The sequence below is a fragment of the Cornus florida genome, unplaced genomic scaffold (genome assembly GCF_030987335.1).
Source record: "Cornus florida cultivar Cherokee Brave unplaced genomic scaffold, ASM3098733v1 CherokeeBrave_3.0.0_Hap2_Chr11, whole genome shotgun sequence".
NCBI classification, from domain to species: Eukaryota; Viridiplantae; Streptophyta; class Magnoliopsida; order Cornales; family Cornaceae; genus Cornus; species Cornus florida.
In genome coordinates this window covers 85,703,569-85,775,657 of record NW_026775581.1, presented here as the reverse complement: position 1 = coordinate 85,775,657, position 72,089 = coordinate 85,703,569, and the positions used below count along the sequence as shown (strand labels likewise).

The following is a 72,089-nucleotide window of genomic DNA, read 5'->3' as shown; positions in this document are numbered from 1 at the left end:
ATGGCAAGTTGGTCCTTTGTACCAGGTCATTTACGGCGGTAGGACCTTTCCTTTTCAGAGTCTGCATTACATCTTCCATTTTCCCTTTGAGATCCTCGATCTGCAGGTCGAGATATGTAACTTTCTTTGTCTTTTCCTTAAGACAGAAGGATGTGCTTTCAGGAGGTTAGGAACTCCGTGGAAGAGATGGGTGGACCACTTCTCTATGTCGGGTTCTTACCTGGCTTTGTTCTACTTCAGTCTCATTTTGGGGGGGATGATTATCTTGCTCTTCAAGATTCCTATTCCTTCTGTTTGGATTTGAGAGATCTTGTCGTGGCAAGTTTTGTTGAACCGGTGGAACAAGATGTTGCAGGAGTGCTGCATTTTGCTGGATCAACTGGTCCATACCATGACTCAGAGTTTGGACCTGCAGTTCCAACACTGCAAGCCATGTCTGGTCGTTTGGGACGTCCAGGTTTTCACCCGACTCTACCCTTTGACCAGATCCCTGCGACAGTGTTCCTTCGGTAACCATACTGGACTGCAAACGTATATACCCAACAGAGTAATTAATTGATTCAAGAGAATCGTCGTTTCCACATACGGCGCCAACTGTTGAGGGTGAAATTCACGTGGTCCGATACGACATCGATTTCCTGCAAGGAAGAGAGGAGAAGATCGATGAACCTTGACGGCACTGGTGTGGTGCCTGTCAAGAGCTCTCCAACGGTCAAGTTAGTCACCAGAGGTCTAAAAAAAAGGCAGGATCGTCATCCTTTATTCCCGAGTCGTCGTCCTATTTATCGTCGCTTCCCTTATTCTTGATAAAGGAATTTCATCATTCTCATCCCATGGGACTTATCCCATGGAAATCTTATCCTTGATAAGATTTGTAATCATCCCCATGGAAATCTTATCCTGCATAAGATTTGTCATCATTCTTATCCATAGAATTCGTTACCTCTAATAATAAAATATTATCGTTGATCACCGAAAAGATCTGGCGGCTGGTCAACATTTGGTTGCCTCTATTGTTAGGTCAAAATAGGTTTATTTTTCTCTATCAAATTTAGAGGAACATATTGAATGCTAACATTTGTACCCTAGTGGTATTTCCTTAAATATTTCAAAATAGAAGATTCAGAATTCAAGTTTAGGACAAAAAGTGACTCTGAGAGTTTCTTGTAAAGTAATATATATGTGTGTGTATATATATATATATATATTGAATTGCTAAACCAATAACAAAAAAAGAGGAAACAAGAAAAACAATAAGAAAAACAAGAATTTAAAATTATTTATATAATTCAAGAAAATGTATTGAAGGAAACCACAGGCCATAACTGATGTAGTTCTTATGATATATTTTTTTCCATTAATGGTAGGAAGAATGGAGAGTTACCACTAAAATAAGATAATTAAAATGTGTTGCTTTTAAATTGTATTTTAAAATTGATTTGGATGTAAGCAAGTCAAAAAATGTTCGCTGTCTCTAAGTCATTGAACTATTCATTAAGTAGGTCCCATCATCACATTCAACTGCTAAAAGATCCAGAAGTACGATACTCCAAAATATTCTAAAATTTTCCCAAAAACTAGGGATGAGGTGAGAGGTCCACTAAAAAAAAATGCAGTGAACTAAATGCTCAATATGTATTGCTTCTTAATTTGATCCAAAAATCAAATCATTCAAAGTATTTTCCAGACACAATGGGTAAAGACTAAGTCAAATATACACCAATTGAAAAGCAATGTTCCATTCTAAATTACTTTGGTCTTGTTTGGTATGCATTTTGTTTTAAAGTTTTGTTTTAATTCGAAACAAAATAAATATTTTGTTATAAAATGGATTGAATAGTAATAAAAAGCATATTCGATAATATTTATTTGTTGTAAGATTTTTGAAAGCAAAAACATAAAACATATTTGTTAAAAATTGTGTGGCACATCTGAAAAATGTAATGATTAGTTTAAAAATATCATTTAATAGTTTTTCCAAAAAAAAAATATTATTCATCGCTACAGTACCAAAGGCTATAGTACGAAAACATATAAAAATACCAAATTAGTGTTTGAGTTTTTAGCCACTATTCATGAAACATTTTGGCACTGTATAAAACAAAATAGTTTTTACCAAACACATTTTTTCCATCGTTCATTATTACAATACCCGACAAAAACAAAAACAAAAAAACAAAAAACAAAATACGTACCAAACATTTTTTCATAAAAATAAAATATATTGTCTACCTGCAAATTCTTATGTTTTCATTTTCTTTGAGTTTATGGTTCCGTTTGTTTCGATATAAAATATTCTTTTAAAAAATATTTTTCTTTTTCAAAAGAAATAATTTTTTATTTTTATTTTTTAAGTATTTGATAAAATTCTACATCGAGATTATTTGAAATTAATGTTAGCAAATCTTGCATGACATAATTATATGCAACATATATGGTCCGACTCCTAACAAATGGACCCAACCTAACAAAAAACAAAAAAAAAATGGTTTTCCTGATATTATTTTAAAATTTCTGTAGAAGCCAAACGAAGAAAACTTTCCAAGCTAACTAATGAAAGAAATGTATACATCTTTTCAATCAACACAATCTTTCGACTTAAGGAAAAAGATTAGCTAATGAAACAAATCTTCTGGTCTGGTCACATCAGATATTCTAATAAAGCATGATTAACATTGATAATGTCAATTATTTGGGAAATTATACCATACAATTCACAACACTCCAATTAAAACTGTTTATATTCTTTCTTTTTCCACACTTCTTTAAAGATTTTCTCTCACTTTCTTGCTAATTCTGGGAAAGTTATATTCACTGTACTCATATTTTTTTCTTGCAATCATCTATATTATTTTCTTGGGTGATGGTAGATGAAAAACATGTTGATCCTTGAATCATTTAACAATCACAAACAATGCCATGAAGATAGTGACATATATAATTATATTTATAATGTCGGTAAGTTTGAATATTTGTCCATGTGAATAGGTTGATTTATCGTCTTTGGGGTCTCACCGGTCATAAATAATACATAGTAATATAGATTCATCAAAAGCTCAAATTCTGTGTATTATTAATTTAATCACGTGATCAGATCTTCCTTTCTGGAAAAGTCAATATTGGCCAAAATACTATATTCAAAATGGTGGGACATTAACGAATAATCTTTACCTCAATTATTTTATTATTCCATTTTATTACCCATATGAAAAAATTGAATATTGAAATTTAATTTGGAAAAAAGAAAATGATATGTAAATGACTTTTTTTTTTGGTTGATTCTATAAATAGTTTAAATATAAAATATAGTGCAAATATGAAATCTCTATCACCAATCTCGTCTTTAGAAAGAAGTTGGGTTCGATTCTTAATTTTTCAACCCAAATGCATTCTTGAGTTGTGTAATGTATCTTTCCCTGTATGTTTCCGTTTCGGTGACCCTATAAGAAATGGAAATTTTGGATGGCAATGTTTGGACGGTCAATTACCTCATGCAAATTGTTCACCACCGACTCAAATTCGGGGGTTCGGATTACTAATCGGGTCTTAGTGAATAAGATGGATGTGAGCTTGAAAAATATTATGATATACAAGAGCTTCTTTTACCCAATTTTATTTGCAAATGATTTGCTAGAAACACCTGTGTAGGACTGTAGGGGACAATTGTCAATATTATAAATTACAGTCATGGTTCGTAGTCGCGGTGTAACGGATTCAAGCGAATATCGGTGTAAACCGACTAAAACAACTAATTCATGAAAGTGTGTAACAATATCAGATCCTTAAAAAATAGTTATGAATCGTTCGATATATCGCGTATAAAACGATACGACAGAAACATAATCCCGATACAAAAGTCACATATTGACAAGCTAACAACTCATTAATTTTTTTTGACTTACAAGTTACACCATTAACTATTTAAGTTTTGAATCCAACTAACCTATGGACACAAAAAGTTGAGAGGAGAAAATTGAGTAACATTTCTCTTTCTTCTTTAAATTCTGTCCACCAAACATGTTGATTTCTTTAAACCCAAATTGTCCTTACCGATGAATGGTTGACATTGACAGTATTACTTAATTTAATAATACTAATAAAAAATGATATAAAGTCCATTGTCACGTAAACCAACATTATATACATATATGTCAGTCCTCTATTGTTCCGTATCACTCGCTGCAACAAATTTTTTGTACCTATAAAAATGAATGAGCTTGATACATGTACATAAATTTCACAAATTCACATTTTGTCTGTGTGGATGTGTGTGTATATATGTATTTTATATAATTATATAACGTATACGTATGTGTTTTTTATTGGATGCTTTATTTTGATCTCCAAAGAATGGCTTGGGAAAGCATTGAATAGAGGATAGGGACAATTAATCCTAGGTAATGTGATGCCTATCTAATATATAGATACACTACGTGTATCTATAAATAATTAAATGCTTTGAATTTTAGCACCCTTAATTAGTATTCTATATGCTGGGCTGCTTTGCTTATTTAAAACCATGTTGTTAAAGAAGAGACATTGCTGTCTTCCACAAATTATAGCCCATTGGCTCCCACAACCCTCAGGCTTGATCAATTATTATAATTTAGAAAATCATAATTCTCATTATTTATAGTTCTAATAATAACAGCACAATGCTTCTGTTGTTTACTATAAGGAAAATGTTTTAATAATGATAACACAATGCTTTTTTGTTAAAGAAGTACTATAAAGAAAATGTTTATGAAACCGATATTTCAAATCTATTTGTATAGTCGAAGAGATTAATTTTTTTTTTTTTTCAATTAGACTGTTGAACTAAAAAAAATCGGTCTAAATATCATTAATCTTAATATAACTATCTTACAACAACAATAATAATAAGACATTGGTGGGTTGGATTAAAACCCAAGACTTGGAATTCTGACCAATTTTTATGTTTTCAAATATGAACTAGTTAATCTTGTGTGCTTAAATTACCATCAAGTCACTACGCTAGTTATATAGTTTGTCAAGTTCAGTTAATATTTGTAACCATTGACATTAGTACAGATGGTAAGCATGATCTCCCATCTTCAAAGGGAATGTCGAGTTTTGGTACTTCGAAGTCATAAAGACCATTATATCAATCCAATGGCTAAGAGTGCGAACTCAATGGGACAACCAGAGAGACATGTATACTTAGTTTGGTTGGAGAGATAGAAAAATAAATAGTATGGAGAGGGAAAGGTATGGATGAAGCATCCATAGGGAAGAAAAAGCGTCTTTGCTCTTCTTCTTTTTTTGGTTGGATGGAATAGATAGTAGAATGGATGGATTTGGTAACACATTTTTTTTTTTTTACTTGGTTGGAAGGAAGAGAAAGAGAGTTTTATATTGTTTTTATTAATATACCTTACTTCCTCCCTTTTTTTCCTTCCCTTCAATCAAACACAAAAAAAAAAAAAAACTTTTTTTATCCCTCCCCTCATCCATCCTTCCAACCAAACATTGCATTGTTATTGTTGTTGAAATGGACTGATAGGCAGGTCTGGGTTGGGCCCAAAAAGTGGATGGGTTCACAAGGCTAATGGGTTAGTTACAAGTTAGGAAAAACAGAATGGTCTGACATCCAGCCCATGTCCAGCCCATTAGGGCTTCAGGACGCGCCATAAAAGGTGTTGGTTGAGAATTTGACCGTCTGTTTAATTGGAAAGGAGGTGGGGACCACAAGTTTTTGATTTAGAAAGATAGATAAAGATGGGGGGTGGTGGTGGTGACACCAAAAGCAAACCAACTTAGCCAAAGGTCACGTTTACCGATGCTTTTAGACCACAGTTTAAAGGCATTTAAAGCTTTTTATCAACTTTCACAATTTGGGGTTTTTTTTTTCTCCTTAAAAATAATAAACTTCAAACATAACTGTGACAATGATTAATTATACTGCAAATGATTAGATGAATTTAGAGATCACTAATACTGCTAGTTAAAAAAAGGAAAAAAGAAAATTAAAAAAGAAAAAGAAAAAGAAAAGAAAAAGAAGAATCCTGTATGTGATTAGTACAAGAAAATAATAAATTACACAAACCTCTTCTTAATTTTACTACGTATCAAATTATACACTAAAACTTATTATTGTTGTTCTTGAGGTTGACGTAGACACCCATACCATTGTTGTCCAACATTTTTTCACCTCGATGGGTTATATTTTTCAAGGTGAATAGTTTTACCTTTGCTATTATTCATTAGGTGAACAACTGTTTAAAGGACGTGGATTCAAATCCCACACTCAACAACATTGATGTAGTTGGATTCCCTTTGGGAATCAACACTATATATATATGTGTGTGTGTATTTTACAAGTTTCACTCAATACATCCATTTAATAAGAGAACAAGTTTTACAAGTTTCACTCAACACATCCTTTTAATAAAGGAATAAGTTTTACGAGTTTCACTCAGCTCGTCCCTTTAATAAGGGAATAAGTTTTACGAGTTTCACTCAGCTCGTCCCTTTAATAAAGGAATTAGTTTTTACGAGTTTCACTCAGCTTGTCCCTTTAGTAAGGGAACTGTTTTCACGACCTTTACTCACCTAATCCCTTTAGTAAGGGAGCTTGGTTTTTTGTTAGCTTTCTGTAAAGCATTATCACATAGGTGATTCACATGTAACTTAAAACATAATATTTTATTGCGTAGAGGATCATCCATCTTATTGGTGATGGTGAGTTTATTGGAAACTAAAATGATATGTGAGGGAGCTATCCTTCATTCAAATTAATTAACTGGCGTGCCCCTACTTTTTATTTTGAATGAATTGATAAGGCTGATTCCAGCTGTAAGGCAACTTTTATTACGTTATCCTTCTGAGCCGAGTTGGATTCATCATCCCAGGTCTACTTATCCAGAGATGATACTGATTTCCCCAATTGATTGCTGCCCCAGAAGGTGCTTATTGGGGTTTGTTTCTTCATTAGCAGCCAAATTTTGTAAGTGACCCCTTTGAATCAGATTCTCAATTTGATTCTTAAGGTCAAAACAATCATCCGTAATATACCCATGATCCCGATGGAACCTGCAATACTTATCTCGAGATCTTTTTATTGGATCAGACTTCATCTACTGTGGCCATTTCAAAGACACATAGTCTTAGATTTGTAAGAAAATATGGTCAATTGACATATTCAGAGGAATGTAGTTGGCATACTTATCTGAGTTTTTCTCACGAAATGTCCTATCGCTTTGGCTGAAGAATGATTTCTTGTATTTGGTTTCCTCCTCATCCTTGGCGTTAGGGGCTGACCTCTTCTTGTCCTCTCCTTCCTTTTCCTTCCATGCATTCGTGAAGTCTTCGGCGTTCATGTGCTTCTGTGCTCTGATCAACAACTCTGCCATGCTGGTTGGAGGTTTTTTTTTTATAAGGAAAACAAGAATATGAAGGTTTAAAGTCCTCCTATGAAAGCAGTCAAAGCCACCTTGTCGTCCACCTCTTTAACCTGCAACATCTCTGTGTTAAATCAAGTGATATATTCCCGAATCGACTCTCCCTTATGTTGCTTCATAGTCAGCAGGTAGGTGGTCGGCCTCCTATGACTGACCTACAATGAAGTGGCTAACAAACTGCTTACTCAGTTCTTCAAAGGTGTCGATGGTTCCTGACTTCAGCTTATTAAACCAAACTCGTGCCAATCCCTTAAGTGTCGTGGGAAAGGCTCGACATATGATTTCGTCTGACACAGCATGTAAATGCATAAGAACTTAAAAGGTCTCCAGGTGATCGAGGGGATCTTTGGTCCCATTGAAGCTTTCGAACGAGGGCATTTTGAACTTACTAGGCAGGTGGCATTTCATAACGAAATGGCTGAACGGCAAGTTGGTCCTCTGTACAAGGTTATCTATGGCGGTATAACCTTTCCCCTTCATAGCCTACATTACTTCTTCCATTTTCGCCTTGAGATCTTGGATCTGCAGGTCGAAATGGGTAACTTTCTTTGTCTTATCTTCAACACGAGCGGTTGTGCCTGCTTGAGGCTAGGGATTTTGCGGAGGCGGAGGAGGAGGTTCTCTATGTTGGTTCCCAACTTGGCTTTGTTCTGCCTCGAACTCGTGAGGAGGATCGTTATCTTAATCCTCCGTGTTTTCTCCCTCATCATTCAGATTGGGAGGATCTGGATGTCCGTTGGACAATTCTTGTTGAGGTGGTGGTCCTGTTGGGACAAGATGTTGCAGGATCGCTGTATTTTGCTGGATCAACTGGTCCATACCCTGATTAAGAGTTTGGACATGTAGTTCCAACGTTGCAATCCGTTCCTGGTCATTTAGGACGTTTGGGTGTTCACCCTACCCTTCCCTTTGACTGGATCCCCGCAACGATGTTTCTTCTCCAGTAACCATACCGGACCGTAAACGCATATATCTAACCGAGTAACTTATTGATTTAAGGGAATCGTCGTTCCCACAAATGGCGCCAACTGCTGGAGAAGAAATTCGCACGGCTCGGTACGACATCGTTTTCCTACAAAGAAGAAAGGAGAAAATCGATAAATCTTGACGACACCGGTGTGGTGCCAATTGAGTAACATATTGATTTAAGGGAATCGTCGTTCCCACAGACGGCGCCAACTGTTAGGGAATAAATCTGCACGGCCCTGTACGACACCGTTTTTCTGCAAAGAAGAGAGGAGAAAATCGATGAATCTTGACGACACTGGTGTAGTGCCTGCCAAGAGTTCTCTGAAGATCAAATTAGTCATCAGAGGTCTAAAAGAAAGGTAGGGATTTAATAATTGTTTTTGTCTTACCTGATTGACTGGTAGGGTCTCGTTTTTATAGCCTGCTCTCCCTCAATTCGTTGCAAGATCAGTGGAGATTTGTTGAGGAGACGATTTGTTCCTTTGAATTTCAAATTGTGCTGAGATTATCTTTACTCGATTTAAATTCCCCTTATCACCTATAAATAATTTTTTTTTTTTATTAAAAAAAACCCTTAAACCCACAAAATAACTCTCGCTTTCAACAAAGAATCCACACACACACACACACACACACACACACACACACACAAGGAGATGTGTTGCAAGGATTCTGTGTTGTTGGTAAACAGATGAAAGGAATTCTAGTCAATAGAGTAAAGGGTAAATATGACATTAAAATTGTTTTGTATGATTCAAGGACTATTTTGTACGGAGTAATTTTATTTTTAAAAAGTAAGAAAATAGAGCGTCTAAGTATATTTGTAAAGCGCTAATATTAACTATCAACTCTCTTCTTTAATGTAGAGCGCTAATATTAAATATCAACTCTCTTCTCTAATGTCTTATTACATTAAATAATAATAATAATAATAATAATAATAATATTTTTTTAGGGGATCTCATTTCATAAATTAGCACCCCAAATGTACACTCTTTTTTCTCATCCATTTGAGTGCAATTTGTATAATAATTACCGCCCACTTAATCCTCTCCTCGAATAAAAATAGGTCCCGTTCTTATTCATTCTAAAATCAGAACTCATATACAATACCTTTTCTAGGTTATAAAAAAAAAAAGAAAAAAAAAAAGAAAAAAGAAAAAAAAGAAACCTTTCCAAAACTAAATAAATAAAATAAAAAATCAGAATTCATATTGTGTTTAAAAATCAGATTATTGAACAAACATATATGCATTAAAATTAAAGCTAAACCATTAGCTAGCATTTACTGCTTTAAAAGTTCAATTTTTAGAGTCAGCACAATTATCATATATATACTATCATTTAACACATTCTTTCACTTGATGACCAACCAAACACATGCATAAATTATAATTACTAGATATAGCATGCATACATCTCTAGGTAAATCGTCATTGAATCAATTCCAAGCGGATTCTATTTGGTTCTGAATCACAATTCTGAAACCTTAAAAACTTATAATTAAAGATCTCCCCAAACCTCTGATAAAGCATTGAATAAAAATTATTGAGTTGTATCTTAAACCTCTGATAAAGCATTGAATAAAAATTATTGAGTTGTATCTTACCGATAAACATGGTTAATATATTAGAATATAATATTAAATGCATATAATTTTTCTTAGTACGAAGTCGTGTAGACTTAGAATAAACGAGATTAGAAATATTAAAATATCTAACCTTGGAATAAAAATTATTGGGTTTTACCTTACTGTAATATTGAATGCATACAATTTTTCATAATGAGGGAAAAAAATCTGACGAAGCATGAAGACCTGTAGACTAATCTTGTGTTTTATATTAGTAATATTATACTACATCCGTTCTATAATAGTTGTCAATTTTAAAAACTTTGACTCACTATCACCTTTTATGTTTGAGTCATTTGAGATCTTTTTTAGTCATATTTATTTTTTATACTTATATAGTACCTATATCTCATATTAAATGTCTATTTCTATAAAATTATAAGTCAAAGTTTTTGATGCGGACAACTAATATGGGACGGAGGGAGTACTATATATATAGTTTAGAGTTTGGTCTTAATGGACCTGAAATCGAAATTGAACCAAACCAATAATTTGTACCGATTTTTTTTTATTTCAACGATTTTTTGTGCGCCCTCCTTAAGTGTAATGGACCACGTCACAATATAACACAATTATATCACAAAATACAATAACAATTATGCAATATATTTATATGGAATATACAATATTCATGTATATGTATTGCAACTTTATAACACCATTAAATCAATATTTTAACTCATTTATCTAATTGTTGTATTATCAATTTAAAATTATTATAAAATTATTGCATGATTAGGCACATCAAAGCCATTCCTATACTGTGACTTCTGTATATATATTTTTTTTCCTGAAAAATTAGAGAATGAAAACTCAAACACGAATGCACCCGTGCAGAGATCTGCATGTACTACCAACGAGACCAATAGATAATGCCCCCATGCTATTATATACATAATTCAATTTCTTGTGGTACTATTATAAGGACAAAATACAGAGTGAATCTAAAATTACCCATAGACATATAACAATTTTTACGGTCTGGTCTTGTCATAATCACATGAATGATTATTAGTAAGTAATTATATATAACAATGCATGCTGATGTTGTTCTGTCTCAAATTCCTGATGATGTGTTTCAGATAGAAATGTTAGATTGTAATCATGCCTGTAGTTTGTAGTTTTTAGGGCATATTTGGTGCGCAAGAATAAAAAGAGGAAGGAATATAATACAAGTGAGAATGAAATGAGAATGATATAGGAATTGAATGATCGTCCCCATTCCACTGTTTGGATGCAAAACAGGGGATATATGGAATAACCATTTTCATTCTTATGTTTGGTTAGATCAAATAAAAAGTTGGAATGAAATGATTTATAAATTAGTTTCTCCAAAATACTCTTGCTGGTAATATATCAATTATATTAAAATAGAATGACGTATTCTTATTATATAATAAAACTAGCTTATACCGATTAATGCATTTTAATAAAATGCAAAAAAAATACAATTATCTTATAATGTGTAATGTATATATATGTTTTCTTTCAAAAAAATTATATTATAAAATGCAAGACAAATGTATCACCTGTTTGTCATAGTATCAAAGATGTAACAAATATTTGTTAAAAATGATCTAATATAGGTTTAAAAGAATTATTACTACTTGAATTTACACATTTACACCACTTGTTTGCCAAGGAAATATAAATGGTCAAACCAAGACAAAAGATAAAAAAAAATTGCATTTACAATAGAAGTTTGATTACAAGTATATATTTATACATATTGGCATGTGGAAAGTATATATAATATCACTCTCTATTTTGCAGTTGTGCAATAGAAGTTTGATTACAAGTATATATTTATACATATTGGCATGTGGAAAGTATATATAATATCACTCTCTATTTTGCAGTTGTGTTGCACAATTGCAAAATAGAGAGTGATATTATATATACTTTCCACATGCCAATATGTATAAATATATACTTGTAATCAAACTTCTATCGTAAATGCAAAACTTTTTATCTTTTGTCTTGGTTTGACCATTTATATTTCTTTGGCAAGCAAGTGATGCAAATGTGTAAAAATATATAAATGCAATATATATATATTTCATGGTATACAGTGCAGTGTGAAAAGGGAGAGAGGAGAGAGAGGGTGTACTGTCACATAGTGAGAGAGGAGAGTTACTATGCCAGATCTGTATGAGAAGAATGTGTATGAGCTTTTTTGTCCTTGCATTTAATATTTTAATTTAGTGGGAATGGAATGGCCATTCCACAAGTCCAGAAGAAAAATGGTCATTTCATCTAAAAGCAGAAATGAACTTTTCAGAGAGGACGGTCATTTCACTTTTAATGTAGTACACCAAACCAGAGAAAGGGAATCAGAAAAGTAGAATGGTCATTCTATTCCAACCCATTCCATCACACCAAACTAGGCTTTAGTGTTTCCTTTGTTTGCCAAAAAAAAAAAAAAAAGTAATTATGTATAACAAACCCTAGAATGTAAAATTTTGTAAAATAAGAAATACATATATACATACATATGTATATACTAATATATATGTATATATAAAGGAGACCGGCTGATAAAATTACCGTTAAAATAGTTGTTTATGCAGTTTTCTCTTCCCATTTAAGAGTATAAGTAGCGAAAGCATGCATTTTTACTATGATTTTAACATTCGATCTTTATGAAAATATGTTCGATCTAGGGCTTGGGAAAAGAGACATCAGCCACACGTTTGGAGCTCAACGTAGAGTAATTGTTAGAAAGTTGTTAAGAGACAATTGCTGACGTTAAAGTACCATATCCTCTTACAAATTTTGGGTCCACTATAATTTATTGTATTTTAATGGGAAAATACAGTACAATAACAGTAGTCGAAAATACAACATATTAATCTTGTTGCAATTCTATTAAAAATATTTACACTATTATTGTATTTTTTATTTAAAATTATTTAAATTTACGTATTAGAGAATATTTAGAATATAATGTTAGCATGTTACGATATAAATGCACCGGAAGATGTTAGGCCGAAACTTCTAAGAATGTGTCTGGTTTATCACTTGGAATAAAAATTTTTTAGTTTCAAAAAACCGAAATAAAAAATTATAAATAAAAAAATCTGCTTACTTCAGTTTTGTAAAAACTAAATTAGTTATAAAATAAAAAATATATATATTTTCTCATCCTTGTCTCTTATAGTTATCTGTAAATAGTTGCAAAAAAAAATCCCTAAAATTTCCATCTCTTTTTTTTTAGAATGGTAAAATTTCCTTTCTTTCCTAAAAAAAAAAAAAAAAAATTCAAATCAAGAAAGAAAAAAGGAATCAAACTCTAAAAATTAATCAACACTCTTTTTTATTTATTTATTTTATTTATTTTTCTTTTGTAACCTTTTCCTGATTTGTTTTTACCTTCTCACTCTACCCCCACGTCCACAAATTATGCACTCTGTGTGTGTCCCCCCTTCTGTAGCTCCTCAAGTGTCATTTTCTCACATATACTTCACACAAGAGATACAACCATTCACTTCATACCTTGTCATTTCCTCTCTCTCTCTCTCTCTCAAATCTCTGCAACCACTCCCTCGACTGATCATCAAATGAAGGGAAAACCCATAAATCTCTCACCGAAGAATTCAAAACTCAGACCATCAAAACTCCCCAACAAGAAGGCTTTTCTCTGATCCTTGATAAATCGTAGTACCTACTATTAATCAACCAAATAAGTACAAGAAAAACCTAGAAGAAGAAGAAGAAGAATAGAGGGCTTGTTCGGTTGGAGAATTAATATGGAGCTTTTCCCAGCACAACCAGACCTATCTCTACAAATCAGCCCTCCAAACACCAAACCCACATCAGGTTGGAGCAGAACAGAAGGAGAGATGGATTCGGTTTCTTGGAACTCCAGAAACTCCATCTCTTCAATGCCCGAACCCGATTCTTATCCGACAAATCCGAGATCTTTCAATCCAAGCTCCAACCATTTTCACCTCCTTCACAATGACACCACCAATCTTAACCTTATCCACTACCAACATCAACATCATCAACAACAAAAAGAACATCATCGTCAAGGGCTTATTAGTCCAGAGCTCGCTTTCTTGAGACCCATCAAAGGAATTCCAGTTTACCAAAACCCTCCACTACCCTTCACATTTTCTCATCAACAGCCTAAAGACACAACTACTTTATCATCTTCTTCCTCTGCTGCTGCTACTCACTTCCACTACTCCCAAGGGTTAATGAGATCAAGGATTTTGCCACGGTTTCCGGCCAAACGGAGCATGAGAGCGCCTCGGATGCGGTGGACTACTACCCTCCATGCTCGCTTTGTTCATGCCGTTGAGCTCTTGGGTGGCCATGAAAGTAGGCTTCAACTTTGTCTCTTTTTTTTTTCTTTTTTTTTTTTCCTACACCTTTTCATGTCTAAATATATGAAGCCCCAGTTCAGATAAAATTATGGGTGTGTACGCATTGCTATATAAAGTGTCATAATCTAGTGTGGTCTCTGTATCATCTTCCTGATCACCTCAACCAAAAAATGTAAAATCAAATATGGGTGAAATTCATCACTAATTAATCCTTCATTTTATTTTTTTATTTTTGGGTTTATTTTTGGGTTTAGGAGCGACACCCAAGTCGGTTCTTGAGCTCATGGATGTGAAAGATCTCACCTTGGCACATGTTAAGTCCCATTTACAGGTAAACAAACATCTAAATTAATTCTTCATAGTCTCAAAAGATTTCTTCTTCATAGATAAATTAGATCAATATTGAATTTAATTACTCTCTCAATTAATTGATTTCTTTAATTATTTGTGTGCTACATATTATTATACAGTAGCTTGAAATTGTAGTGCAATTGATGAACTTGAAAATGGTGTTTATGGTGAATTAGATGAAACTTGCATTTGTACAACTTACATTACATGGAGAGTGCTAATATATACTCCACATACATACACACCTACATACATACATTTCAAATTCCAATGTTAATTTGCTTGCAGGGAGGTCTTTTATATCCCTCATCACTTCTTTTTCCACTAGATCTGATGGTTCTGCAAGCTATTCTGCAGCTTTTTGCTTTGAAGCATGAACCATTCATGTAAAAGAAAAGATCAGTCACAGTAGGAGGGAGAGAGAGAAATACAGTCAGTCATTCATCAGTCAGAAGATAACAAGTAAGACAAAGTCCAAGAAATTTAAAAAAAAAAAAAAAAAAAAAGTCAAGACACGGTCCATAATTTAATATAAATAAGAGAACACAGTTTTCTACTTTTACAGAGAGGAAGTGTAAGCAAATAAGAAAGTACGAAAACTATCATTTCTCAATGATCGATATCTGCATCTCTTAGGTTTGTTAACCACATCAGACTAACCATGGTTAGTTTGCATATACATAGGTTATTCATACACAAATACTGTACAAGTTATCATGTACCTGTGTGGCTGTGTATATATATACTTGCACTGTATCTCAGACCATGTCTATACTCTATATTACACGTAAGGGTATATTAGCATCTGTGACTGTTTTCATTTTTCAGATATATAATACTTTGATGAACCACATGGGAGGATCAGATGTACATAGTCTTATTTGAATTATAATTTTATTGCAGATGTATCGGACGGTAAAAACCACTGATCATAGAGCTGCAGCTTCTCCTGGTTAAACACTCATGCTTATTTCTGTGAATTGTTTTGAAATGTTAATTGGAAGCATGTAAATATGTTATAGACAAAACATTACAAGTTTAGATTAAAAGGGTTTCTTTATTTTTGCTCATTTAGGACAATCAGACGTTTTTGATAATGGGTCATCCGGAGATAATTCTGAGGATTCAATGTTTGATATTGAGAACCCTAGAAGGCCTGAGCTACCAATTCAACATGGAAGCAGATCAAATGTGCCTCAAGACAATGTCTCTCATGGCCTTTTGAGCAACCCTTCAAGGTGAAGCTAGCTAGCTGTAGTAGTTAATTTTCAAATTATTGTGTTCGATCTCATCCTTATTAATAAGTACATGGCATTTTCAAGCTCATTAATTTGAGATTTCCGTTTGGATTTGATTGGTTGCTGAGAAGAAAAAAAAGGGAAAAGAAAACAATTTATTTTGGAATGACAAAGTAAAATTCTAAGCCCATCGTAATTAAGTGGTCTGATGACATGCATGTTTCATTTCTTTTCATTCTTCTAGTCATTGTATGTATACCATACTAGTTATATAGAAATCAATTAGTAGTAAAAAAAACTTTTCTTGGACGTTTACTGGTGTGTGTTAATTTCTGTTTATTGAGAAGAATAGGAAAGAAGGAAAGAAAGTCCCTAGTTGTGAGTTGGTATCCCGTAATCATTTTGGAATGATAGAAAATAGATTATGGGATATCTCTTTTATTCTAAATTATAGCTCTGTGCTGATAATTGTGAAAAAATTTCTCCTTCAGCTCTTTTTTTTTTTTTATACAGAGTTATGTGTGTAGCATTTTTATACATGGATCAATGCAAGTGTTTTAAGTTGTTTTTTTTTTTTTTTTTAAAGTGTTTTAAGTTCCCAAAACATGTATGTTTTTTTTTTTTTCCTAGTTGGGACTCACATGCACTGCTTCCACTGAGGTTCGAACTCCTGACCTCCCTTTAGGAAGTAGGAGCCTTATACCGCTAAGCCACAGGCCTGTTGGTTGTATGTTTGTCATTGAAACATTTTTGCTTTTTTTTTTTTAGCATTAGTTATGGCTTCAAAATATTGTTAACAATCATGCATCTAATAAAGAATGAGATATTTCTTTTCTTATGGTAAGCAATTAAAAAAATATGTCATAAGTGAAGTTGAATATGTCTTATTTGTGTCAACCATGCATATATATATATATATATATATATATATATATATATATATATATAATTAGAGTAGCTCATCTATCTGTTCATGACCAGTTTTGAAACTGAAACTCCATGATCAATTAATAAGTGTGGTTGAAAAGGAAACATAATATATAGTAAAGAAATTAATCACACTCTAGGTCTCCCTGCCATTCCATGACATATATTGAAGAATCCCAGTACTTGGATAAATGCAACATCTAAAAATGGAGATATCTCTTTCCTTGGATTTTGTGGGCTCAGATAAGGCTATTAAAAAAGGGCCCACAAATAGGAAACTTAGTGTCAAAGCTAAACCCTGTGATGGACCCTTTTGTGGAAACCTTGGTACTAAAGCTGTGCCCTATGAAACTTCCTTGTATCATGTTTTATGTTATGGGGTAATGGGCTATCACATGGGTAGTAGTAGTAGCTTCAACTTTATTTCAATCACCACTAAATGTAAAGTGATTGAGGGAGAGAATTATATATATATATATATATATATATATATATACACACACACACAAACAAGAGACTAAAAAGATAGCTTTCTTTCTCAATTTGCTTTTTTCTTATTCTGCATGGCCTTCCACTGATAGCAAATATTCTCTCAATGCACTGATTTGTAGCAGGGAGGCTTGGTTCCATGACCATCCCAATAAACCAAGGGATTTTCAAGGACACTTACCATCTTTTGAGGTACCATTCTCAACATTTACTGAAATACCCTTTTATTTATTACTGATATGATGTACAGTCATACATAGATGTCTAGCTACATGCGAATATATGTGTAATAGGGGGTAAAAGGGCAGTAAAGTATGGGTAAAAGGACAGAAGCATTTCAAAAGCTAGCCCTAGTCCTAGTGAGAAATTAAAGGGTCAATTTTGTCATAAAGAAACAAAGAAGAAAAGTTCCTCAAGAAATTGTTTTAGCCAACGGATGCAATACACCCATAGAAAGTTTCTATGACCAAATAAATGCAGTCTTAATACCTTGTATTAGACCTTGATTAATACCTTGATGCAATACACCCATGTAAATCATGATAGATGGTGTAGATTTTTATTTAATTTTTTTGGTTAAAAGTGAAGCATATTGACTTAATGAAAATGGAAAAAAATAAATGCAGAGAGGCCTGGGGATTACCCCAAAAAAACAGTCCCGTCTAGAAAAGCCCACATTATCCAAAAACAGTTACAGATAAATCACTGCAACAAACACAGCAACCCTAGCAATGCCATAAAAAAGAACCCAAGAAATACCCCAAATTGTCCGATATAATGCTCATGAAATATGAAACATATTATATATATATATATATATATATATATATGACTTATGATAATAGGGAATGAATAGTATTGCTTTGGAGGATTGCTTTATAATGTATGCTAGCATACATTGATTTATGTTACTTATTCCTCGAGTCAAATGTCCTTTGATTCTCCATTAAACACACTTATCTTTTGCTAATGCTCTTTCTATTCAGTTTAAATTTCCCTTTCTAAATATATATATAATATTTTTCTTTTTTCTTTTTCTTTCTCAGAAAGACATGGAACAAAAGTGCCTAAGCTATGAGAGAATATCAGATATAAGCTCACCAAAATGTTCAGGGATAAGCCCAAAGAAGCCCAATTTGGAGTTCACCTTGGGAAGGTCACAGTAATATCTCAAAAGGGTACTACTTACTCATTTTGAAATCATTATATATATATATATATATAAGAAGGGATGCTGGTGAAGAGAATCAGGTACCCCACTGGGAAAATCAAAGAGAAAAGAAAAGTGTGTAAGAAAAGAAAGGAGAAAAAGAAAAGAGAGAACTAAAGAAAGACAAGGAGGACAAGAAAGAAAGAAAGCAACAAAAGGGAGAATGGTGGAAAAAAGAATGTCCTATCTATCTATCAAACTGTGAGATTTTAGTATGAAATCCAATTGATTTTGTATGTTCTGCACCTAGAGAGAGAGAGAGAAAGAGAGAGAGAGTCTTTACTCTTTAGGCTTTATCCATCTTAAAGTATGAAGTGATCCTTGGTAATTGTAATAGGGGCACTTACATTTAACAAAGGAATAGTATATCTTTTCCCAAACAAAGTTGTATTTATTCCTGGCCTTTGTCACATGCTTTACTCTTTTCCAAAAACAGGGAAAACAAAATGAAAGGAAACATGAAATGGGAAATTAATGAAAGATTGAAGAAGAAAGAAAAATTAATGGGAAATTACAAAAAGAAGAGAACAAAATGAAGTGTAGCTATATTTAAGTTGAGGAGTTATCCGTAATTCCTTAATCGAACAATGTTGATTGGACAAAATATATTTTATTATTTTACATATATAACCAATCAAATGCTTCCAAGTCAAGAGATTTTGGTGAACTTGTTGACTTTAAAAACATTTTCTCAAACTAAAAAAGGAAAATGGAACAAAATTTTTTTAAAGAAGAATATCAATTCGATATGCTTCTTATACTCATTTAATAATTTTCTTTTATTTGAACAGTACCTATTTTAACCTTCTCGTTACAACAGAGATATTATTGTGTTATCTGTAAAATAGTATATTTTTTATAATGTTAAGAAGTAAATCGCAAAAAAAAAAAAAAAAGAAAAGAAAAAAGGTTAACACTTTTTATTTGAGTCAAACTAATCTTAAATTGGTTAACTCATTCTAATATCGTCCAATCATATCATGATACACGTTAATCAAATATAAGAAAAACAAGTAATGTCTCTACTAGTTTTGATATCTTTGGAAGTTCTATTTTACGAAGGATAATGTTTTTTTTTTTTTTTTTGAACAATACATCACTCTACCTATTGTACATATATGTAATCAGACTATGGGTGTACAAGGGACCGTTAAATTCCAACCGGAACCAGAATCATATAATAATTATATATATTATTATTTTTTATTATATAATTACTAATATATATGCCTATATTTACCCAAAAATATATATATATGCCTATGTATGCTTGTTTGGATGTAAATGTGACCCAAGGAATTGCCCTAGTCAAGGTATTGCTAATTTTTTTTATTTATTATTAAAATAAAAAAAAGGGAACTTGAAACAGAACCATGGAATCGGTTCGGTTAGATTTCGATTACATGTCCCAACGGTTCCGATTTCAATTACTAGGAACCGTTGGGAACGGTTCTGGTTCCGCAAGGAATTTTCTTATACATCCCTAATCAGGACTATCTAGATAACACATATACCTTGAGCATGACACTCTGTGATGCATTAAGTCCCATTTAAAAATATGGGTAACTACGGATCGGATTAATCATGAAACCTAATCCAATTTGATTCCTATAGATAGGTGAAAAATTGAAAATGGAATCCAATTCAATTATTTGCTTTACGGATTGGATCAAATCGGATTAAGTATTTTCATGGATCGAATCAGATTGGTTTCACTTGGGCTTTTTTCAAATAGTCCATTTTATTATTTTTAATTTCAACCTTTAGTAAATTTAAAAGTTCGTAGGTCTTTTAAGGTTAAAATTTAGTAGGTGTTTAGAGTTAAAAGTAAGTAAAATTTAAAATAATAAAATAATAATAAAAAATAGAAATAGTGTGTACATATATATTATATATATATATATAAATTTGAACGGATCGGATTGGTTAAGGGATCTGATCGATTTTCTAAGACCCCAATCCGTTAATCGATCCGTAGATTATAGATTCTTCATTTATTAATCGGTAACCAAACCATGAAGTTAAAAAGCCAATCTAATATACACGGATCGGCTTTAATCGGATCGATTTCACGAATTAACACGGATTAACCGATGAAATGAACAGCTCTATTTAAATGCCCCACCCTCAGTAAAGGACTGACTTCCATAGTTGGCTTTATTGAGTGGTTGGTTTAATCGTGATCCTATCACTTAAAAAATAAATAAGAAAGAAAATGATTCAAATTTGTCATAATTTTGCTTATTGTAATTTAAAATTCACATTTGATCATGTATGCGGTGACAATTTTTTAAAACAATACTCTCAGGTGACATTAATTTAAATTTTCTCTCATAAATGAGATTGTTTGGCAATTCAAAACTCGAAAGTGACATTGACACCATATAGGCTTAAGAAGCTCCATGCAAATGAATTGCAGTCTCACTATCTAAGAGCAGCCTTACCATAAATATTTCATGACAAACTTAGCAGTGTCCTTGCTGCTACAAATGAACCAACTTGTTCAACAATACTAGGTGTTTAGATAGACTCATTTAATAAACGAACTAAATTTGAACAACAATAAGATCAGCTAGTTAAATTCATGAACAAGTAAGTTTACTTAAAAGCCCATATTCTTACATTTGTGATATTGCTGAGCTGCGCTGAGCTGAGCTTGAACAATATAAAACTCAGATTGCTTGAACTCGACTCAATTCATTTGCAACATCCCGTCTCTGTTTACCTAGCATTCAAGCTGGGAACTTCACATTCTCTCCTCCCAAATTTGTCTCTTCTTTATTTTAAGTTGCGTAACTTAAACTCGATTTTGATAAAGAGTTAAGTCAGTGATATATCTTCATCTTTTCAAATGGAAGGTTGATGCTTCGAATTCTTGTTAGAAACACAATGGATGTGTTTACATACTTGGAATTGGAATTGGTGAAAATTTTAGTTCAATTTTCTTAATTGTTTTTCTCAAATTCCACAAATTCTAATTTCAAAACTCTAATTCTATGCAGCGGAACATACCCAATGAGTATTTGATTTAGTTACTAATAATATCCCCGAAAATATATATATATATATATATATATATATATATATATATATATAGATATACAAGATTTCTTATATGCACTGATCTTTTACTCTTTTAGCTCCACCATAAATTGTCCAAATTACCACTAGTCTTGCATATATAACTCAGAACATGCCAAACAACATTAATCTGCTTTCATTAATAAGAAATGATGCGCAAATTGTACAAAAAGATTCAAAGTCCAACTTTTTTTACCTAACAAGAAGATCACAGTCCTTACAATGAAACTATGAGGACCATGATATCAATAACAAAATTAATGAAGTGATGATGAGCAAATCACAGTTGGTGTATCCGATATAAATGTTCCAATGGCATTGTAGCAGAAAGCAGAGATGTTCTTCCCAGGTTGTGCAGAGGTTATGTTAATGTTGTCAATCTTAATATTCACACAAGCTCTGCTCTCACTACACCTCAAGTCAATTGCTTCTTTTGTGGCTGATGATCCTACAATTCCACTGAATGTCACATTGCTTATCTCCACTGCTGATGTCTGCATTAACACCCATGTACATCAATCTATCAGTTTTGTGTCATGATACAGAGTCCGACAGCCGGACAATTCGGAAACTGACATCATTATGACATCAGCTATCATGTCAAAATAGTAGGAGTTGTCCTACTGTGGGACTCTAAATAAATTTCCTTCTGAGATATTGTTTGTGTTACCTCGTTTTTGCAATCATCTCCACCATTGCAGTAGTATTGATCAATGATAATGGGGTTAGAGACATCTATAAGTTTAAGGTTTTGAAAATCAATATTCCTTGCATACCCTGATCCCCCCTGAAGAAATTAAGAATAAAAATTACAAACACATTATATAATATGCTTCAATTAGTGTACGTACAATAGTGACATGTATATATATGTGTGTGTATATATATATATATATATCCTCATTACCTGCCAAGTCTTGATCCTTGCTCCATTTTCAGTTCCATTAAAGATGCAATTCCACACATTCACCTCTTCTACTGTGTCATCTTTTCCATCTTCTCCAAGGCTTCCCACACTAGAGAGGGAGAAAGTTACATTGCTTGTATTCATTCTAGTTAGATGCAATAAACAATGATCGATAATAAAACCGATAGAAACTTTTATCATTTTTGACTATTTTTTCATATTGATTGGCTCTACATGAGGGAAGTCTAGTTACAAGTTTGACCAAAAGGCAAATCCTAAGCCATGTCTTTGACTATAACTAATTAGAACTTAAGAAAAGCATATAGATGATAGGCTTTTGACAAACCTTATGCCGTGGCCTGGCCCACATCTGATGTTTGTAATGTTGATGAAAGAGGAGCCAGCATTGATAGCTACACAATCATCCCCTACGAACCAAAATGCATAAAAAATAGGAAACAATCAGTTTCACGATCAACGCCTTATCTGTTAGATGATATGAGTATTACATATCTGTATAGATGACAATTTGTAGCATTTCAAATAAATTAATAAAAATGTATATTTAAAGGGTTGTAAATTTACCAGTTCCAATGAAAGAGTCTTGGATTAAAACATTGGTTGAGGAAGAGATGTCAATGCCATCAGTGTTTGGGCTTTTTTGAGGTGCAATTATGGTGATGTTGGAGATAATTGCATTTTTGCAGTCACATATAGAGAGATGGTTTCTTGGGCTGTTGAGATGGATTAGTCCACTTAATTCAAAACCTGTAGAGTTCTGTATATGCAGAGCCTGCACCATTTTAATTACATGTTTAGCCCAAAATAGTGAGCAAATGAAAAAAATTTAACAATTTTTTTGTTTCTTTGTCCTCAAAAAAAAAAAAAATAAATAAATAAATAAATCTTATTTGTGACTAATAAAGATCTATCAATATTTAGAAAATAATAATAATAATGATTTCTCACCGTTGGGCGTTGACAACCTTTTTTCTCCTCCCCCTTAGTCTTGTTCAAAGGTTTAAGAAACTTATGGTCCATCTCCTCCTAACAAAGTGAGTTTTTGCATCAGATGTGATGAAAAAAAAAAAAAAAAAATGAAAGAAAAGAGGAGTTCCTAATACAGGCATGAAAATGTATAATTTAGGAGAGTGGATCCCCTCCTGTCCTGTGCTTCACTCGGGACGGAGCCCCACACAGTTTACGGGACCATACGAGTATATCAAAACTGCACTGTTTAGAACTGGAGGGAATCTGGTTCGTAGTTTGTTAACGAACCAAAATATTGAAATGGTCAACTTGGTCCCCCCACCAAGCTGAACCCTTGCCGTCAATCTGTCCGGTTCCATTGATGATGAGACCATCCACATTTTCAAATTTGAGCCAGCAATCATCAGTACAATAATCTCCCCATGCAGAAATACTTTCAGGTGCAACAATATTTCCTAAAACCTGTCCCCATATTTTAGAAAAATAAAATTAGAGTTAAAATTAGAGTACTGGACAAAAATTGGATCATTAATGAATTATTTGATCAAATATATATATATATATATATGTGTGTGTGTGTGTGTGTGTGTGCATACATACATATGTACATTATATGTTCTTATTAGTGTACCTGAACATTAACAGTGATGGAATTGCATGGACCTTTGAAGTTGACAGGCTTTAATAAGAATGTCATCCCCATTGGTATATTAAGGATGGGAATGCTTTCACTTTCTCCACATACATCTTTCCATACCTTTCCAAATGCCTTTCAATTTCACATAGTAAACACATATTATTACATTATTGTTATCAACTTATTTTGGAAAAATAAAATAAAATAATCTTAGAATATACTGCCTCTGTGCCAAATTAATATGTATGTATATATATATATGTATATATGCATGCATACTACTTTCTGTGTCTCTTTTTTAGGACAGAGAAAGTAGTATGCATATACATATATATGCATGCATACTATACAGTTCTATTTGTACAATACATTAAACTATATAATACTATATACTGTGAATTAAGAAATGAAGAGTTCTTTAAAAATTTACCAAGGAATCATCTGTTATGCCGTCTCCGACGGCACCATAATCAATCACATTAAAAATCTTTTGTGCTTCAATTTTTAGTACAGTGCCTAAGCTTAATGAAGCAATGCAAAATAGTGAAAAAATGCTTGATAGTTCCTGCATGAAACATAATATATATATTAAGAATCAAGGGAGGATGAGAGAGAAAGAGAAAGAGAAAGAGAGTGAGTGTGTGTGTGTGAGAGAGAGAATCATATAGCAAAAACATTTCTCACCATTCTGCACATTCAACAAAAGGAGCAAGACAACTCTGTCACTATTAGATCATTTGTTATGGAGTTTATATAATATACCATCTCGTGTATAAACTTTATTTCCTCTTAATTAAATTTTGAATTTGGTACAATGTTATTATTGTTTTCCATTTGACTAATATTAATTAACCAAAGAAAAAAACTACTCCACTAAGTAACGGGCTACAAGTTTAATACCAATTAAAATGCTAAGTAAAATAATAATAAATAAGATAATTTATAATGAGCTTAAAGCACTCCATTTTCTCTTATGATATATAAATGTGTGTGTGTGTATAGATAACATAGTCAAAATTGTCAACAAATACTTTCATAGACTACCAAAATTTGTGCCATTGTATAACTCTAAGCTGTAAATGCAAAACGGGTTATGCATGAAGTTATTACATTATTAAGAAGGAAGGCCATAATCACGTTCCAAAAAGATTAACCACTTTATTTTAAAATTTTCAAACACTACCACCATCTTTATTTATTGATATATGGCTCTATGCTAGTGAATGTACGTACTACATTTTACCTTCCGAAAAAATAAAAAATAAATAAATAAATAAATAAGTGAACGTCCTAATGCATATATAAGACAATTACAAAATATTTAAATCATTCAAAAACAAAAATATTAATTTAAAATTTTTATTTCACAATAAAACATAATATTAAAATAATATCATCAATATATTAGTATTCATAAAACATGTGGGTGTTTGTGTGTGTAAAATATAGAGAAATGAATTTATAGTAAATATGAGTTAATTATCATTAAAATATATATAGTAAATAAGAATGTGGATGGACGATCTTCCAAAATGAAAAGTCTATCATAATATGTGATTTATTATCCACGAGAAATGTTTATAGGGAAATAAAAATGTAGATGGACACACGGATAAATTATCATTAAAAATTATATATATATATATATATATATATATATAAACTTCATTCGATAATGTGTATATGAAAAACAATAATGCAATTGACATTTATAAATTAAAATAAAAATAATGATAATAATAATATAAATATATAGTGTGTAGTTGTCCTTTCCTTTTTCTTTTTTCTTTTTTATGGAGGAATTAAGGTCACTCCACCTGCCTCGTTTATGTTAAGATGTTGTCATTTTATCACCCGCCTCGTTTATGTTATGATATTGTCATTTTATTACCCGCCTTATTTATATTATGATATTATCATTTATCCTAAGAACAAGACTTGTCTACTCACCGGTGAGTATGGCATCTCTACTGACCGTTGGTGTATTCAATCACAAATACACAAATAGATCGTAATTATAAAATCAGAAAAGTGATAAATAATATGTGTTTAAAAACAAAAACAAACAAACACTTACCTTTAGTTATCTAGGATATATATATATATATATATTCAGGGCAAGAATGTTAAGGGTTAGCAGTAAATTGTTAGAGGGTAGGGAGAGGATGCAAAACTTGACCATGGACTCCCAAACACGAGGATCAATCCAACCACTTGGAGAATACGACATTTGCAATTGTACATAAGTTACACTTTCCATGTTCTACATTTTAATAGAGTAACGCAGTGGAGACTTAGCATCCATATTTTCTACTCATGCATGGTTGAATTATTAACGGAAACAAACATTTTCTTACATTTGAAATCTTAAGTTGTGTCATGAGTGTGACGGATCCTTTTAGATGTTACTGTAAATAATTATATTTAGGGCCGATAAATAATTTGTGAATTTGATCAGTCCAATACCCACGGATTGGTGGCGGATTCAAGAAAATCGAATTCGTAACTTACGGATTAGACTGTTAAAATCCGATCCAATAAATTATTTATATATTTTCAAATAATATATTAGTTAATTTAATTAGTTAATCTAAGAATGTATTAGTTAATAACTATTTAAATATATAAATTAATATTATTAAATTAAAATTTTATCTATCAGGCTATGGTTAAAAGATAAATAAATAATAAATAATATTAATTATAAAAACAATAACAGATAATTTAAGTAAAACTCAATTTGCGGATTCAATCCAATCCGTGAGATAACACATCGATGGCGGATTAAAATTTGTCTAATCTGTTGAGAACAGATTGGATTAGAATTAATACTTAATCTAATTCGATCTGTGACCATCCTTAGTTATTATGTACATTTATATTTTGAGAAAATCATCCAAATGTACTTTCAAGATGCATAGATGGATTGATGGTTCATAACTTTTATTCTTAATTTGTTTTTGTAATTTTTTCCTTCTATTATTTATTTAGCTTTCTTTGCGACTTTAGCGTTTTAGATTTGAATTCCTTCAAATCATCATCAAATTTACTATAAAAAAAAAAATTACACTTTATTATTATTATTTAAGTAAGCTAGGAATAGAATTGACATAAGATCAATATTTGCAAGACTAATAACTTTATAAAAATATTCTGTCTCTATATAATTTGAGTCCAAAACCATAAAATCGAACTGAACCAAACCGATCATTTATGGCTCAGTTCGGTTCTATTACCAAGTCCTAAATTTTAACGGTTCAATTTTATAATTTCTAGGATCGCTGAGACCAATTTAATTCTAGTTCATTCCAGAATTGGACCAAACCGAGCAATGTCTCTAAGCCTTTGCATTGCTTATATTGCAAAAGCCATTATGGAGCCTTTTAACAATCCAACAAACATTTTGATCCTACAACTTCCAAAACACTATCTAGGGTTTATGAATTGTCCAAGTCCGCCCGAAGTGAAACTACTTAAGACTGCAGGTAACCATAGTGGCTATATTTTTACTCCACTACATGAGAAAAGATGAGGAGAGCTCAGGCTTTAATAACTTCTATAGAACCAAGTAGATTATATTTCAGAGTGAGTTCTTTGGAAACAATATTAAGTGGCACTTCAAATCTTAGGGAAATAGAATGTAAATCCAGCTATCATCATTTTTTTTTTTTTTAGTTAGTTAGTTCTCACGTCTCTTCTAAAACTTGAATCCCTAACCTCCCTTTGAGAAGTAAAAGACTGATACTGCTAGGCCACTAACCCATTAATTGCAGACTCCGGCTATCGATATGCCAAAATGAAGGTGGTTCGAAGAAAATCCAATCTCCAATTATCCTCCACAATTTTCCAAATGCAGCCTGCATGAACTCCAAAAGCTATTTACATTATACACGCCTAATGTTTTCAAGCAATGAGCTAACCCTCGGTACTGAAAAACCAAAAACAATGTTAAGAAATTGCCTATAATTTTTAAGCAAGTACGTGATGAAAATTGAACAGACGAAACATTCACATTCAGATGAAAAGTTCAAATAGAAAAATATACATCTGCAAAGGGCAGAATTTGTATCAGTTGCAAATCCAAAAGGAGTTCGACTAGTTACCACGTATCGGCTTAAAGCTGAGGATAAACATTCACTAGCAAAAAGGAAACAAAAGTCCAAACAGTGTTTAAGTACCCATTCGACCACGTCCACCAAGATAAACACAAGTTCATGACGATGCATTTCTACCATAAAAGCATCAAACGACCTTGTCTTCTGATATTCGAAACCTTAAGTCTTTTAAGGAAGTTAACAGACCAAACAAAACAAAAAGGCAGAGATGTGATTCAGATTATTTGCGTCCACCTGAACTTCCTACCTCCTCTTTTGGTGCAACCAACTCACAACTAGACTTTGATATCCTCTGCAAACAAAGCCAGGAGAAGCATATTAAAGGACAATTTAACAAGGAGATTCCACATTCTGTGACACTGAAAATGACATAAAGCTCCAAATTTTTGACACTTGGCAGCATATCCTCCTTCGATTAAGGTATAACCCAGAGATGTCTCCTGATATACTACAGCACATCCATGAGTTGCTAATGCTGCACACTATGAAGTAAAGACACTGACATGGACAGGCAATACGGCAATTTAAAAAAAAAAATTAAGGCACGGACACGGCAATAAAATAATAATATAATTTTTTCTTTTATATATAAAATAACTTTTGCTCAATTTCTCATATATATTCATAAACATATCCCATTTAAATAAAGACCACCAGATAGACTAAATTTCTTTTGAAAATACAAATACAAATACAAATATAAATATAAATATATATAAAGGTCCATAAGCCCAAATTCTATTAAAATACAAATATAAATACATAAATCTCTATATCCAAAAGACACAATCCTTGTGACCAAACAAGTTGTAAAAGAAGATAAGATTACAATCTTATCTCCTCTGACCACATCCATCTTCCACAAGGGAACTCCGGCCAAAGTCAGAACAGCGTGTCCAATATGGGTAGAAGAAAGAGAAAGAGAGAGAGAGAGAGAGACTTCTGGGGAGTGTCGGACACGCGTGTCGTCGAACATGTGTCTGACACTGGTACGTCCTCCATCCCAAGTGCATCAGAGCTTTACAATACCAACGAGACAACATAATTGAATAGATTTTATTACAGCTTCTATAGCTGGGTAAAAATATGAAATACAATTAGAAATCATGGTTCAATCACAGAATCAGGGTCTACAGTGTCAAATCACTGACTGACAGCATATCAAATCAAAATAGGGCAATGCACAAAGATGTCCTATATACAAGGGCTTAAAAACTACAAAGATTTTGAAAGAATCAGAAATAATAACAACATAGATGTATAAAATAAACAAAACAAAGCAGCTACAACATACAAAAATATCTAAAACATTAACACATGCCATTACTGTATCGGTCTGATACAATATACAATTACGGTATTAGTCTGACACAATATACATAATAATCATTTCATTTGATCTAATCATGTGAATTGATCCTTCATTTTTTTCTTACTAAATCATAAGCATATATGTACAAAGATCTTATTCAAATTTTCATTAATTGGTTGAAAAAATTACAAATAATTAAATAAATACATCAATAGGCTTGAATCTAGAATATTAACATTTAGATCTACAGAAATTGGGACTAGAGGGACTGAGAAATGAATTATAGTAAAAAACAGATCTTCAAGCCTAAGGTGTGGCATGTGCTGTTTGGACATCATGGTATATTGAAAATAATATGCATATCATGTCCATCTAATTGAGATATGGAGATTAGTGCTATATATATACACACCCACACACACACACACACACTTACAGAAAGCCAACTATCCAAACAAATCAATACATGATTGGAAACATCATCTCAGATCAAACAAGAATCAAGGTTTGCCCCGCCATTATGATGTCGTTGCATTTAAAAATAGTACTGGGCTTATCTTGTCTCATTTTCAGGTCGGAAAGCCAACCATACCAAGATCACTTGGGTGACTCGAACTCGATCACTGGCAATACTTCCAATCACGAGCCAAACATGTTCCATCTATCACAGCCATCCCAGGACAAAAGTACAACCAAGGACTAGGATATATATTAAATCGTGATTTTTGTTATATGGTCCTAATAGGTAAATTATGGCAGTTGAACAACTAGGAAGAAAGTTATTTCGATTACACATCATCCACCATGATACAATACACTATCACCCTACTCCAAACCTCAAGTACGTGTACATTTATTATTTCAATTACACCGCAACCACCATAATACAATCAGTGTTGTTAAAGGCGTGCCTAGGCTCGAGGCATAGGTCTAGCGCCTGTTGTTATCCTAGGCTCACTGAGGTTTACTAGGCGTGCGCCTCGGTTGCGCCTTGTCCTATTTGTCTAGGTGCGCCTCACTGTTTTTTGTTTTTTTTTTTACGATTGTTCTATCCCTTAAGCCAAAAAGGGTACTTTTGGCAACTTAATAAACAAATAAGAAAGTCTAAGCATATCAAAGAAGGATCTTTTGTTCAAAAGAATAAACAAATAAGAAAGTCCAAGACCAAACATAGAAAGAGTGAGACTGTGAGAACAACGATGAAGCCCTAGTGGCAGAGACGAATGACGAAGCCATGTCAGTTCTTTCTTCTTCTTCTCTCTTCCCCTCTACTTCTCTCTCCTCTCTTCTCCTCTACTCTTCTCTTCTCATCTTTGTTTACTTCTTTCTCTCCGTCTAGTTCTCTTCTCTCGTCCATTTTTTTTTTTTTGGGCTCTATTTTTTTCTCCTTTTTCTTCTTTAACACACACTCTTTTCTCATCTACTACTCTATCTTCATCTACTTCTTTTGTCTCTGCCTCTTTTTTCTTTTTCTTTTTTGGCTCTATTTTTTTTTTTTTTTCTTTTCTTGTTAACAATTTTTTTTAATAGATTTATTTATTTTTGTACTCTGTTTTGACTTTCAAGAAACAAATTTGTGCTACCTTTTATGGTTCTTGAATGCTTATATAGTTGATGGATTTACTTTTTTGTATTTGATATTAATTTTTAGAATATTGATATGACTTGTGAGATATGAATGCTACTATGGTAGTTTAAAATTTCAATTGTGCGCCTCACTTCACTCAGGTGCGCGCCTCGCCGTGTGCCTCGCGCCTAGGCTCCAAAGGACCTCTAGCGCCTTGGTGCGCCTTGAGCCTTGAATAACACTGAATACAATACCCTATCACCCTTCTCCAAACCTCATGTACAAGTATATTTATCTAATTTTAATATCGACTTCAATAATAGTCTCCTCAACTGAACAGTCTGAACCTATTACAGTTTCCGTCAAGTTGGCTTTGTCTTAGCTGGACATATAACTGATAATATTGGAATGGCAAATTAATGCATTGACGAACCCACACAGAAGAGAAAAGGCAAAAAAATTAATTGATGAACACAAGGAATGTGCAAAGAGTACTTGAACAAGATTTGGAGGAAGACCACAATTGTGTAGGTTGAATATTTGTTGATGACGAAAGGGTTTTGGATCCACATGGATATTTTGAATAACAGGTTGCTTCAGCATCAGCAATTCTGCAAGTTATATTAACAACACAGCTGGGGATCATTCAAAACTCTTCTAGAACAATTAAGCAATCGAGGCTATTAAAAGACGGTATTGATGATCCTCCAATTTCATTATAATGACATTATTTTCCATATTACATCCTCAGAGCGCAACCATGCTTTTTGAACTTCCAAGTATATTTCAACAAAATAGGTTGGAGAATTTGAATAGAGGGTTCTATTGTCCAAGGGCGACGTAACTCTCAAATACAGCTTCCACATAGGAGATATTCTTGCAGCTATTGAAACTTTCTAGCCTAGACTTTACCAGTTAAGTTGTGAAATTAGCCCATGACCAAAACATAAATAAATAAATAAATTGGCTCTTAAAAAAAAGGGTAAAACGACTCTTAGCTATCATGCTTCTTAGACCAGTAGGATGCTTCCCTTCTTCATATCTAAATGAGAATATTTGAAGACCTCCTAATGGTCACCACACATTAATGAATTGAGCTACCCTTTTCAAGATCTCTTTGATTTGGAATCTATCTTGGACAGCTAACTTAGAAGGTGTCCTACAGACCATTTCCAATTAAAAGATCACATAAGGCCCTCCCCTGATGTTTGTTACATATATATATATAAAAAGAGAATGTAACAGAAAGCATTCTCTTTTCCTACAAGGATATATATATATATATATATATATATATATATATATATATATATAAAATAAAAAGTAATTCTTTTCTTCACTTCCGTGTAGCCTTAAGAGATGAAGACATCTCCTTTAAGTTTTTCAAGAATTAGTTCCTATCTATCTCCTCTAGAAAAAATTCCTCATTCCCACTCTTCCTTTCAAAGGTTTTAGCATACCCAATGCAAAATGTTGTAGATATAGGCTTTCTAGCAATCAATTGGTGTACTTGGAGAAAAGAAGAGTATTTGCAAACCAAAAGCTTATATGCAATTAAATTAGGTCCTCGATCACAAAAGAAAAGGGCAAAAAAAAAACCTTCAGAAATTATTAGAGATTTGCTGACTAGACCCATCCAGGGCAACTGGGCAAAGTCCATCATGATAGCTACACAGACATTGGGTTAACTTTCACGCAACGGCTTCTTTTTTCATTTTCCTTTTTAATCAATAGATTAGCCAATCATGAGGTAGATTTTTCTGTAAGAGAAACAAACAAGGACTCTAAGGATTTAACACATGAAGGTGTCAACAAAGTCTGAGAAGCCCATCTGCTCACAAATGTGATTATAAAGTAGAATGTTGGTTTTCATTCTTTTCCCATCCTATGCACCAAGGGTCACACTTCTAGGTGGGTGTTTCTCTCAAATCTTGAGGAGGACCATAAACATAGTACAGGTATTGACAGTAACAAGTTACCATAAAGCTAGATACTAAATATCATAGTTATTAAAGGCTCAAGGTGGCAAGTCTCCGGAGCTCAAGCGCAAGGCACAATGTAAGGTGAGAACCTAAAAAGTAAGGCATGTGTGTAATAATTATTAGTTAAAATAAAAATGTGGAATCAAGTATTGCAAACAATTAACATAAGTAGTCACCATAAGCCCATTTATTCTGTCAAACATACCATAAGACTAAACAATGTAATCCATCAAACATGACCAAGACGTGTAGAAATGTAAATTCATATTCTTTTAAAATGAAGAGAAACAGAATTAATGATTAAAAAATCAAAGGCACGCATTTTTAAAGCTTGGAGCTTGCTAAAAGCACGAGCTTGAGAGCTTTATGTGAGCCTGACTGAAGGGGTCTGGCTTGTACCAGTTTAAGAGGCACTCTGGCAGAGCCTTGACGAGCTTGGGACTTTTATGGAACCTAGGCGCGGGGCATAGTTACAATCCTTTGATCATGTGGCCACAACTTAAGGTCAAATGAGAACCATGACATGTGACCTTCATCTATGATAGCCTAGAAATCTTATTCATGTACAAAATTTACGAATTTATAATTATTAATCTAGCCTGTGATATATCAAAATCATAGCTACTCGTTGCACAGCCTACACCATAAAATGATTCTCACAGCAATTAAATCACAAGAAGTATTAACCATACCTTTGACTGAAGATCTGTTATTGTAGACCTCAACAAAGCGTCCCCAGCTATGCACCTCAACCTTCTGATGAATTCATCCCGAGTTATATTCTTCTTCTGACAAAGATCAAGGAGGAAAAAAATCACAAAACTAAAAAGAATACATCCAAATAACGAGATAGAAACAAACATATCCCATCACACTTGCATACCATGAATAACTCATAATAAGTATTTATCCGTTCCATATCTTTAGCAGGGACTTTCTTTGAGATGGCTGCAAACAACATTGGAAAGGGCATCCAAGGGGACTTTGGAGTTTTTCTAGAGCAATCCAGATTAGCAACTTTTTCTTCAGTAACTTGAGTTTTCTTGACTGGAACCTGATGGCAATTAAAACAGGATGCTCGTGTTAAAGGACATAGAAGTTTGCGCAGCAATACCATCAAAGCCTAAAAGGCACAAACTAAAACCATCACTAACATGTCAAGTGTATCAGATAAACAAGTATGAATCCATGATGAGCAGGAACTAAATGATCATAACCAAACACACGACGATCCAAGTACTCCAGTGCAAACCCGGTGAGTGCAAACATGGAATAGACTAATCCCCTTGTTATGGTTCAATTTTCAATACAATTCAATTTAGGACTAGAAAGCACTGATTGCTGAGGTCAGACGGAACTCAGCCTGAAGCAGAGACTAATATAGCTTAGTAGCCCCACACATGCTCAGCCTGCTGTAAGAATGAACTTCAGGTTGATCTAAGTCAGACAAGAGCTCAACATTTGGATGATTAGCTGGGCCATTATCCACGGTCTAGGTTTTGTTGTGTGTGTGTGTGTGTGTGTGTGTCAGACCTTCTTGCTCAACCATTATTGTAATTGGTATATACAGAGAAGTCTCGTGTGTTTGCCTGACAGGGTACCCAAGTCCAAATGCGAGGGTAGTCTATAATTTGTTCGTATGTATCGGGGATTTTTTAATTTTTTTTTTCCTTTTCTAATGCGAAGGCATACAGTCATGTTTGGCAAAAAGATAATTTGCTATATAGGATATACCATAAGAGCTGTGGCACTTTGCTATGAATTAATTTAATTAATGGAAGTTTTCTCGGCCCAGGTCCTACTTAAAAATTGTGAACTCTAGTAATTTAAATTGTTGACATCTTCAGAGCATTTTAATGATTAATTTGCTGCGTTTGTCATTACTAGACTTTTTTTTCAGATAGGCTTGTCAATAGTAGACTTTTTTTTTTTTTTTTCCTTTTCTGTTAGGTTTGTCATTATTAGACTCAATTATTAAATGTGACTTGTTTCTATAGAGCGTTGCTAATTCAAATTTAAAAACACCCAGTAGACAAAATATCTTCATTTTAGGACGGACCAATTACGTGGACTTCACAAGATCTGTAAGACTGTAACCAAACATACTTATCAAAAAAAACAAAAAAGATCTGTAACCAAACACCTTACGGAGTTGGATACACCTGTAGTAACCTGATCTTCCAACCTGAATTTCCATTCAAAAAGTATTTGGACAACGTGGGTTTAGGGAAAGCCCAAAAGTAGTCTCCAATCGCGTTATGCCTATGGTTGAAACTCAGAGTCTATTGCTTCGGACAGCATTCACTTCTCTCTTCCCCTTTCAGGGGCGGAGATGGAAAGAATCATGTATGAGATGGAATTTTAGGATAATAAGGTTATGGAAAGAATCGTGCTTGAGTTGGAAGGATTTTAAGATAGTCAAATTATGGAAAGAACGGTGTTTGAGTTGAAATTTTAAGATAGCCACATTAAATTTTTATGTGAATATGTTTTTATTGGGGTTCTATAGTCGTCAATTAAATCACTTTATTTTAGATTATGTATAAACTATCTTTTGTAAATGCTAATTAAAGAAAGGAAATTTTTTATTTCTTAAGGGTGCCAAGTATAGATTTTATACCATATATGCTATACTATTTTTATTTTTACCTATACTAAAAAAAAAAATTTCCAAAAAATTGGGCCATGGCCCCCGCCAGCCCCCCCTTCCCTCCGCCCCTGTCCCCTTTCTTCCTTTTAGCGTGCACTTTGAGGTGTTAATCTACATCAATGTTATATGGAATATAGGGTTATATGTGATCTTTGTGAGAAGTTGGAATCAGGAAATACTTTGAATGTATATTAGCGTTTGGAAAATGTATGTGCTAAGATTTTTGTATTATGTGAAGAGTACTACGATTTTTATGCGAAAAGCAAGTGATGTGGGATGGTTGCATTCTTTTCAATTTAATTGAACCCAAGTCCTGCGTTTGCTGGAAAATTTTATATACAGGAAGGAGGAGCTTTGACCTTGAAAGTTGAAATAGGGAAGTTTCTGGAGGTGGTCTCAAAGCCATCGTTTTGCAAGGCATTTAGTTAAGCAGGTATGGATGGTTTGTAATTGGCGTTAAGAGGGACTTTTAGAATCTGGCTAGGTTAGAAGAATTAAGATGGTGTGTTTTTTAAAAGCTCTTTGGGTTAAGATGGTAATAAAAGAACAAATTGTTTGACTCCTCTTAGACTTAGAACGACCTTTGCTACCAGACCCTCCATTCTGATTCGTTCTTCCTCTAACAAATAACCCCTCTGCTGCACTTTCTGTATTGCCCTCAAACGCCCTTTTCTGCAACTCCTTAGAATTTAGAGCTGCCTTCACGCCTTCCATGGACAAGGCAATTCTGCCATACATCATTGTATAGACAAAGTTCTCATACGAGGGTGGTAGAGGACACAATAGAATAATAGTCTAGTCTTCATCCTCTATCTTGATATCAATATTATTCAAATCCATGATGATACTATTTACCTCGTCAAGATGGTCTTTCAGAGACGACCCTTCGTGCATCTGAAGAGTGAACAACCACTTCTTTAGATACAATCGATTCACAAGAGATTTCGTCATATATTGGCACTTCTGCCAAAGCCCATCCGCCTTAGTCTCTCCAGCAACCTCTCGCAGAACCTCGTTACTCAAGCACGACAAAATCATACTGTGTGCTTTCTCTATAACCTCATCTTTGTCCTTGGTCTTTACTGGCAGTGCATCATTCCCCTTCAGCGCCTTGGATAACCCTTGTTGAACCAACAAAGCCTGCATCCTAACCCGCCACAGGTTGAAATCGTTTCTGCCGTTAAACTTCTCGATTTCCAGAAACTTGGATGACATCCCTGCTTCGAACCAAAAGCTCTGATACCAATTTGTTGGCCAGCGGAAGCGTGTGAAGCGCAAAGATCCAACAAAAGCCAACAAAGTAATCACACACAAACACAAGATATACATGGTTCAACCAAAACGGCCCACGTCCATGGATGAGAAGAGATTCCAGTAGAAATATATAAAAAGAAGAGAAAAGAGAGAATTGCGTAAAGGCTTGAATGAGATAAATTACCCATTCACAGCTTTAGTATTTATAGATAAAATGAGCACATGCTCATATTACAAGAAAGGAAACTAAATCAAATCATTGCATACTCTATGCCTAGACATCTGCGTAAATAAAATCAAATACATGATTTGTGGCTATCATATATCACAGATAATATGGTAAATCACTAAATCACATCCCATGATTTGGGCCTATCATATCTTGGCTATTATGGTAAGTTATACCATAAATCGTGGTATCATAAATGCTAACACTCCCCCTCAAGTTGGTGCGTGGATATCTGAAACGCCCAACTTGGACAATGAATTCTCAAACACAATCTTGCTGACGCCCTTTGTAAGAATGTCTGCAAGTTGTTGAGAGCTTGTGACAAATGGAGTGCAAATTTGACCAGAGATGATCTTCTCTCGAATGAAGTGACGGTCCACCTCTATATGCTTAGTCCTGTCATGCTGAACGGGATTTGCTGCTATGCTAATGGCAGACTTGTTGTCGCAGTAGAGTGAGAATGGAAGCGACACTGGAAGGCACAAGTCTGTCATCAAGGTTTTCAACCAAAGCAACTCACCTACCCCAAGAGCCATAGCCCTATACTCTGCCTCTGCACTAGATCGAGAGACAACATCTTGCTTCTTACTGCGCCAAGGAACCAAGTTACCACCAATAGTGGTACAATAACCTGAAGTAGACCTCCTATCTGAAATTGATCCTGCATAATCAACATCTGTCCAAGCCTCAACACGTAAGTGACCATGATTAGCAAACAAAATACCACGGCCTGGACACCCTTTTAAGTAGCGAAGAATCCGAATAGCTGCATCAAGGTGTGGGGCACGAGGAGAGTGCATGAATTAACTCACGACACTCACGGCATAAGCAATGTCAGGTCGAGTCATGGATAAATAGATGAGTTTCCCCACAAGTCGTTGATACTGACCAATATCTGACAACAACTCCCCCTCAGAATCAGCCAACCGATGATTCTGCTTAATCGGAGTATCAGCAGGACGAGCGCCAAGCTGACCAGAAGCAGAAAGCAAGTCAAGAACATACTTGCGTTGAGAGATGAAAATGCCAATCTTGGAGCGAGCCACCTCAATGCCCAAGAAGTATCGTAGGGGACCAAGATCCTTAATCTCAAACTGACGGCCAAGATAGCTCTTAACCTCATTAATTCTGATAGTCTCATCGCCGGTTAGAATAATATCATCGACATACACAATGAGAGCAACTGTCTTACCGCCTGAATGACATAAAAACAAGGTATGATCAGCTGCACTTTGATGGAAACCAAACTTGAGCATAACAGTGCCAAAGCGATCAGACCAAGCTCGAGGAGACTGCTTAAGGCCATATAGAGAACGACGAAGACGACATACCATACCAGAATGAGCAGGAGAACGAAATCCCGGAGGAGGAACCATGTACACCTCCTCCTGCAAATCACCATTAAGAAAGGCATTCTTGACATCTAACTGAAATAGAGGCCAAGATCGAATTGTAGCAACGGAAAATAATACACGGATGGTATTCATCTTGGCAACAGGGGCAAAAGTCTCTTGATAATCTGTGCCATAAGTCTGAGCATAACCCTTGGCAACCAATCAGGCCTTGTAACGAGCAACTGACCCATCTAGATTATGTTTGACTGTAAACACCCAACGACAACCCACAGTCTTTTGTCCAATAGGAAGCGGAACCATGTCCCAAGTCTGATTTTTCTCAAGTGCTTGTAGTTCTTCTGTCATAGCATCACGCCATTGAGGTTGTGCTAGCGCATCTGCAACACTGGAAGGAACAGGAACCGAGGCAACAGAAACAAGAAAACTTCGATAGGAGGGTGAGAGAGCATAATCAGAAACAAAATTAGAAATAGGGTAAGTACAAGAACGTTTATCCTTTCGAAGAGCAATGGGGCGATCATCAAGCGAAACAATAGCTTGAGAAGGCGGAGCTGGTGCCGAAGGAACACGGCAGTCGATCGTGGGAGTAGAAGCTTGTACCTGTTGTCTCCGATTATAAACTTGTGAAAAAGGAACAATTGCCCCTGCTGGAGGGGTATCACGAGGAGGAATTACAGAAGAAGAAACAGGTAATGCTAGAGGAGTTGAAGACGGAAGAAGGTGATCATCCATTATATTCAATGGGAACCATTCACTCTGAGAACCAACTGAACCACTATAGTATGGTGTATGCTCAAAGAAAGAAACATTCATGGATATAAACCGCCGACGACTGGGAGGATGGTAACACCTATGACCTTTTTGAGAGTGAGAATAGCCCAAAAACACACACTTCAGAGCTTTGGGGTCAAGCTTTGTACGAGTTTGCCCCAACTGCTGAACAAAGCACACCCCCCTGAAGACTCGTGGAGGAATCAAAAACAGAGATGAATTGGGATGTAAGATTGAGTGTGGGGCTGCAAAGTTAAGAATCCTAGAAGGAGTCCTATTAATGATGTAAACAGCGGTAAGAACTGCATCTCCCCAAAATGACTGGGGAACATTCATGCCAATGCAGAAGTCAAGGATGTGGCGATTCTTTTTCTCAGAACGACCATTCTGTTGAGGAGTTTTAACATTAGCCAGCTGATGCACAATCCCAAATTCTGTACATAACCATTGTACCTCCCCATAAGTGTACTCTGTACCCTGGTCAGATCGGAATTTTTTAATGGTACGACCAAATTGAGTCTGAACCATTGTCATAAAATTTTTAAAAATGGTGTATACCTCATTTTTGGTTTTCATAAGATAAACCCAAGTAACACGACTATGATCATCAATGAACAACACGAAATATCGAAATCCAAGACTAGAAATAATTGGGCAAGGACCCCACACATCTGAATGAACAAGATCAAAAGGTGTTAAAACAGATTTATTGCTACTAGCAGGATAATTGGAACGAACATGTTTAGCCATATGACATGTTTCACAGGATAAATCTGACACTACCACGTTACAAAATAAGGAAGGAAATAAATGTTTCAAATAACCAAAAGAAATATGTCCTAAACGCATGTGCCAACCCATAAGCTGGGATTTATTAGATGAAACAATATTAGAAAATGAAGTTGAATGTGCTTGCGGTGACAAAGGAGCATCCAACAGGCATAAACCGTCTACTTCACGCCCACTGCCAATCGTCCGTTTCGACACCAGATCCTGAAAAATACAATGAGAGGGAAAGAACGTTACACTACAATTTAATTGTTTGGTAACGCTACTAACAGAAATAAGATTTGTAGTCAACTTTGGAACATGAAGTGTATTTGACAAAGTTAATGAAGGAGTAACTGATATGTGACCCTTCCCAGCAATGGAAGATGGAGAGCCATCCGCAAGGCGGACCTTGTGTTGGCCAGAGCAGATACTATAAGATTGGAAGAGCAAGGACATACCAGTCATATTGTCTGAAGCACCAGAATCAATGATCCATGGTGTTGAAGATGTAGATACGCTATGTGCAGACGCAATAGTACCTGAGTGGGCATAAGTGGAGGTTGGCTAAGATGATGCCTCCATTTGGTTAAAGAATTGCTTGAACTTGTCCAAATCAGCTTGAGTCAAGGTAATTGTGGCAGAAGATGTAGAGGCAGGGTTGTCAGGAATTGACAACGAGACTGGTTGTGTAACAGAATGTGCAGAGGATCGAGGCTGTTGTTTCTGTTGCGGTGGACGTCCATGTAGAGCATAACAACGAGATTTGATGTGACCAATTTTTCCGCAATGGTCACACCGTCCACGTTGTCGTCCCAGAGGAGGATCGGTGGTAGTGCTCTGAACTGACTGGGATGGTGAAATTCTTGAAAGGTTGGGAATCCAAACTGCCATAGCAGAACGATCAACAGAAGCAACACCTAATGGATGAGTCCGGCGGCTCTCATCTGACAACACATAGGAATATGCATCCTCAAGAGTAGGGAATGAAGATAAGCCCAATAAATGAACACGAGCATACTCAAACTCGTCGTTCAACCCGGTAAGAAACTGAAACACTCGATTCTACTCCACAATTCCTGCATATAAAACTGCATCATCTGGATCCTTCCAACAGTGGAAGGAATCATAATATGACATCTCCTCCCAAATAGCACGAAGCTTGGCGATATAACCTGAAACTGTCAAGTCACTCTAAGAAATCCTGGTGATATCTCGCCCCAGCTGGAAAATTCGTGCATTATTCTGCTTTTGAGAATAAGTGCGTTGAACTGAATCCCAAATCTGCTTAACAGTCTTCATAAACATATAGCCAACAGCTATGTTTGGTTGCATCGAATTGACTAGCCAAGACATAACCATAGCGTTATCTGCAAACCACTGTGGATATGCCTTCTCTGACTCAGCTGGCTCTTTCTCAGAACCAGTAATATAGCCAATCTTGCCTTTGCCACCAATGAACATTTTGGTAAACTGTGCCCAAATCAAATAGTTGGAACCATCCAACTTCACTGTGGTGATTTGAAGTCCTGGATTTTCTGATGAGTTGGTGGGAAAAATGGCACCACCACCCACAGAACGTGAACCAAGAGAATTAACAGTCGAGGACCCTGAATCTGCCATAATCTGTCACACGACAATAAAAAGAACTCCAAAAACACCACAAATTCTGTTAATAAATCAAAGGGTCTCCTCAGACCATAAACATTGTCTCCTCAGACCATTCCCGAAAAATCCAAATACATACCTTTTTTAAGGAGCGTTGCCCGCTTACATATAGCCAGACAGCCTCCTTCTTAATATTCGGAACCTCTTTGTAAACTAATTTTTTTTACCCAAGCCCTTCTAGGTGTTGGAAACCAACTATCCCAATTTACCCAACCCTAGAAGAGTGAAAAAGAAATTGTAAAACTTAAAAATACTTGTTTTCGATCACAAAACAGCAACACAGAAAAACATGTGTAGGCAACGTCACACGATGTCACAAACAACCTAAGGTAGCTGTCGCACAAGTAGCAAGGTTGCTGAAAGGTGTGGAAAGGTGTTAGCTCTGATACCAAGTAGAAATATATAAAAAGAAGAGAAAATAGAGAATTACGTAAAGGCTTGAATGAGATAAATTACCCATTCACAGCTCTAGTATTTATAAATAAAACGAGCACATGCTCATATTACAAGAAAGGAAACTAAATCAAATCATTGCATATTCTATGCCCAGACATATGCGTAAAGTCAAATACATGATTTGTGGCTATCATATCTCACAGATAATATGGTAAATCACATCCCATGATTTGGGCCTATCATATCTCGGCTATTATGGTAAGTTATACCATAAATCGTGGTATCATAAATGCTAACAATTCCACTATGATTTGTAGAGATATTATAACAATAGAGTACCAACACCACAACTCCACGAGTCTATTTCCTCGCTACCAGCATCATCGGTGTTTTTCCTACTCTATCAACCCGCATACTACCTCTACCCATCAACTCCCTCATGAGACTACATCTCTCTCAATCTCATAAGTCTCAACCCAAAGCCTATGTATCTATTTATAGAGTTCCAAACCCAATTCCTTGTTGGATAAGGATTACAGTTTCTTAGAGGCTAAGACTTGCCAAATAAGAAATTACCTAATAGAATACAACTCTAAAATAGAATCTTAATTAGAATAGGAATTTGAGACACAATTTCCAACAGATTTTGTAAACAGGGTTTTGGATTGTGAAAAAAAGAAAAAGAAAAATCCCTATGGCTTGCTTAGACCCATGCTTCCCTGCTTGATCCCTGTTTACTCGGCTGAACTTTCAATTGTTTGGCCCATACTTTCCCAAGGCCTTATCTGATACATAGTTCTATCAAAAGTTCAAAATCCGCCGTCTATTTGAAGTCCTTCAACATGTTGAACCTCATGCGCACGTCTATCTTATCTACTATTTGAAGCCCTTCAAACCGATGAATGAGTGTGGTTGCTGCCCATTGCCTTACCCCCAGACCTCTGCACTCCTGAGTACCTGAACTTCTTTTCCAGCAACCTACCACTTACCTCATAGATAATACTTCTTTTGCTTCTATGCCTTTCCAAATTATTGATGCTGCTATTTCCACCCATGTGGTACTTCAGTAAAACCAACAATGAATGCCTGGAAATTCGCTTTTCCCACCAGAGCAGAATCTCATCCCATCTGCAGTGCCCCTGATTTCTTGTATTTACTTTTGATATCCACAAATCCCCAGAATAGTCCTGTACCACCTTGAAGATTTCTGAATCATAGAAATGAATTAGCAGTGTCTTAATCAGATTTTAGCTTTACAATTGTAAAGTTGAAATTTCTTTTGATTATGAACGTTTAGGAGGTGTTGGAGTGTGTAGGTGTTAGCACTTTTATATTCTGTTGCGGAAAAGATGTTTGGGTTGCACTTCTTTTTTCCCCTTCTTAAAGTAACTTGGTGCTTGACTATGATGAATTTGTTTTTGGCTGATGGACTTGCCTTGGTGCCAAAAGTATATATTGGATATGTTGCATGCCTATATTTTCATGTCTAACCTTACGAGAACAATTAGACATGCACATCGAGCATCTTTGGTAACATTGAATTTGATTAGTTAATTCTATTGGCAAAATCTTGAGTTTGTATGTGGCAACCTATGTGGGAGGGTGCAAAGAGACACTGGGCGAGTTACAGGTTGCACAATCCCACAACGCCTGGGTAAGGTGAAGGTGAAGTGCTTATATGTATTGTTTTGATCTCCAAATGGTACGAGGCCTTTGGGGTAAAACCCAAGAATAAAACCGAACGGACTCGGAAACAAAATGGACAGTATCATATCATGTGGTGGAGTGGATCGTTACAAATGTTCAGAGCCGGAGCTCAGCTGGAAGTGTGGCCAACGGGGACGTTGGGCTCCATAGAATGTTGGCGGGTGCAAAGAGACACTGGGCGAGCTACAGGTTGTACAATCCCACATTGTCTGGGAAAGGTGAAGTCTGCAAATGGTATGAGACCTTTTGGGGTAAAACTCAAGAACTAAACTGTGCGGACTCAGGCCTAAAGCGGATAGTATCATACCACGTGGTGGAGTGGATCGTTACATCATACTTCTTTCTTGTGTGCTTGCAGCTGTACGGTAGTGCAAGAGTGCATATTGCTTTGATTATTTAAAAACCATGTGTCAATTTGTGATTTTTCTAACGTTTTCCTTCTTCTGTCTTCATTTCGATTATACAGGAGACTAAAAATTGGGGTGTCTAGATTATTGGATAAGTTAAACTGGGGGAGAGGAAGCTGTCAAACCTGATTTTTTGTTTGGTTGAGCAGGAAGGAGAAGAAAGATGGGAATGTTGTTTGTTCCATTAAAATTCTTAGAATGGTGTTTTCGAAAGGGCAAACGCATAAAAGAAAGGAGGGGCGTCCTCATTTACTCTCTTTTTTAGGAGGACGGGATTTGATGGGCCTGGAGGAAGTCCTCTTCCCTCCTCCTTTGCCTTCTCCTTTTCTTCATACCATATGATGGAAAGTCCGCCCTCTATCTCCTTTTCCTTCTAGCCAATTCGTTATCCCACTTTTCCCTCCTATGAAATGTACCATTAGAAAAGACAATTAGAAGTGAATTGTAAACTGGAGTGGAATTAATAGCCCGTTGCCTTTCCCGTTTGGTCGTAAGTTTTTCTTGAGCTACTAGATATACAGAAGTATGGGTTTTGATAAGATTGTTCAATTTTGTTGGCTTGGTATTGGGTTTAGGTGGGGGATGAGTTATGCAGGCCTAATGTGAACCCAATTCACATTCCAAATGTTTGTCTAGAATTGTATGTTGCTAACATCAGCTTTTATATAATTTTTTATTGTTTTCGATAATTATTTCATCCAACTGTTGTTGCCCATCGGCCCCATCCAAAGCATATGCTTTTTGTTCTTGGTCGGAAAAGACTAAGTGCTTGAAGCTTAACTTTCATAAATTCCATAAATAGTTCATCCTGCACAATGACCACACATAACAACTGAATATAAAATTTGAATTACAGAAATAGCTTGTCAAATGCTTCCCTGCATTCCAGCTTCCATATTATGGTCCAACAAGTATAAGTCTGAATGACGGTATAAATATTTTTCCGTGACCAAGATGGCGAAAGATCCCCAGCTTTCAAGATTTTCGGGAAGCTGGTTGATTGATGTCACAGCTACATATCTAGTAGACCTGGTATTAAGATAGCCAAGACGACCCCAGGTTTATTTAAGCTAATGTTTGGTTCGGATATAGCTGATTGAATCTGTAAAAGTCATATAAATTAGTTTTGGTTAACCAAATGACAATAATTTATGCTTCCTTTGTTTTGGTTAAGGGATTGTTGAACCTTTGCCTCCACGCTCCTTTTGTCTTGAGAGTGCATAAGGAATAATCTGCAGTGGATTACTTGAAACCAGCCTCAAACAAAGCTATGGAAAATTTAGAGAACCAATTTCGTTAAGCTTGTTTGAATCCATACAAGGGGATGCAACTGCACCTACCACTTTCAGTTCTTGGCTGCCCGAAGAAAGAATGACTTGGGGAGAAAGAGCCCCTCTGAAGATACCATCATCAGTAAGCTGACCAGAATTAAAATTGACTAACTAAAAAAGTATTTAATCAGAACCAAGTCTTAAATTTATTATTGTTAAAATACATGCATGTATAAAGAAAAGAAGCTCTTAAATTCAAAAAGAAACTACTTCTTTGTTAAGTAATAAACAAACATGATCTTTTTATCTAATTATAAATCTCAATCTACCATATCATAATCATTTATGTAATAATCAGTCTAATCCAAGCAACATAATGGAGAGGTCAACAATCAAAATTTTCTAATCACAAGTCAAAAGTTAAATAAGAACTATTATGAAACAAGATATAAAAGGAAGGCAAGCATAATAATTAGAATTTCTGATGAGTTACGATACTTACCAAATCAGATGGAGATGAACTCAACTGCAACTGGACCTGCGGCCCCTGACTACAAGCACTGACCCCTGAAACATCAACCTTGCTCTCATTTTGGACCAAAAAACCTGTCAGGACAATAGAAGTGCCAGTGCTCAAGTGCTAAAAATGTTTCAAAAGAGGCAATTTATAGATCCTATTTTCAAGTCAAAAGACAAACCAAAAGGAAAAGGACAAATCCTGTAGAAAAGACATGGGACACACTCATTGATCCAGGAGATCTATTGATGTTTCATCACCCGAAACACATATAAGCTCATGTCCAAGCGAGGTGATAGATGAACCCCTGTTTACAGTCCTAGCAACTTTTGAGCTTTCGCCATTAAAGCTTAAATGAGATTGGACAGCTGGGATCAACTACATGGTTTCGGACTATCCAAATCTTTTGGCATGTTGCATCAAACATATACGACATTAATTGAATAGCGTACATATTGTATGACACAAATAGGGTATCTCATGCAAAGTTATCAAGAAAACAAATGCATTGGCCATCAAATGAAAAACTTAAGGATAAATTATCACCTTCAGCATTGGAAGAGACTTTGAAACTAACAACATATTCTGGGTAAATATGGGTATTCATATTCATATTCCAAACTATATAATGTCTTGGAATTTGAAGATCATCGACTCCACTATCGAAGTCCTCGCTACTGGGATGGAACTGTTTGGATCCAGGATGAACAAGCTCCATATTTCCCATTATTACGCGACAGAATACCATGTGTCGTACCCCATTTTCGTCAATATCACAATAATTTGCACTGTAAAATAAATAAAAGAAGAGCTGGATATGTTATATCAGAAAAAATTTCAAAGAATAATAAATGGAAGTAGGGGTAACATCAATAAGAAAGCAACCAAGGTATATGTCCAACATACTTCCAAAAGGCTGGTACCCAAAAACTGTGCTAAACATGCACAATGCTGCAAGTAGCAACTACATGTTCCATATTAGAGCTCTCACAGACCCAATGCAATAGATTGGCCATATCCGGATCAACTTTTATCATCTTAAATGCCCAAATGAGAAAATATATCAATAAAATCAGATAATAGAAGTAAGGGCAACACTCAGTGCCAGTGGGGTCCCGTCTACGTGTGGTGCTGGGAAGGAAGATCGCACACAGATCTAACTTATGACATTATTGATTATAATAACAGTAATGGACCCTGATATGAATACATAATTAAATCCAGATAAAAAGGTTTGTTATTCACAAAGCAGTATATTCTTCTACATGTGATGCACCCAATAAAGGTACATGGTATATTCAGCAGTACAGTAGAGATGGGATCATTTTGGTCTTAAAATGAATAAAGATCCAGCCAAAAAGAGAAAATCCAAGGACGATAAGTCGTACAATTGTATTGGCTAAATATAATGAAAAAGTCTATTCAAATAACCATTATATAAAGACTAATGACCATACACAACAAGTGCACCAACTATAGTACTAATGCATTAGTGTACCACCGTCAGTAACTTCCACTCCTGTTCTCATACTCTTGAAACATGATAATCATTGTGTTGTACCCAGCTGAGCGAAGTTAGCTCAACCATAGAACTAATTGAGCCACACCGGCACAGATATATGAAACCACATAGCAAATAATCATGGTTGTTAAAATTGCGATTCCGGATCGTAGAATCGCAAGATTCTACGATCCCAGCCCCCAAAATCAATCCAAATCACAATAAAATCGTTTCCTTGACAGAATCGTACGTAGAATCAGTAGAATCCTATGTAGAATTGTAGAATCGCACAATTGTATGCGCTTGCACCGATTCTACTTGATTTCTTGTTTGAGACCCTTTTTTTGTTGGCTGGTTCCTTCTTTTGATGGTTGGGATACAAAATAAGAAAGCATCTTGCAAAGCGACACGATTGGAGGCTTACCTGGTTATGAAGGAATGGGAAAATGGCTTCACTGCATCTTGGCCACCACCTAGACCGCCGGACTAAGTGATGATGATATGAAGCAAAGTAGTTCAGTATGTATGGACGGACTACTCAGGAAGCATCTTTCTTTTTCTTTTTTTTTTCTTGGTTGCCAACAAGCATGTGGTTGTGTTCCTGTCAAAAACACTCTTAAAGATTTATCTTGCACATTTAAGTGTGCTTTTGTTATTTTGTTTGTTTTGTTTGGTGGGGCATCATTATCCTCCTCTAGAACTGATTTGTATTTTTTTGGGGTCTCTGAGAAAGTTTGCTTCAGCCCAAGCTGTAGCTTATGTACATTATCCACCTCTAGAATATTTCAGGGAAAAAAGCCACTGATCTGTATTTTTGGGGGGCCTTTAGACCAGTTTGCTTCAGCCCAAACTCTAGCTTATATGCATATATCTCTTTATTATTTATAAAACTTGTATAACCTTCCACCAAAGAAAAATATATTTAGCCCATCACACTTCGGTTGGAATTATTTTTCCATTAGATTTTTATTTTATATTATAGTCGGATTTTAGAATAATTTTTTTATAATTTTTTTTTTTTTTTTTCTATTTTGGCCTTATTATTGCTATATTTTACACACATTATTGTTTAAGAAATTAGTTGAATTATTGTTTTTCATGTTGGTAGAATCTTACGATTTAGGATCCGATTCTACGGAGACCAAAATGATTCTACGTAGAATCCCAATTTGAACAACTATGCTTCTATTTCTTGAGCCCTCAGATAGGTTAAGTTGAATTTTACCTTTTGGTGGAGGAAGCCAATCTCATCCCACCAACACCACCCCCCCCCCCCCCCCCACACAACAAAAAGCACACACACAAAAACCCAAAGAGAGGATATTAATTCTGTCACCATAACATATCAAGATTGCTACACTATTCAATTGCATGATGCAGCTTCTACAGTAACAGAATTTGCAAATTTGCAGTGTGGAAAGAAAAGTCTGACCTGATATCAGTGCAATTAGCAGGTGCAAGATGAACACCAATGCCATACGTGGACTTAAATTTGAATGGTCCAAATGGTCCACAGTGCCCAAGCCCATAAGTCATGATACTAGACAGTGATCCTTTAGAAGAAGGAAGCCAAGCATATCGAACATTTGCATCCCCACGATACTTTTTGGTAATTTCAACCTGCTTCTGGAACATCTCCAAACGAGCTTGCACTAAATTACTAGAGCCACGAACTATTTCAACTATGCTAGCATTGGTATATGAACTCATGCCAATAAAAAACATTTCCCTCACTGTATCAGAATTCAAAACTCCATGTATGGAATCAATTCTTCTGATCAAGTTGTCTTCTATTTGTTGATTTTCTCCCACTGCCTCGTCGACTTTTGCATCAGTTGTCCTGACACGGCTATTTTCAACCCCTACATCACAGTGATTGCCAGCAGGTTCTTGGTCAACTTGGATTGTCTTTACAAAAACATTTGACTCTCCACTAGATTCCTTCAACTTAGAACAATCTGATCCATTTATTTCAATTTCAATCTGCAGCTTGATATCACTTAAGCTGAGTGGCTCTGAAAAGAGATGCTTATGATATTTCTTACATTCATGGTGGCAGCATTCATGTAGTTCGTCATCATCACAAATCTCGTCATCATCACAAAAGATTTCTGGAAAGAAGCAGTTACCTACTTCATCAATCCAGGCAATTGGCTGCTGGATACCAGTCTTCAGATCCAACCGCATCATGTGCAAAAAATCCAGCAAAAACGGATGACCATCAAACTCCACTTCGGTGACTGTTTTTTTCACCTGCAGATCTTTTTTAACCATACCAACAAAGTCCTGAGGAAAATCAGTCCATTTGCCACTCTGATAAAACATCAAACGCTGAGGGAGCTCACTCTTAGTGAAATTTGAATAATTTCTAAGTATAGATTTTCTAAAAAGATAACAATCGCCACACTTGCTTTTAAATCCATCCAATTTCCTCCGCTTGGCAAGCTCGGGATTGGAAGAATTCAAGGTAGACTGCAGAGGTAACACTACGCGTTTTGCTCCAGGGAAATGTTCATCACATCGGGCTGCCCGCTTTCTCTTGAAGCCAACCGCAACTTGACTATGACTTTCTGATGCCTTTGCAATCTTTGTTTCCATTTCTATCCACAGACTTGAAGCCGAAAGTTCAATGATCAACAAATATGTACAGTTAGTCTAGGCTATGTCTCAGAAAAACCATGCCATTACTGGAAAACCCTGGACAATGGCAACTACTTGGTCAAAATATATGAGACAAAAAAATATAAGGAAACATTTTTATTACAAAATTCCAAGATGGTACATATGTAATGGTGATCAATCCATGGATATAACACAAATTGATGCATCAAATTTACTAACACATATCAAGGTGGGGTCCCTTCAAAGCCACTCGTTCAGATAAGTGAAATAACATCCTTGTTAACAACATCATGTAAAAAACAATTTATTCTAATGATGTACACAAACAAGACAGGTGAAACAACTGAGCAATGTGACAGTGGTAAGTGTTAATGGCATAAGTAGAACTTAGGTAAAGGTAGATAGCATATAGCAGTGGCTTTAGCGTTGCCAGAAATTGCGATTCATTTTAAATCTTGTGATAGTGGGGTATGGTGGTGTGTCAGAGAGTGGTCAATGCAAGTGGCAGCAATCGTGAGGTGTTAGACCTAAAAGCACAATACTGTCTCAGAGATCACTCCAACTATAGTGTACATTTTTATTACAAAAGCAATATAATAGATTTACAAAACAGAAAATGCATAGTTTCGTTAAATTAATGATATCCTTGGTGAACCCTTGTAAAGTTTCGAGCACATTTCTTTCAGCCTGCCAATGTTAAGTATTGCTGACAATTAGCCCAGATCCTACCAACCGAGAAAACCATATTTTTCATTTCATTTTTCATAGTATATTTCCATATTTTCCTCCTCTATTTATTTGGAGAACTAAAAACTTGCTGCCTCATTTTATTGCACTTTTCTAGAATCTGCATTGATGTACATAGATTACAGAAACTGTACCATTCCTAAATGTGGCAAGATCAACATAAAAAGAAATAGTGTCATATAAGCACCACATCAAGGTGGATTGTCTCAATCAATATGCATTGTGTCAAATTTAACTTGTCACATTAAGAAACAGTAGTTTAATTTATGCACATGCAACCACATTCCAAAGAACTTTGACACGAAATTTGTTTGTTACCCACTTGTGGCTCCTCACAAGTTGGACATGCACGTGTATTTAAAATTCTGTTATAAATGCACACGTAAAAACATGTTCGCATTCTTGATGATCTTCACTCTCATTTTCTCGGCCAGAGCACAGTTTCAACAAAGCAATCATTCGATCCAATTACCCAAAAAATCTCTGGGAACAATGAAAAAAAATATATCTCGGTAATGAAAACTATATGGTGCTATATTGGCTACAAGATGTCAATTCAATTGCAAATATAGGCTGTATTTCAGCAGATCTGTGCAAATAATTGACTATAGTAAAGGTTTTATAAGATTATAAAGGTTGATTCTACATTTCTATTTGAACATGGAAATGTTGATACCATAGTCAACTTTTCTAACTATGAACTTCTAAACATCATAAACAAGATTGTTCCTCACAATAGTCAAATTTAAAAAATAAAAAATAAAGGTAGCTATGCCAAGTTTTCCTTATTTCTCTCTTCCTGCCCTTTATTTTCCTTATTTCTCTCTTCCTGCTCTTTCTTCAATGAAATCATCGAGATTAAGGGTAGATTTACTACTGCACTAGGCAATAAGTAAATACTATAATTACTGTGCGGATATGCATTACTCTCAGCCGTTATATAGCAATTCGTCAAATTTAGTATCAACAACATTCATACCTTTTAAACTTTCAAACAAAAAAAAAAAAAGCATTCATACCTTTTGAAACCATCATTTTTCAGAAGTATTCCTCCTGAAACCATTATGCTGAAAAGCAAAATAATTCCTATATTTCGAAGTAAGACTCAACTTCACGCCCGGGTAACAAGCTGTAAAACACAATTATTTTACCTAGGGGCAACACAACTACCCAAAACCTAATATGCTGTCACTAGTACATGGAGTTGTCTGGGGGTTGGGCCCATAGGAGAGTCAGGAACTTGTGGAAGCAACCCTGATATTCCTTCTAAAACATATTTGGAAGGAGAAGAAAAAGAGATCATCTAGAGAAGTAATATTGTCGAAGCACTCAAGCAAATGCTTCTACGTTCCTCTACTTATTGAATTTCATGGAAAACTTCTTCTTCACCTGTGCACGGGTTTCAATCGCTTTAGCACTCTTCGGCAATTCCGTAATTAATAAAGAAAAACATTTCAATTGAAGAGATCAGTCGAAGAAGTGAGCATGTTCAGTTGAAGAAATGAAAACGCTGTAATATAAGCTCACATAAATGCTTCTATGTTCCTACATCTATTAATTTTCAAAGGAGACGTCAGTTTCAATTAATAGTAGAATGATATCTAAATGACTTGAATAATAAGTAGGGGCTTTGTTGTTCTTCTTCTTCTCTTTTTTTTTTTTTTTTTTCTTTTTCTATTTTTTTTTTTATTTTTTCCTTTTCTTCAACTCTTACATTCCACCTTTCCGTATCATTCAGCCCATAAAGAATAAAACGTTTTTACTATCGGTGATCACAGTATCGAATATAGACCAAACTTTTAATCCGACCCTAGCACCATAACAGTTTATGAGAAGTCAAACATTAAAAAACATAAATAAGCATCGTTAACTGTTAGTAAATTTAAAACCTATATAAGATTTGCATTAACATCATTTAAGTTTTTTAATAGATGTCGTAAAGATTGCAATGATCCTGCAGCCTTGGAAGAAACTGTACGCTTTCATAAGAAATGTGTCAAGCAAACGCAAACCAGCACCTTGACGACCAACCCCTTTTCTTCTTGTTGTTCACTCTTTAGTCTTTACTGCCCTTAAAACTATTTTAGTTCACTCTTCATTCTTCTACAACGAAATTGATTGCCTCTATAGGTAATAAAAGACCTTAGTGCACCAAAGGGTTCTAATCTAATCCGAAACAGGCTACTTAAATTTTAAAGCAACAGGCATGCAGAAAATTCAAAAATATATACAAGTTTTGAGTGAAGATACTTTCAAATTTTGTAAGGAACAATTTGAACACCAAAAGGTCCCTGAGAACCTATCAAAGTCGATTAAATATTTCAAAACAGTTGTTACTTTGCAGAAGGGAATTTACGCTTTCCATAATTTTAAATAACAGCTGTCGGCTGCTCCAGAGAATAATGCTGAAACAGTCAGCACATAAAATAACTCTAAGTGCGTTAACATTTACCCCTTCTACGATGCTCCTAATCTGATTCGCAAATATTACGGCTCCGTTACAGCCACTTCCAATGATGAGTAACTAAGGCCCAATTTTTCATTCTTTTTTCATTTTGCTCCAAATTTCAGACTTCTCTGTTTAATGGAACTTCTAAAACCTTAAATCTAGCCTCTGACAATCCTACAACACATCATCTGAGCTATGTGCTTGCAACAAAAGTTCCCGAGAGTCCATTCAATTGGTAAATTTTGCATTTGTTTCACTTTTTGCTTATATTTCACTCGATTTGGGTTAAATCTCACATAAAATTCATTATAATCCATTATTTGAAGTTAAATCTAAAAAGATATTAGGCAACTACTATCCCATATCTGTTCTGCAATTCAATCAATTCAAAATTCAAATTTTCTTCAAAAGGTAAGTTATTTACATTATTACCTCCTAATAAAATTTTGTATCCATATATTATACAAGTTGTCAATAGCAAACTTTTTATGCAGATTTACGACAGTCTTTAAATTCATTCGTTTATTTTAACTTATAATTTTCTATTTAATTTTTCATTGTACAATTATGATTTGCTTTATTAATAGTATAGAGATTAATTGTAGCATAATATTGTATATCTTCAGGGCTTCGCTCCCCTTTTGAGCGCTTTTATAAAATTTTTCTTACTTATAAAAAAAAAAAATTGTAGCATAATAAATTAGTTTCTTATTCTGATTTTTTATTTCTATAATTTATTTGTGATACTCAAGCTTTATTAAATATGCAGGTGATACTAAGACTGAAATGTGTTTGACAGTGGTTTCTTGACTAAATTTTGTATATTTTCATGTTCAAGTCATTTTGTAGCCATAAAATTAGTGAAATGTAAAATTGGTAAGCTTTAATTACTATAGCAATTTAAAATTCATTATAGTGGCCATTATCCTTATTAAATCATCACTAAAATCTCAAACATATATATACATATATATATATATATATCATTAAAACTATTAAAATACCAAAAAGTAATTGGATTATGGTATTAGAAGCAAGCATCTCTGTACATTACAACAAGGATTAATCAATATCGGGGAAAAAATATTTTAGCTCTCCAGTAACCACTTTGTTACGTGATCATGTTACACCTTGTTACCATTACACCACAACCGTTAACACTACAATGGCATCTTCATTACTCAAAACCTTAACACTTACACAACTAAAAATTGTTCCCATAAGAACGGGCATGGGAGACAATTACATGAACATATTATTAGCAACACAGTTCTTCGGCACCCTGTCATTAATGATTTTGATAATTTACTAGGTCAAAGATAATATATAAGATGAGATTGTTAACCAGTGTTATTAAAATCAAAGGAAACATTATCTATCTCAGGAGAGGTTACAAAATGTTTTACAAATGCCCTCATCAGAAAAATATGCTATGATATAGACACATAATCATAATCTAGATAAGAGTTTCATGAATTTTATAGTATAGATTTGTTTGAACTTCAGCAGAAATAAAAATACAAGTAGGGATGTAGTAAAGATCAAGGTCAAATTTACTAGAATACCTTTTTCGTTATTTGGGCTCGATTACTCACAACGAATGAGAAATTGAAAGCACGGTTGATCATAGAATTAAGTGAGATTAGTTAAATAAAGGACTGCTCCTAGTGCATGTGTGATTGGCGTATACCTCTAAAATTAAAGGAAGAATTTTATGGAACAATTATTAGACCAACCATACTTTATGGGACGATAAGAGCCATTCAAAAAATAAGCATGGAGAAATATGAATGTTGAGATGGATGTATATCAAAACAAAAAGAATGTACTTAAAAAATGAACATATTTGTGAACCATTTAAAATAGCACCAATTGGAGACAAAAAGAGGGGAAAATTGATTAAGATGGTTTGGTCATGTACAACAAGGACCAGCAACTGCACCATTTAAAGGGAATAATCAATCTAGGGGAATTGAGGGAAATTGGAAGAGCAGAACTAGCATAAATGGATATATTATGTAAATACATAATAGTGTGTGATTTGACTGAGTCTATGACCTTAGATAGAACAACATTACGAAACAGGATTTATTTAGCCTACCCCGAATAATTAAAAAAGACTTTATTCAGTTCAGTGGGCTAGTTAAATCATAGAAAAACAAAAACATATAAAACAACTGGTATAATAAAATAAAAAATTAAAAAAATCACTTTTATCTCTAATTTTTATGATATGTATTGGAGACATTAACAAATGTGTGCCCTAAGTCACAAAGCAAAAGCAGAAGCGGGAGCAGGAGCGCGAGCTGAAGCAAGAGTGTCAAAATCTAAAATTGTTCATAGTGAGCACGTCTTTATGCTGCATGAATATGTACTTATCACATAAGGTGTATGACCATATTGATAAATTACATATATATAAAATGCAGAGTTGGGACAGGATGTGGAGTCTCTGCGCTCTAGGAGAGCTTCCTGCCAGGCGGTTTTTGCAGAGATTGCTAATATGGTGGAGATTTCGTGGTGCCAGATATCTCGGGCCTTATGGCTCAAAGAAGAGGACCGTAATACGAAATTCTTTTACAGGCTTGCTAATGCTCATGGAAGGAGTAATCATATTGGGCGAATCCGTGTGGATGGTTTGGAACTGTGGAGAGAGGATGAGGTGCGCAGGAGGATCATTTCCTTTTACCAGAAGCTTTACACCGAGACGTTAAAGTGGAGACCTAGGCTTGACGGTCTCCATTTTGATGCTATTTCTGAGTTGGATATAGATGGTCTTGAGGTCCCATTTTCTGAAGAAAAAGTGTTGAAGGCCTTATTGAGCTGCAACGGTGACAAAGCTCTGGGGCCAAATGGGTTCACCATGCGGTTTCTGATGGAGAGCTGGGAGGTGGTGAGAAGTGAGGTGATGGGTACTTTCCAGGAATTTCATTCTCGTGGCGTTTTCAAGAAGTCATTAAATGCCTCTTTTATTGCCTTATTCCTAAGAAGGGCGGCGCTTCTGATATAAAGGACTTTCAGCTAATTAGCTTAGTGGGATGCATTTACAAGCTCATTGCCAAGATTCTTGTTCTTAGGATGAGTGATGTTTTGGATGGAATTATTTCGGAATCCCAGAATGCTTTTGTCGGAGGACGGCAAATCCTAGATTCTGTTCTTATAGCAAGCGAATGTGTGGACTCCAGGTTGAGGAGTGGGGTCCCTGGCGTCTTATGCAAACTTGATATTGAAAAGGCTTATGATCATGTCAATTGGAGTTTCCTTCTTTACTTGCTTCAGAGGATGGGGTTTGGAAGTAGGTGGAGGAAATGGATCGAGACATGTATTTCATCTGTCAAGTTCTCTGTTCTCGTGAACGGTTCTCCTGCTGGTTTCTTTAGGAGTTCTCGAGGTTTGAGACAAGGAGACCCCTTGTCATCCTTTCTCTTCCTCATCGTCATAGAGGGTTTGAGCAGACTAATGAGGAGAGCGGAGGATTTAGGTTTTATCAGGGGTTTCAGAGTGGGCAGAGATTTAGCTCATCAAATGAAGATCTCCCATTTGCTGTTTGCGGACGATACCTTGGTTTTTTGTGACGCCGATGTTTCCTAACTTAGATATTTGAGGTGCATTCTTGTTTGTTTCCAAGCGGTTTCTGGGATGAAGGTCAATGTTGGCAAGAGTGTGCTTGTCCCGGTTGGGAATGTTCAGGATATTTCCTCCTTAGCTGCAATTCTTGGGTCTGGGGTGGGTTTTCCTATTCCTTATTTGGGACTGCCTTTGGGGTCTCCTCTAAGAGGGTGGGGAGTTGGGATCCTATAATTGATAGGTTTGAGAAGAGGTTGGCAGGGTGGAAGAAGCAATATCTGTCGAAGGGGGAGAAGGTCACTCTTATAAAGAGCACTCTCTTGTGCCTCCCCACTTATTTATTATCTCTGTTCCAAATCCCATGCTCTATCGCCGAAAGGATTGAAAAGATTCAAAGGGACTTTCTCTGGGGTGGAAGGAGAGAGGAGTGCAAGTATCATCTCATCAAATGGGAGCAAGTCGGCAAGCCCTTGAAGCTAGGCGGTCTAGGTATCCGAAAGTTAGTTCCCTTTAATAGAGCTCTATTGGGAAAGTGGTTGTGGAGATTCGGTAGGGAACGACATCACTAGTGGAGAAGGATTGTTTAGTGTCGTTTTGGGGAGGAGAGTGGTGGTTGGTCTTCCCGTCCAGTCTCTATCGCGGGAGGCGTTGGCGCGTGAAAATTCATTTGGAAGGGTTGGGATGCCTTCTCTTCCCATATCAGATTCAAGGTTCGCGATAGTAGATGTGTCCGATTTTGGGAGGATTTATGGTGTAGAGATTAGCTGTTGTCTTGCTCCTTTCCTAAACTTTATAGTATAGTCGCCGATAGACACGCCTATGTAGTTAACTGTTTTTAGCTTGATAGCAATGAGACTATGTGGAATGTGCGCTTTAGGCGTTCTTTTCAGGATTGGGAGATGGATGAGGCATGTGCCCTTCTGGATATGTTGTATCGGCAGGAGGCAGTTGGCAGAGGTAGTGATGACATTTTGTGGGTTCCTTCCTCCCATGGAAGATTTGATGTCCGGTCCATGTTTCTATGCCTTTCCAACTAGTCCTGTTTTCCCATGGAGGACTATATGGCGCTCCAAGGCTCCACTTAGAGCGGCATTCTTTGTTTGGACTGTCGTCTGGAGTAAGATCTTGACACTGGACAATTTGAGGAAGAGAGGCAATACTATTGTTAATTGGTGTTGTCTATACAAAGGAGATGATGAGTCTGTGGATCACATTCTTATGCACTATCCTATGGCGTACAATTGTTGGAACCTCATCTTCGGCTTATTTAGCATGCATTGGGTAGTGCCTCAGTCTTCCAAATGTCTGATTAACGCATGGAAAGGATGCCAAGTGAAAAGTCACGCTAGCGATTGTTGGAGGATAGTTCCACACTGTGTTTGGTGGTGTATATGGAAAGATAGGAATAGCAGAATTTTCGAAGGAAATGAATCGCTTTTGGCGACCTTGAAACTTCATATTCTTCGCTCTATTTTTTGCCATGTGAAAGGAAGAACTTGCTCCTCTACCGCTAACTTAGTTGATCTTTTGGACTCTATGGGCCCTTAGGTTCAGCTTTCGTTTTTTGTATTAGGGACGCATTCCCCTTTTGAACGCTCTTCTAATCAATTATTACTTATCAAAAAAAATAATAATAATAAAGCATTATACAAATATGCGTGCACTCGTACCAATATATGTGCAAAATATGTTTAGTCAATAATGTTTTAATGTAAACAACAAAACTTAATGAAAAAAGCGTTATCATGTGTTCAAATGAAATGGTTCAGGGTTGAGAACTTACCAAAAAATAATAATAAATGGTTCAGGGTTAAGAACTTATCAAAAAAAAATGGTCCAAGGTTAAGTGTCCTGATTACCCTATCAGTTGATCTTGAGTTCAAGCCATAAATATCTCACTATCGCATATTGTATATTGTATATGCAAAATAGCAGAACATGCACAGGACCATAGACGTTATCTTACGTATTACATGTGGCAGCCTCTTACAGTTTTGAATTGTAAAAAATGTTTCATCCCCGTATTACTGTTACTCTTTTTTTTATAAGTAAACGATCATTAGAAAACGTGCATTCAACCGGGGAAATCCCCATATAACTGTTACTCAATCCACAAACTCAATATATGTAAACTATATTAGAAATCATGCATTCAACCCGGGAAATCCCAATATTACTGTTACTCAATCCACAAACTCAATATATATGACTACAGAAACCGTAGGCGCGGTCGCTCTCAAATCATGAATACGCATACAGAGAGATTGAGCACCCACTAATTTGGGCGAATCACATGAGTTTGCATCCTCAATGATTTTTAAAATATATGCTTCTTTTATGTATGTGTGTCAGTTCTACTTACTTCTAAGAAAAAGAGAGAGTCTTAGGTGCACAATATGATACAGCCACGACAACAACTAATTAATAATAACAAACAACAGCTGATACAACACATGCTATGAAAAATTCGATGATAAATGTTTGATGAATTTCATTAAAATATCGAACAAAACAAAGGGCACTAAATAAGCCCTAAACACTCCATGAACAGCATGAGAGTCAACTGTGAATCCCTGTGACAAGAACTAGTGAATTCACCATTTCAATTCAAGCATGCTATGCCCTACTTAAATATGAAATGTGCCTCAAAAGTGAGTGAGTAAGATATTAATGTAACTTGATAGGAAGTGACAAAGTCAAAGACCTCCCAAATTAAAAGGACATCATAGTTAATACACTTGTTTATGATAATGCAGCCTCATATTAAGTACTAAAGTGAACGAACCCCCAAATTATAAGACATCATTCATAAACTTGTTTGCATGCATGCATAAATTATACAAGGTCGAATACAAAAAAATCATGTTCCCGAGGAATTGTTTGTGGTTCCATTTAGCTGTATAAGAATGAAATTTGCTATGCCCAGCAAGACACTTGACTTACTGAAGCAAAACACACACACGATAATTAAAGTATATCTATGTAATAGTAAAATTATTGCAAATTTTTTAAAGCTGTTAGATAAGGACATGTTAAGATACACATTCCAACAGGTATTGTCTTCGGAAGCCAAAAACAAAACCCCGAAGGAAAACCCACATAAGATTCCATCCAAAGCACTTACTTATCAAAAAATAATCATAATAATAAGATTCCACCCAAAGCACCCTCTTCTGGGAATACAACATTTTGACAGCAAAAGTTCTATACTTCAAATGCATACTCCGCAAAAAAGAATGTAAATTTCAGCACTTCAACACATGGTCTATTCAGCAGTATAAAAATTTTGAAAAATAAAATAAAAATCTGACACTCTAAAAGGGAAAGGGCATGATAAGCCACACAGTATGCTGGAAAAAAAAAATAATAAAAAGCATCTTTTCTCCAGAGTTCTCATTACATTAAGCAACGCTAAATTGAACATAACTATAGAATTATCGACGAATTGAGGGAGATCAATTTCACTATCCAGAAAACTAAAGCAGAAATTTCTCAGACATGTATAAAACACAGAGATCCGTGGAACAGTTGTCTCTAAAATCAACACACATGCGAATAGAGAAAACTAAAAACGTATAGATTATATGTATATATGTATATACATAGAGAGAGAGAGAAGCAATTATACATGGATGTTAGAGAAAGACGAGTCGACGAATGGTTTTCCTTCTTCTTGCTACTCGCCGTCGTTCAAACCCTGCGTCGTCCGGAGCGGTGAAATGGGGATTTCTGTTCTCTTTTAATTTTCATTTATTCTTTTTTTCTTTTTCTTGAATAGTACGTCAGCGAATAAAAGTACTTTGACGGTTATGTCCATTTGGGAGATTTTAAAACGCAGTCGGGAATGGGGATCCCAATAAGATGGATGGTATTTTAGTCAATTGATCGAATAAAAATCAGAAGGCGGTGAAAACACAACCGCCTCACAAGGAGGAATCTCGTGTTGGAAGTGCCCTGAAAACTTTTGGTCCGTGAATAGTCAAATGTAGCATATATTCTGTATTAAGTAATATCTTGTGTGACATACGTGTGAAACTCTTTCTAAAGAATTACTGTAAACCATCAACTGGCAAAAATTAATAATAGGCATCTTTATCAATAAATTACTCCTATTTTCAAAAAACAATTAATGTATGAGAAATTATATTTTTAAAATAAAATGAAAGACAATTTATATTGTAAATGTAATTTACATCTAATTATATGTGGGTGTGAAGTTGGTGAAAATTTGGGTTAAACTCATAATTAAATAATTTAGCTGGATTTAAATTAGTTTGTTTACGCTTAAACTTGGTCCAAACTAAATAAAATTGGAGTTAATAATTTGGCTCACGTCAACGAGCACATGCCAATTCCACTCTTAAAGGAAAAAAAAACTAGGTTTTTTTCAATTGAGATCCGAACAAATTTGATAATGTATGCCAAACCCAGTTTCACTCTAGATTCGCTCCATTTAGTTTTTAAAAATTCATATATATATTTTATTTTTCGTAATGCTTTTTCCCCATATTTTATCATTCACAACCATTAATTTTGATTAAGTAATTACTTGTTAGACAAGTCTTTTAACTAAAATAAATTATAATTTTGTCCAACACGAAATACTTTTGGGCTCTATTAGGTTTTGGGTTTTAGATTTGGTAAGGTTAAGGGCTGAGTTTATGAGGATGAGAGAAATGTAACCCTAATTTTATTATGGATGGTGATCGTGGTGATAAGCACTGAAAGAGGCGCATATAAACCATTTATCTTGAGTATACTAAGATCTTATTCTATCTTATTTCCCCGTTAATTAGTCTAATTTCATGTTTTTCTTCTTTTTAGGTGTTTATCCCCAAAATAAGTCAAATCAGCTGAATTAGAGAATTGGAATAAGCAAATAAAAGTCTAGTGGAAAGAAGGACCAAAGTGGAAGCAGAGTGGTGAAAATTCCCTTTTCGATCAATCACACTGTGATCGTTCCAACCTTGCCGTGATGGATCGAACCCTTGTCCTTACCCTCGGGAAAATTTCCTATTTGATTAATCGAACCTTTTGATCTTATTCTTATTACCATTTCTGTCCTTTTTTTCCATAAATATCTCAGCCTTTGTCCTTATCCAAATAATTGTGTCGCCATGATTCGATTGATCGAAGCAACAGTGTGATCGATCGAACTGCCTCAAAATTCGTGCAAAACAGATTTCAAGCCTAATTGAAGGTGTGCTCGTGGTGCAATCATTTGGAGGTCCTAGTGCACGAGGTCTGACCATTTGGAGTGACATTTGAGCTACCTGTATAAGGAATTGGACTATTTTTAGTAAAGAAGTTGGTTAGTTAGATATTAGCTAGGGATTACAAAGAGAGAATATACACATTTTTTTTTAGGATTCTTCCAAGAGCAATGATAGGGAACCGAAATATATCCCTCGAATTAATCACCGAACTTGACGTGGCTTCGCCACGTCAGATTCTCACTCCTCTTGCGTGAGGGAGCAAAAGAGCCCATCACGTGCAAGTAAAAGAAATAATAATAATAATAAAAGGTGGGAACGTGATTGTATATCGTGCAAAAAAATACCGGAGAACTCAGAAGTCTCCAAAATTATAGATAACTTATCTTTATCTTTTTTTAAGGAATTAACTTATCTTTATCTTGTTAAATCAAATTAAATCACTGTACTGGTTGAATTGCTCCTGGAGAAGAAAAATGATTCAAAACCTTAGATAGAGAGAGAGAGCCAATCCCAAATCAAAGAGTGATGTTATGAAATCCCGATTTTTTGTGTGTGATTCGAATACAATATGAACATGTAATTCTTAAAATCAGATCATTGAGTAATACCTAAATTTATTGAGAAATTTGTAGAAAAAAATCTTTGAATATTTATGATCTATTACCAACATATATGTAATTGTGTGTGTGTGTGTGTGTGTGTGTATATATATATATATTTGTATATACCCACCTTCTTCAGTTCATCTTCACAGTGTCCATGGCTCAATTACCTTCCTTATATTCTTCTCAAACAATTTATTTTTTTAAATTTATTTTTGGGGTGACCTAAGCACGTGATGACTCTTTTACTCTTCACGATTTTTTAGAGAATCTAACGTGGCTTGATTACGTTAGATTCGGTCATTTTTTCGGGGTTACCCTTCGGCCCCCTCGTCATTTTCCTTCTTCCAATTATTAGGGTTTCTACCATGAACACCAAGAGGAGAAAGATGAATCCAACTATGAAAAAAACCCTTGAAGGTTGGATGACAACAACTATGAGTGGCTAAATCATTCTCTTGGGGCTAGAGATGGCCCTAGGCTTGCTTCCTAAACCTTAATATTTTGTAATTAGTGGGGATTTGTGTTGTAAATATTGTATTGATCTCATGTTTATATAAATTTTGTTTTCACATGATTTGTATGGTTTAATATTTCCAATTAATCTTTCAATTTTGTTCATATATCTATGTGTGATGGAATGGATGATTATGTGCTCACATTTGATTCTTTGCATTTGGTGCATGTCTATGTGTATTAAAATAATGGATCTAGTATTGGTCAATCCATGGTGCTTAATTGATTATTATTGTATTTTATTTGATGGACTATACTTATTCCTTGATGGATTATGCTATCTCATTAGTTTAAGTAGTTTAACTTCCTTGTCATTAGTGTAATTGTAACATAGTAACTTTAATTTTCTGGATAGGTAGACAATCCATTCTTGTTGTTTGGTGGTCCATGCTTATAAGTGCAAGTAGTGTATTTCTCTAGATTTTTGTGTGTGTTTTGATTGTGGGTTTATTGAATGGTTAATAGCTTAATTTGATAGGTTGTGCTACTCACTAAATTGATTGGACAATGTATGCTTATTTTGCCATCTACACTTAGTATTACAATTAATAGCGCACACTCTTGATTTACAACATTTAATCCCCCTAAATTAACAAGTATTAGTTGTTTAGTGAGGTAAAGCGTAGTGGTAAACTCTATGTCCCAAGATCACTCTCTCATTCTTTACCCCTCATTTTATTTTAGCTTGTTTTTCATTGCATTATTTTTAATTAATCATAGCTTAATTCAACCAACAAACCATTCACTTTGATTATTCGACCTACTAATCCAACTTTGATTCCGTAGTACCTTGCAAATCTCTTGAGTTGATCCCTTATCATTCATACTACATTATATAGGTGTTAAAGAGTTTATAAATTTAAAGTATGATGTCCACTTGACACTAATTTCCAAACTCAAAGGGTTGTGTATACGCACGGGTCGCATCACATGACGATAATCCTAATTCTATGGTGGAAAGTAGTAACATTAGGCAGTTACGAATTTGTTGTGGTGGTGGACAACATCGATGGCGATTAAAAAATCTGGTGGAGTACACTAAGCTCTCGTTATATCTCCATTTTTACTAATTCTCTCTCGGTTAACATAAACCTGTCTCAACTTTGAATTGGTTTGTAATATTGACTTATTTTGACGAAATCAATTTAGAATAAAAGTACTTTATAAATCCTTCCAAATTTGTTAAATTTGTCAATATTATAAGTGCAAGTGATAGCAAAGTTAATATCGAGGGAAAAATACAAAGAAGAGGAAAAAGTAACGAGAGAAAAACAAATAGGAGTGATTATCATCATCCTTATTTTTATTTAGTATTGATCAAGCGGGCGATATAATTTTTTATTTTTATTATTTTATATTATATGCCATGTATTCTCTTAAGTTTTATTTTATTTCATAATCGATATATAATTGTATTTATGATAAACATGGTCTTACCACCTAAGTTTATTTTCTTTATCAGTAATAGGCACTATTTAATATTCCCCTCGCACGTTCATTATTAATCTTATATTTTTTTAAAACTCATAACATCCAACGTAGCGTCCTCATTTTCGTTACTTGAATACTTTGTTATTGTACATTTTTTAACACCCAATTATCTAGTTATTTCATACAATATAGCCAGTCTAATAGTGTTTTATAGAATTTTCCTTTTAATTTATTGGGCATTCATTTGTAAAAATACCACTAACTTTATATCTTTTGTATACCTTGCTCGGATCATATTTACTATATCACCATCAATATTATCTTCATCTTCTTGTAATACTGAACGTAATGAAATAGTTATTTTGAGTAATTATTTGGTCTTAAATTATAATTAATATTTATTTTGTCATCATTTGTTACTTTATCAAATTTACATTCCATATATTTTGTTTTAGTTTTTATAATTTTGAAATCTTTTGATTCTAATGTATTTCATAATTCTAATTTTGTTTCTAAGGCTTTCTTAGAGGTATCTGCTAAGATTATTATTATTATTTTTAAAACTAAGGTACTTACTAAGATTATGTCATGATTGTCATCCACAAATAACATACACTGTTTGATGTTTTGTTGATTTTATTACGTTATTTCGTCTAATAATTGCATAACTAGGCATGGACTCAACACCAATCTCCAATGTAGTCCTACTTGAATTACAATAGTTGTTTTTTCCGTGAAAAGAAAAGCAAAGTGTATTGTTTGAACTTAATATATAATTAAAGTGAAAACATGACAATAGTTCCATTTATTTATCATGCATCAAATAAGGATGACAATTTAGCGGGTACCCATCCTACCTCATTTAAAATGGTTTTGGGGACCATTTAAAACCATTTAAAGGAATTGGGTTGGGATAGGGTGAAAACCCGCACAAATGCAAGGCCTGGACGAATAAAATGTCACCTTGCCTTGCTCTTGCGTATTATGTAATTTTATGCTAACACCTTTAATATTTTATTACATGCACAAAAATAACATTGACCTTAGTTTACTCATAGCTTCTCATTATTACCTCATATCTGCTTTCTTCAACGAAGATCAATCCCATAAACGTTTTTGGATTTAAGCCACCAAGTCCAATTCTTTTTCCTTAATTTGAGCCGTTTTTGCTCCGTTTTATGTTGTGAATAACTCTTGGTTAATGACTTACGATGTTAGTTTCCTTAAAAAGTTGGATTTAGTTTAGATATTGCAATTTATGATTTCAGCTTTATCTAATTTATTGTTTTATTTTGCGATGAAAATGATGATTTTACATAATTGTCATTGATTTTAAAAGGGCATACATGCATGTATAAAATTGCATAAGTACATTGTAAATTCAATTTAGGGTAAATTACACTATGACCTCCTTAGGTTTGCCAAAAGAACACACAGGTGAAACTTACCTATTTTTTGGACAATGACACCCCCTCGAAATTCCATCCAAACAAGATCTTAAATCATATGAAAAAACAAAATTACCCCTCAATATTAAATTCAAATATATTACAAAATATCAGACCTTACAAAATGATGGAATAGCCCCTTATTTATTTTTTCTCTTCCTATCACACCATCTATGCCTATCTCTATCTATCTGCTAACATATATATCAATATACATAGGCATATATATATATATATATATATATATATATATATATATATATATATATTACAAGTCCACCACCAACACCGGCGGGGCAGGGGTCGTCGGCGGTTGCCGCCACCACACCTCAGCCTCCCCTGCAAGCACCACGCTTTCCCACACTGCTCTCATGGAGTAGCGCCACCGCATCCCCCAACGATGACTATGCACATCACTATCCTCATCTGCGCACATCACCATCCCTAGTTCTCATATGTGCACGAAAATGGCTCTAATCGGACTCAAATTAGAGTGTTGCTAATTTAGCCTCCTCGGCCTTGTAGGTGACACGGGGAGGCTTGATGATGTCACCAGTGAAAACATTCATGCCCATGTTGAATTTGGATTTGGTGACGATATCTTTATACATAACTCAATGATGAGTTTGTATTCACGATTGGTTGACAGCATTGGGTGGGTGGTTGTCAGAAATTGCAGGGTTATCCAATTGAGCATCTAATCAAAAGACCCAATTTCATAGTTTGGATTTTAAGTTGTTGGGTTTTACTATACAAAAATTTGTGGGTATATGTGTGTAATTTGAACCACTCTGTGTTTGTATGTGTGTGTGTAAATATATATATATATATATGTATGTGTGGCTTTGTGTGGTGGCAGTTGAACGGTGGAGGGGAAGATAGGCGATGGCGGTGGTAGATCTCTTATTCGGTGGGAGGTGGTGGTGGTGGTGATTGGTGTGTGTGGTGGTGCTGAGTGGTGTGTATGGGTGGCAGACAAAACTGTCGTCGATGCTTTTAGGTCTCGTTGGATTGAACTGTTGGGAATGCTTCTGGGTCTCGCTAGTGTGTTGCCGTATATATAGAGAGAGAGAGAGAGAGAGAAAGAGAAAGAGTAAGAAGGCGGTGGCCGTTGTCCAGACCATTGTCAATGCCCGTCTGGTCCGTTGAGAGAGAAGGTATTTAGTATTGAGAGAGAAGAAAGTGTTTTTTTATTTTTTTTTTTATTTTTTTTTATGCATAAATTATTCATGAGAGTAAATTGGTTCAATTTATTAAATTGTAAAGTTAAAAAAGTTCCCTAAACAGTTAAAGGGTAATTTGGTCAACTTCTCATGTCAGGATGTGTCTTTGTTCATTTTTAAACCTTCAAGGGTTCAGGTAAGTTTCACTTATGTATTTTTTTGACAAATCTCAAGAAGTGTTGATATACTTTATTCATTAATTTTATACATATTGTTATATGTACATACGTGCGTAGAAAAGTAAATGGGGGCATGGACAAGGGAGTTTTCTAAAATAATTATGGGTGGGACGAGGGCTCTGTCCCTAGCCCAAACCCCTGCCCAAATCAGCCCCATTATCATTCCTCTATGCTTTATTCCTTGGTTTACTTTTTTAGGATAGTGAATTGTGAATATTTTATTGCATAAGGGTATTATATCGTGGACTGGCTACAAAATAACTGAGTCGAATTTACAAAATAACTGGAATTCGATAACTTAAATTCGAATCGGACGTGACGAACTGGAACTTGACTAGGGATGTCAATTTTTACCGCCCCGTCGGGGCCCCGCCCTGTTCCGCCCCGTTAATAACGGATATGGGAACACTTATTATACCGTTGGGGCGGACATGGATACAAATTTTGTACCCGTCGAGGGTCACGGGGCGGGTAAGGGTTCAATATACATATCCTAGGGGCCCCGCCCCACCCCGCCCTGCCCCGCCCCGCATATAACTATATTTAATATATATATATATATTAATAAGTTATTTTAGCGGCTTACCCAACCCATCTCTTAGAATCCTAATTTGGGATGTAAACTTGGTATTAAATTTGCTTTTGTTTTGGTTATGGTGGAAGTTGGAGCTTAGAACTTCTTGTAATTTGGTTGTATTAAATTTTTATTTTTGTTTATTATGTTCTTTGAATTATGTTATGTGCATGTTATTTTTTTTTTTTTTTGTTAGAATACATAATTTTATTTATGTTGTGTCATTCCTAAGCTTTGTACATTTAAATAGCAGGAATTTAAGTTCCAAAAAGTGGGAGAAAAAAATTTGTTAGTGGGGCGGGCACGGGGGCACAGTATTTCCTAACGGGGCGGGGTTGGATATGAAAATTCAACCCATCACGGGTCTAGGGGCGGGTATGGACTTGACAAAAATTAAAAGGGACGGGACGAGATTTAGGGAAACCCGCTCCAAACCCGCCCCGTTGCCATCCCTAAACTTGACTCAGATTAATAATAAAAGTCATTTGGGGCCCGGGGTCAAGATGATTTTGAAGTCATAACTTCATTACCCTTACAAGAAAACCCTCCACCTTTGTAAAATAACGATAGTACCCTACCAGTCAAGACGACCCGGGAATAGGTTCATTTCAACGAGGGTTTCATCTTATAGCTTCCATTGTCATTGATAACACAGAGAGAGGACACAGAGCGACGGTGGTGGAAGAATGGGGAAGTCGTCGACGGCAAAGGATGCTCAAGCACTTATCCAATCTCTTCGTTCTGCTTATGTCGCCACTCCCACAAACCTCAAGGTTTCTCTCTCTATATCTATAAGTTTATATGCACCCGATCTCTGTTGATTTTTATAAATGTACGTTAAAATCAAAACGCTAACTGGATCATCTTCTTGCAGATCATCGATCTGTACGTGATGTTTGCGATCTTTACCGCTGTGATTCAGGTACTACGATTTATCTATTTACATATACACGCACAATTTAACGAGGGTTCGTATATGTCGGCCTCACTTGATATTCACAAGTTAACATCGTGATGGTGATGTAGGAGTGATTTTTTGAGAAATTGATCCGATAGATGATTTCGGTAGTTCACTGGTTTTCTTTCAATCTTCTTATTCTTGTTGTCTGATTAGTCAAATTGCTGAGTCTCTTTCTTTCTTATTTATTTATTTTAATGTCGGCGATTTATTGAATCCATTGTACTTTAGTTGGAGTAGGGATCGAATGATTGATTGAAAAAAAGAAGAGAAAGGATGAGGCTGGCGGAAATTGAGCTAATTGTATTCGTTATATCAAAGATTTTATTTATTTCTTCATGTGAAAGTGAATTATTTTTACAATGGAATCAGGGCGCATTGGATTTGGGATTAAGGAAAAATTAGTTCAAACAACCAACTTTCCTTGAATTCCAATCTCAAAACACCATTTTTATATTATCAAACGCAACTTAATTAATTCAACAATTTTCTCATCTGTGAATTGATGGCCATTTTGTGTGTGTGTTTTTGTTGGGTTTTTGGCCCAATCTGACTAAACTGTAATTGGTTAACTCAAGGCTGAACTTACTAATTCAGTTTAATTTCTATAACAAAATTTTGAATTATTTGTAAGATTCTTTTACCAGATTAATGATATAGTTGCTACCTTTTGTTTTGCATGATTCTAACCCTAATTAAACATGATTCTGTATCTACATCTTTTCCTTGTGCAGTCTGGTATACTAGCTATTGTTTACTATACTTTGTGAAACCTATTTTGGCATTGGCAAAAGCAATATTCTTCACTTGACTACTAACCAAAAACCAGATGACAGAATCCCTGATTCAGTTCAGGCCTTTTTTTCTTTTTCTTTCCCAGATTCAGTTTGCTGAATTATCATTAAACATTCCTTACTTCATTGCCCAAGGGTCATGCCATTCTCTGATGCCGTGTGGAGTGGGTACTTGGTAACTGATCCTTGACTGTTTTACAAAACTAAAATTTGAAGGCATAACATCCGAAGGAGTTCCAATTAGCACAGAAACTTTAATCATGCTTCCTGAGTAATAATTTTTTTTTTGTAATCTCCACGTCAGTACTCATAATGCCGATTGTTCCAGTTGATGTAATAATAGGAACGGGGACAAGATACACCACATCCTCTAAAATGTGGTAAGATTGGGATAGGCTTGTATAGTTACATTTGAGATGCGATGAGGTAGTTATAATTAGCTCTAGTGGTTTCCGATGAACCCATAGATGAATAATGAGGCTTAGCATCAATAAAAGCTACCCATCATGGTTAGAACTATGCTGTCATACCCTCATTTATATTGTTTGACCTCACATGAGAACTACTCTTCCATCTCGAACATCTTTATGACTACTCAAATTATATTTTAGATGATTGAGGCAGGTCTTATCTGGATATTTTCCTTGCTTTTCCGTATTGTTTTTCATCTTGTAAGTCAAAACTACTATTTCTTGAGGTTCTTTGGGATCCTGCGCCCTTTTCTATTAGGTTGTAGACTATGTTACATGGGCTTGGGTACGTGCGTTGGACACAGGTATGCATCCATGTGTTGGACGTGTCAAATCTCCAAACAGAAGGATACACGAACGCTGCTAAATATGCATTTTATTAATTATTTTATTTTATTTTCTAGAGTAAAGTAATGTTTTTATCTAATAAAATATTCAATATACGCATTTAACTCATTTTAAAGTAATAATATAATATATTTGAATGATTGGATATGTTTTTTAAGTATATGTCTAACCAAAAGTGCCACACGCGTATCCCATACCCATGTCCGAGTAATAGGTGTCCGACACGGGTACTTCACTACTTTTGAAGAGTCCATGTAACGTAGGCTGTAGATATCTGCCACAATTTTATGTAGTCCAATACTTCAAACAAGAGCATGTTATGGTGCTCACCTTCTTCTTATCCAACTTAAATTTGGGGAAGCCTTTGGATCTTGAAAGTCAATTTCAACTTGAACTCTCATAAGGACTGGTGTTGGGCAAGTTTGGTGTGCCTATATTATATTTTAGCCGCATTTAAGGTTTAAACATAAGAGAAAGTAGAAGTCTTTTACCATCCAAGTTATGTAATATGTGGAAGAGAAGCTAATTAATATGTTGTATGGTAATCAGGCTAATCAAAGTAAATGTGGAAAGTCTATTAATTCGGTGAGGTATTTCTAATTTCATGGGCAAGGAGTCTCCTTGAAGAAAATCAACCAACGGGAGACAGCAAATGACCAAACAAGTTTGACAATTTTTGGTCCCCCCTTGAGATAAACAAAGTTAGACAAAAACAGATTTCTCACATTCTGTCACAGGGAAAGCTAAATAGAATTTGAATTACAAAAAGAACAAAAAAATAAAGTAGCACTCTTTAAATTTACTTGTTTTTGACTCACTGTTGTTATTATTGGAGCTGGTTTTTTATATTGGCTGGCCTGTTGGTTTAGTTTTCTTAGAACATTTCTATTTTCGTCTTCAGAAAACAGTACAAGAAGTGTTCATTTGACAGTTTTCTTAAAACTTGGTTAAAAAGAAAAAAAACACCTGTTTTAACATAACGGTCTTTCTGAAAACAGTTTTTATTTATTTATAATTTATATATATATATTTTTATAGTTTTTAGTTTTTAAAGTTTTTGGGTACTGTTTTCAGAAAATTAAACCAAACAAGTCATGTTTCCATTGCTTGTGTTCTCTCACTCTCTCTATCTTCATCCTTGCATCTTTGATTCTTATTTACTAATTCATTTACTCTAACTATTGTGGTTACTTTAGTGCATTGCACAAGTTACCAATGTAATAATGGTCAGCACCATAATCATTAATTGCCAAATGATGATAGAAACACGAGTCACTTTTAGAATTTATAGAAT

General features: G+C 34.9%; 5 protein-coding genes across 11 annotated transcripts in view; 2 read left to right on the top strand and 3 right to left on the bottom strand.

Moving 5' to 3' along the window:
* The first annotated feature begins 13,034 nt into the window (after window positions 1–13,034).
* Window positions 13,035–18,950, top strand: LOC132285627 (probable transcription factor KAN2). Of its 3 annotated transcripts, none has more exons than XM_059787818.1 (6): window positions 13,035–14,346; window positions 14,606–14,682; window positions 15,606–15,654; window positions 15,787–15,940; window positions 17,479–17,548; window positions 18,403–18,950. In XM_059787818.1, the coding sequence occupies exons 1-6, from the start codon at window positions 13,770–13,772 to the stop codon at window positions 18,520–18,522; spliced, it is 1,047 nt and encodes a 348-aa protein (XP_059643801.1). In that variant the 5' UTR covers window positions 13,035–13,769; the 3' UTR covers window positions 18,523–18,950. The 3 variants fall into 3 exon arrangements, with proteins under 3 accessions (XP_059643801.1, XP_059643799.1, XP_059643800.1); XM_059787816.1 differs by having other exon boundaries at window positions 13,037–14,346; window positions 15,778–15,940; XM_059787817.1 differs by having other exon boundaries at window positions 13,040–14,346; window positions 15,778–15,940; window positions 17,482–17,548.
* A 2,832-nt stretch (window positions 18,951–21,782) lies between these two features.
* On the bottom strand, window positions 21,783–23,595 carry LOC132284848 (probable polygalacturonase At3g15720). The gene is made up of 6 exons (XM_059786983.1): window positions 23,524–23,595; window positions 23,140–23,347; window positions 22,901–22,982; window positions 22,555–22,663; window positions 22,318–22,434; window positions 21,783–22,141 (listed from the first exon to the last, which is right to left on the bottom strand). The coding sequence occupies exons 1-6, from the start codon at window positions 23,593–23,595 to the stop codon at window positions 21,905–21,907; spliced, it is 825 nt and encodes a 274-aa protein (XP_059642966.1). The 3' UTR covers window positions 21,783–21,904.
* A 180-nt stretch (window positions 23,596–23,775) lies between these two features.
* On the bottom strand, window positions 23,776–24,761 carry LOC132284849 (probable polygalacturonase At3g15720). Its single transcript, XM_059786984.1, has 3 exons — window positions 24,612–24,761; window positions 24,176–24,313; window positions 23,776–24,006 (listed from the first exon to the last, which is right to left on the bottom strand). The coding sequence occupies exons 1-3, from the start codon at window positions 24,750–24,752 to the stop codon at window positions 23,824–23,826; spliced, it is 462 nt and encodes a 153-aa protein (XP_059642967.1). The 5' UTR covers window positions 24,753–24,761; the 3' UTR covers window positions 23,776–23,823.
* Window positions 24,762–28,166: 3,405 nt separating this feature from the next.
* LOC132282441 (inactive poly [ADP-ribose] polymerase RCD1-like) lies at window positions 28,167–60,819 on the bottom strand. 5 transcript variants are annotated; one of them, XM_059784120.1, is made up of 7 exons: window positions 60,665–60,819; window positions 49,084–50,348; window positions 46,697–46,938; window positions 46,136–46,239; window positions 34,041–34,211; window positions 33,850–33,945; window positions 28,167–28,588 (listed from the first exon to the last, which is right to left on the bottom strand). In XM_059784120.1, the coding sequence occupies exons 2-7, from the start codon at window positions 50,247–50,249 to the stop codon at window positions 28,517–28,519; spliced, it is 1,851 nt and encodes a 616-aa protein (XP_059640103.1). In that variant the 5' UTR covers window positions 50,250–50,348; window positions 60,665–60,819; the 3' UTR covers window positions 28,167–28,516. The 5 variants fall into 5 exon arrangements, with proteins under 5 accessions (XP_059640103.1, XP_059640104.1, XP_059640107.1 ...); XM_059784121.1 differs by having other exon boundaries at window positions 49,084–50,262; window positions 60,665–60,814; XM_059784124.1 differs by lacking the exon at window positions 28,167–28,588 and adding an exon at window positions 28,957–29,370.
* Window positions 60,820–68,808: 7,989 nt separating this feature from the next.
* The window catches only part of LOC132284859 (dolichyl-diphosphooligosaccharide--protein glycosyltransferase subunit DAD1-like), a 4,665-nt gene continuing 1,384 nt past the window's right edge, over window positions 68,809–72,089 (top strand). Inside the window, exons 1-2 of the mRNA XM_059786994.1 lie at window positions 68,809–68,998; window positions 69,100–69,147. Of these exons, the coding sequence (XP_059642977.1) occupies window positions 68,912–68,998; window positions 69,100–69,147 (135 nt within the window). The 5' untranslated portion in view covers window positions 68,809–68,911. The remainder of the gene's footprint in view (window positions 68,999–69,099; window positions 69,148–72,089) is intronic.

Excerpts from the sequence above, each read along its gene's own strand:
- LOC132285627 (XM_059787816.1), top strand. The coding sequence starts at position 13,770 with ATGGAGCTTTTCCCAGCACAACCAGACCTATCTCTACAAATCAGCCCT. Across the intron at positions 15,655-15,777 it reads TAGAGCTGCAGCTTCTCCTG|GACAATCAGACGTTTTTGAT; the intron begins GTTAAACACTCA and ends TTGCTCATTTAG. Across the intron at positions 17,549-18,402 it reads GACACTTACCATCTTTTGAG|AAAGACATGGAACAAAAGTG; the intron begins GTACCATTCTCA and ends TTTCTTTCTCAG.
- LOC132284848 (XM_059786983.1), bottom strand. The coding sequence starts at position 23,595 with ATGGACCATAAGTTTCTTAAACCTTTGAACAAGACTAAGGGGGAGGAG. Across the intron at positions 22,435-22,554 it reads CAAGGATCAAGACTTGGCAG|GGGGGATCAGGGTATGCAAG; the intron begins GTAATGAGGATA and ends TAATTTCTTCAG. Across the intron at positions 22,142-22,317 it reads GAGATGATTGCAAAAACGAG|ACATCAGCAGTGGAGATAAG; the intron begins GTAACACAAACA and ends GTGTTAATGCAG.
- LOC132284849 (XM_059786984.1), bottom strand. The coding sequence starts at position 24,752 with ATGCAGGAACTATCAAGCATTTTTTCACTATTTTGCATTGCTTCATTA. Across the intron at positions 24,314-24,611 it reads GCATAACAGATGATTCCTTG|GCATTTGGAAAGGTATGGAA; the intron begins GTAAATTTTTAA and ends TGAAATTGAAAG. Across the intron at positions 24,007-24,175 it reads CCATCACTGTTAATGTTCAG|GTTTTAGGAAATATTGTTGC; the intron begins GTACACTAATAA and ends ATATGGGGACAG.
- LOC132282441 (XM_059784120.1), bottom strand. The coding sequence starts at position 50,249 with ATGGAAACAAAGATTGCAAAGGCATCAGAAAGTCATAGTCAAGTTGCG. Across the intron at positions 46,939-49,083 it reads GCTAATTGCACTGATATCAG|TGCAAATTATTGTGATATTG; the intron begins GTCAGACTTTTC and ends TTTATTTTACAG. Across the intron at positions 28,589-33,849 it reads TAACAGATCTTCAGTCAAAG|AGGATATCAAAGTCTAGTTG; the intron begins GTATGGTTAATA and ends CTTTGTTTGCAG.